At 44.9% G+C, this 50614-nt stretch overlaps 1 protein-coding gene across 1 annotated transcript; it reads right to left on the bottom strand.

Annotated features, from left to right (window-relative positions):
• Positions 1-7449: 7449 nt before the first annotated feature.
• LOC112570384 lies at positions 7450-46099 on the bottom strand. Its single transcript, XM_025248802.1, is given in 21 exon segments — positions 7450-8874; positions 9098-9172; positions 9299-9422; positions 9837-10036; positions 10221-10269; positions 10407-10544; positions 10882-10957; positions 11207-11322; positions 11912-12001; positions 12262-12364; positions 12665-12725; positions 12956-13604; positions 13690-14639; positions 14641-15094; positions 15096-15394; positions 16003-16094; positions 16316-16500; positions 16832-17041; positions 17425-17557; positions 19018-19235; positions 44492-46099. Coding segments are annotated over 21 exon segments (4395 nt in total). The 5' UTR covers positions 44531-46099; the 3' UTR covers positions 7450-8740.
• Positions 46100-50614: the final 4515 nt, after the last annotated feature.

The raw sequence follows: 50614 nt of genomic DNA, 5'->3' as shown, positions 1-50614 counted from the left end.
TAGGCGTGACAGTCTGTCAGCCAGTCATAATGGCGATCCACTTTCAGCTGATAGTTATGGCACTCCAGATATCGATCTTTCTATCATAAACCTCTCTGGGTGACCAGCAGAGCGAGAACGGTTGTCGGACCTCCAGCCCTCGTAATCGAAGAAGGTGTATCGATCATGACACGTAGGCAACAAGCAGATAACTCTTTGACCCTAGTCTCCAGCGTATTCAAGCTTCATAAAGCCGCTTACTATTCCGGGTGGTGCGTGCCTGAAAGAGGATTCCGTTCATACCAGGGTACTGGCGTTCTCTGTAGCATCGAGATTACAGCCATAGGATCATATCGAACTCGTCTTGACGACTCTCAGTCTGTGGGCGCCATGATCTGGAACTTTCTTGGTCTGTGATTTTGGGTCATCGATGCAAGATCTTTAAAATAGTCCAGTTATCGTTCCTTAACCTCCAGTTTGGTGTTCGGGTGTCCGCTGTCCAAATTCAACTTCAATAGTAGGAACTGATCACATGTATCCAGCAAAATAAAGAAAAAAACATTATTTTTTATAAGTGTCCACGTTATTGACAACTTATGCCAGAGCCTGTTCTTCGAACTTAACTTCCCTCCTGATCTTTCACATCAAAGTTCATATTTACGTTTCGCCGTTCATAGCTAACGGCAGTATCTTGATATACACACAGATCGTTTATCACTATCAAGTGGCTAGTATGTATATTGTGTGTACATCTCATGACCTCGTGAATAGTGTTACATTCTCAAAGGAATGTGAGCCGCTGAACACACACTCAGTCTGCCGAGGCAATTGCTAACTCGGAAGGCTTGAAGACACATAAATCTTCACTATCCGCATTAACTTGTTCTTACTTGCTAATGGATTTGCAATTTTCAAGCTGCTTCGTCGACTCCTTTTGTTTTGCTTTATTTTCACCATTTGCTTCTTTCCATGGACACTCTCTAAGCCTTCCCCAACCGTCTTTATTTCTTTTTGTCACTATATGTATCTCTCACTTTCATTCACAGACATACACCACTCGAACGCACCTACTTCTTATAAAGAAATTAAAAAGTGACAAAGAACACAATCAGTCGAAAGCTTTGATGAAATATATGGGACCATCCATAACCAGAGAGGTAAAGAGACAGGAGAAGCATTGACCAGCGGCGAAATAAAAGGGAAGAACAGAGCAGATGCCTGACACATGTCAAGGCTCCTGTTGAGATCATGAGGCAATTATCGGATTAGTAACAGCACAGAGGAATCCAGCCTCCATCGACTGTCGAAAGGCGCAGACGAGAAAGAAGGGAATGGCGAAGCCCTGACAAATCCTGCCAGACATGTTTCCAGACTTCACAAATGTTCCTTCCCGCGCTGTGCATTCCACTTCAGAGTTCAAAATACAACTTACTGCCAACTCCATACATAGACAAGGAGTGAGTAGGTTTAGTTTATTCAGGTGTTTGTGCCATATAGGTTTATATTTAAATCGTTTGTACAAGTTTGAGTAAAATTAAATAATTCAGAAAACCAAGCAAGGTTGTTACAATCGGTACATATCTATGGGACCTTACGATACACACACGGGCGCTGCCTAGCAGTATGTATGAAGACAATACGATAGACAATTATATAGACAACAGGATGGTGAGGATGGTACACGTATACCATAAATACTTATAAAGACAACACAATAGATCTTTCCGATTTACATTAAATACTTTTGTTCAAACTTTCTTAGAGGCTGAACGACGGGGAAGAAAAAAAATGAGAAAAACAAACTAAAGCAGCTGTGACCTGTATCCCGCGAAGCATCATCACTAACCCTGACTACTGACGCTGTGATCCAATCACAATTTGCATTCCCCTCCCTCCGCCTCACCGTGAATGCCGTTAACTTAACATAGGATTTTACAAACACACTTCTGACACTACCGTCACCCAGCCATCTGCTCTAAAATCCTCGCCAACCTTCTGCTCTCTCTTCCCTGTTGTTTGTTTATTAATAAATAAACACGGAAGAGTGCGCCATTTGTAGCAAGTAGTCATTGCGACTACCGATGGAGTTTGCCGCTGGTGAATGTTGGGTCGAGCCACGTCTGTCGAGAATACCGATATGAAATTAGTGACCTGACGAGCAAGTCTATATTTTAAGGCCACGCGTCCTCTCTACAAGATGCTCTCTTGTCGATGGTAGAGACTTCACTGACAAAGGGATCAGAGTCATCGCGACCTGCTAAGCAGATCAGTAAGTAGTAACACCATGACGACGGTGCAAGCAAGCCTCTTTGACAGGGTGAGCTCTAATTAAGCTTCATCTGCGGCCTCTGCCTCGGTGTGCACGTGTGCTGACATCTCGGGGCGAGGGCTTTGTTTTGTTTTTATACCGTGACCTTGCTCTTTCCCACCTGGCATGTATTTTATCTACCACATGTCATCATCTTCCAAGGTTTGGCAAACGAACCAGGAAGACCAGAGTATGGTGGTCTATTCCCAGGTGTTGTATAAAGACCTAACACTGGAGGCTTTTTGTACATTGGCAGATTTTGCCCAATATCTACCTCATTTAGCAAGTATAAATATTCTCACGAATCGCTGTGTTGCACAACTAATTACAAGCCCGAGTCACGCTGAGGACAGATTCTGAGTCAGCTTGGTCAAGGACTCTACACGAAACTCCCTTCTTCCTCGATGTCACAGTCATGGCGCCACTAAATGTGTTTCTACAGGCGCTGCTTCGTCAAGATAATTGTCAGTCTTGCGCCGACAGGAACAAGATCTGCCAAAAAGTGAAGTTGCAAGTTCCGCAGGCGTGTGAGTACGCGTCACAGCACGCCGCTGTACAGACGACCGTCACCCATCCCTGTGACGGATGACGCTTAGGTCACGTGCTAGTGTTTCATACCCTGATGTTACACCGCCCTCGCTGCAGCAGCAGCAACCTGCATCGCACTGCATGCACGTGCAGATAGGTTGCAAACCTGCGCTGTTTGAAGCATCGTTATGTAGCCTTCCTTTAAGTTCGTTTAAGACGACCCTCACCCCACCCCTAGCGCAACCCTTCTCTATATACGACATAAGTACTCAGGCATGTTTTTACATGGAGAACTCGATCTCCTGCAGTCTCTGTACGTGCATTATGTGTGTGAGCGCATGCTCCTAAACTGCATAAGGTAACAGAGTTACTTTCAAATGGAAATCGCTCCCACATAAACACACATAGCATGAAAAGCAAAGGTATAGTGCAAGTGTTCGTTTAACATATAACATAGGACCGTGCATGGTCGACTCCCTTTTTACTTCCATATGGAGTCCTTTCGTTGTCAATAGGTCTGGTAAGTAAAGCTAATCTTGCCGCTGTTCACCACTCGTCGAGTCAGGACAACAGGTGAGGTATGTGCTCTAGACCCACGAGAAGAATGGCCGGTGTTTAACCCCTTTCGTGGGTAACCTGCGCAGATGAATGGAATCTCACGTGCTGTCTGAAAGCTTTCATAAGCTTTACGAGATATAACAAAGGAGGTTTGTATTAGTATGTGTATACACACTGTCGGTTACGATGCACGAAAAAATAAGAGAGGATCGAGTCAGAATTATGGTAAATTTAAAGGCAGCATTCAGATTTAACATGAATAGACACTCATTATGCTTATTACAGGTAAGCAACCTAATTCAGTATGTTCAATTCTAAACTGGTGATTGAGAAAAGTTATCTCTGGGAGACGAAGAATGAGAGAAAACTATATTAAGAAGTTTTAGCACAACACCAGCTGCAAGCAAAAATTGTCCTCGGGTCGGGCCTTAGAGGGTGTGCGCATTGTAGAGTAGGGTGTGTTGTGTGTGTGAGAGAGGGTTTGTTGTGTGTGTGAGGGTGTCTGGGTGTGTTGTGTGAGAGAGGATGTATTGTGTGTGTGATGGAGTGTTGTTTGAGTGAGAGACGGCATGTTGTGTGTGTGAGGGTGTGTTTGAGAAAGTGTGACTGTGTTTCGCGCAGCATTGTTTCGCGACCTTTGGCGGAAGTTTGTGACGTTGGTTGATGGTGGCGCTAAGAGCCAGGACCGGCGTGACCTGTACTGTACAAACAACACACTCGAAAAGTTCACAAGGCGGGTGACCATCAGACATCGACACGACACCTTTTTTTTTTAATGCCCCAGGCAATCTGGGCGAGAATCTTACACAGGACCAGGAAGCTGTACAGGACACCTAAAGCGACATTTTATTTCGCATACTTCTGCACGATACCTACACTTCTCAGCGCCGATACGTCACTGTCGTGTTTAGGTAATGCTCAAATGTTCTGCTAAAATTGACTAATTCGTACAAGCTTCAGATGGTGGTGGTTTTCTTTTTAACGGGGTTTGGGGAAAACTGATTATCAGCTTAGGTGAAGCCCCGAGGTGGTTGGTTGTTTTAGCAGGAAAGTGCTCACGCCTTGCGGCAATATCGCACTATGGGGGGGGGGAAGAGGGAGTGGGGTCGGAAAAGTACCAGGAGAAAACCGCCGAACGCCCAGCCCTGCGAACAGGTGGTACATACAGTGTACCGAGGCGAGATGTAAACCCTGACCCTGACAAGCGAGTGTTGTCAACCACTACACTACCGGGCGCCCCTAATAAACCCGAGGTGACCTGGGTGACAAATTACTCACGTGCACTTTGTACTGGTTCACAAGGTCGCCACAGTACAGTCTTATCAAGACTGCTGTGGGTCCTGGCATTACGCCTCTGACAACATTAAATATATGGCATGATCGCTCAGTACAGTATCGCTCAGTTTCTATGTGTGTTGTTTGTAAATACAACCTGTGTGGACTGACCATCATCAATGCTTAGCTCGGAGATTTAGTTCGCATGTCTTCCTAGATCAGCATCACCGTCCACAGTAAATTTCCATTGGATGCATTTATTTTCTTTTAATTAGCCAAGCATGTCGATCCGTTAATGAATCAACTACATCCGCTACTTTCGCCATGCGCAGGAAAACGCACAATATTGAAGTTATGCACAAGAGATCAAGCCGGCATTTCCTCCATCCCTTTCATCCAAACATGAACTTCTACCCTCTATAGGCAGAAGTCAATTCGAGCAAGATGGCGAATTCTGTTTTACCGCTCAATTACGTCATGTGCACACAATTTAATTACGTCAACGAGCGCATAATTTAGTGACGTCAACGTGCACACATCCGCTGCAAGCTCTCACTAGTGGTTTTATACTTTTTGCTAAGCCTCTGCTTCTTCTGAAGCTCTAATCCTAGCAATAAATGTATACTCCACTTCTTAACTCATCGATGGAAATATTAATTCACTAAATAATGTGAATATAATAAAGCAAACACAGGTGAGTTTATGCTCAGATTCATGTTGACCTCATTTGTAGGTATCCATGTTTTAACAGGCTTGAACTACTTTCTTCACAGTGCCAGGCAGATCAAATGTCACATACACATACTAGAAATGATAATACATATAAAAGGCTGATGTCAGACTTCTTACAAAGATGTTTATATACCAGTGCACATATAAATGCATGCACTGTGTGCATGTGCAGGAACACAGAAGCACAGACATTCATCACTTTAAAAAATAAAAACTCATGATCATTTTTCAAAAATATTTTCAAAAGTATCTTTCAAGTTAAAGCATGCATGCAGTTTCAGAAGAAACTTTCTGATACTGAAAACATACTTGTAACAAGGCACTCTTGCAAGGGGAGAGAAATGGACTTCTCATCAGAATAGTGATATTCTCTCACCAAAATCTCTTTAGGTGAATATAAATAAAGAAGTTATGTCCCAAACTGTGGATGATATAAATCGTACCTCAACTACAAATAAAAAGCATGTCCCTAACCCCCCACCCTCTCCAAAAAAAGAAATAAAAGCCCTGTCAAGATAAGCTGATATTTTTTCCCAATTATATAATAAACATCCATCAGATTTTTGTAAGTATTAAAACTACATCACAGCAGAAAAAAGTACTAAATATCATTATCATCAGATAAGCTGCTGTTGCACAAATCTTGAATGCAAATGATATATAGATATGTCAGCACCACTGCCAGCAGCTAATACAAGTTCAGTGGAAGCTTTATGTTGCTTGTGACAGATATACATGTTCAATCTACAGCAGATACAGGTGAGTTAAAAATCATTTTATAACTCTTTATAAAATACAGAGCATTATGCACAGCTTTCCAAGATACAACTGGACATACCTGCAGTTTCTTCAACTAGTCAATGGACTCAATTGCAATATCCTTTCATTTGTTCACAGGATAGTTTTTCAAATAATAAAACAAACTCAAAAAAAAAAAAAGATCTTTCCTACAGGTACAAAATCTTGTTTTATCAGACATACATGAGTTTATTTTATACAAATATTAATGGTTCCTTAAACTTTCATACAAATGTCAGCACCTTTAGAAACAGTTTTTGAAACCACCATTATGGTATTTTTTCCACACAAATATACTAAAATCTTTCTGAATTGTGTCCTGACTGTAACTATCACATACATAATCTAACCATTTCACAATCCACAAGACAAGAATTTAATAACTTTTCAATGTAACAGCTTTTAGCCTTAAAAAAAGAATATACATTATGATACTTTCAGCAGTAAGGTACCAGCATGCCAACTATACAAGAATGCCGAGGTTTCCGTCAGCAATAAGATGTGTATATTTTTCAAGTGTATAGTACCAGTGATGGCAATGCACCCTGGACAAATCACAGATGACATACATAAATAAATGAACAATAACAATAAAACTACAGTCTCTGCAAGGCTTGCAGCAAAACAAAGACAAACAAATGTAGGAAGGTGACAGATCACAATGAGCATTTATTGCCCTGTCAATAAATTTATGTACAAAATATTTAAAGCTTTAAATATTGTGGTTAATAGCAATTAATCCCTTGTCTCCCAAATCTACGCGCCCATTGTTTATTTAAATGAAAGGAAATCATTCAAACTGTAAAACATGGTGCATCTTCCATGTACTTCTATGTTCCAATGGCTATTTTTCTGAAAGGCAATCCATTTGAACTAGAAAAAGTCAGGAAGTTTTGAAATTTATTGAACCAAAAGGCAATCATCTAAACTACAAAACATATCAATTCTCTTACTGTCTATGTTTCCATTGCTATGTGCTGTAAGGCAATCACTTAAACTACAAGACTTATGTACTTCTCAATCTAAAAAGAAAACCCTTCATGCAAATAGCAACACATTTGGAACTGCCCATATTACTAAAATGTACCTGAAAACAATAAAAACATTTTATCTTGTGTATATTTTTCTGGATACTCTAAAATTTGACAGATCCCTAATGTTCCAGCTTTTCGATGGAAAAAACCTCAGCAAATATGAGGTTAAAGTCACATAACAGCATGAACATTGATATCTTGCTTGGACTACTTTATGAATTCAGAGTGTGCAAACATTGTCCAGTTAGTAAATGTTGAACAGCATGAGAATCAGATAATTTTGATGGGATATGTTTAGGGGTTCTCTGAATTTTGTTAAATGAAAACTTTTAAGGAGATAGCAATCTGGCTTGTGTTTCTCTTCAGATATGTTCAAATAAATTTAATTGATTTTTAAATAAAACTTATTACTATCACTATTTTGCAAACAGCTATTTTGTCCAACATTTCTTAGGTTGCTCATTGTTAGCAAGGAAACGTGTAACCTCCATGTTTGATCTAAAAGGAAGAAACAACAACAATGGATCTCAGAAAATGTTATGCTCTTACAGTGGAAGAAAGAACTGCAGCAAAGTCTGAGGTATCTGTCTACATGGCTTTAGCCTACCCGTCTCAAATAAGATATTTGAAAAACTTCAATGAACGGTAATCAAGCATCATCTTAACCTACTACAATCTAGTCAAGCACAGGTCTTGGTTGGACAAATTTAGGTTTGGGTTCCAAAACTTTTGACTCAAAATAAATAGCACAGTACTGCAGTGCTTTTCTTATCAAGTTTATAGACACAGAGAAATACTAATCTCATCAACAACAGCTGCTGGACACACTTGCTGAATTATCTGTAATCATGAGATAGGGTAAGAAGCAAGTTTTACAAACCAGCAAAATAGCACCAAACTGTTAACATCTTGAACTTTATTTTTCTGAAGCATTACTCTGAAATATTTCTATTATACCAAGCAGTACGAACTGGACAAAGATGTTAAGGTAAAGGATCACAGCACACAAATAAAAACACCCTCCTCTCAGTGGCCAGATATAGGCACCTCTTACTGAAATCTGCTTCATTTTGATGCATAATTAAAGCAATACAACACAGTCTTCACTTTGATGATGGTGTTCTTGATGCTGCTCCGTCAACTTTCTCCCTTTCGTCCCACCACAAAAAAAAAATATATATATATGATTGGCAAGAGGATTCTTGATGACTAGGATTTTCTGCAGTATGAAGATCAGTCTAATGAAGCCACCAATAACACAATCTCAATCACAGATAAAATCATTCATTTCTTTTTACTCCCAAAGCTCCAACTGCCTCCAATATCAAATCTCCAAACAAAATGGATACAAACAAGAAAAACTGGTGAAAACCAGAAATGTCTTCGCAGCAAACACTATATTAGTGTTTCAAAGACACTACATGAATGTGTCTTACAAAATATGTTTTTGTATCAGCAACAAATTGTCATAAAGTCATTCAGCACTTAAGTCCACACATGCCATAGACCAGACAGGTCTGTAGAACAGCTAGGAATGTTTCATACTGCTGGGCCAGGCTATATTGGCTCCAAGACGCTTGTATGTGAAGAAGCATTCCTTCCCTTTTGCCAAGGTGTCTTTCTTGAGTATTTGTGGGCACTGGCTGTCCATCAACTGGGTTTCTACAAGTCCATACAACAAAGCTTTTTAAAAATTTCATTTTTCTGAATGCCAAGTCCATAACATTCTACTACCACATGCCTCCCTCCATTTTTAACATCACAACATCAACACCTAATAACCCAACCCAATCACCCACCTACATTAATATTTGACCATAATTATGCTCTCACAATAACTTCAAAAACTAATTAAAAAAATTGATAAATGCTTATCAGAACTTACCTTCTCCATCACATAACAAGATCAGACCATAGTCCTGGGGATTGGTGATCTTAAACTTGTGTGCAATCATGGCACCTAAAGAGCAAAGACAGTGTTTCCATTTAATAGAAATATACTGACACAGCTTTCAAGATCCTTAAGAATATGATGCACAATACCCCAAATCCTAATACACTCTTCACTGTGAAGGTCTTCACTTACAGACATCTTTTGTGGTCATGTTTGGCCGCACTGGCAGTGTTTTCCAGATTATTGTGTCACGTAGCTCATCTGGGAATCCGATCTTCAGAAATCCTTGCACTTCCCCAATTGTAGGCAAATGGCCCTATACAAAATACAATGAAACCAAAAAATGCGATAATTATAATTTTCTGTTTACACTGCTAAAAGCAAACTTTCAACTGATCCATTTCCTACAAACAAAATGATCTATTCTAACATCAGAAAGAATCACCATACACAACTTCCCAAACTTAACCAATGGATGGAAACAGCAGCTTGAGCCTAATTTGTACCACAAGTCTTTAATAGTTAACACTGACAATGGTTGACATTCTTCCCATGAGAGCTAAAGCAAGCACCAGAGAAAAATGGAAAAAAAAAACGCTAGGAAAAAAAAGCAGTACTAGTAAACTTTAAAGATAAATTTGCAAGTATTGATTCTGAAAATAAAAGAAGTACGAGGTGACCAAGTTAAAGATGTATCTGAACTATGAACTCAAGAACAAAAAAGCCTTACCTCCAATGAAGCTGTTTTATTCTCATGTGCTTCCTGAAAGTTTTTCAGAATAAGGACTGCACTGCTGAGGGTGGTAAGGTAATAACCACCCTCACCTGTTAGTACAGATGGTTGAAGCAAGCCCCACATGTAGTCAGCCTCAATTTCAGCAGAAACCAAGCCGCAGTGCACCAGTACATAGATCAGCAGTGGAAGAAAATCTGAAGAGAAGGCAGACAGCCTTAATGATAAGCCACAATATTTTGTTAACATAAGAGGGACAGAAAAATGTTTAGTCTGAAAACCACAACAGAAGGTAGGTTATTCCTTTCTCTATATGTAACACTCAAGAACATGCACACAAACACACATAAGTAACTGCAAGTCAATAAGAGATAAACATACCATCAGCACCAAGTGATGCTGGACCCCTGCAGGGAGCTTGCTGTTTACCCTACAGAAAAACATAAAAAAAACATCAAGAACTCAGAACAATTTGTTTTCATGCACACCCTACGTGTTAAAAATATATTTTCGCCTTGAAATGGCAAATTAAAATTCCTTTATAGATGACAGAGTGAGATAATATACCTTGACACTGGCATAGATGGCTGAGGTGGCACTGAGCAAGTTTTCCAGTTTTTTGATGGGTGAATAGGCACGTTGCATTTTGTCGAGATGATGTTTAATGGTCTCCATGTCACTGCCTTGGGGAGGAATTAGTTCAGGCTGCACATCAACACAAGCACATGCAAGTGTCAACAAAAACACACGTGCATGTAATGTATGCACATAACTTACAAAAGTTTAATGGCAAATGATATCTTAAGTTTAAGAAATGCCATAAGAGTAAATGGCAAAGAGGATGTGCATGTGCATGCATACAGGTTTGTGACAAAGTGAGTGATGCAGAAAGAGATTGGCTAAATGATTTATGTTTTCCATTTGCTTGTTAGGAGCCTTCAAAAAGTACACCACAACAAACACTAGTTTGCAATGTGGTAAATTCTTTTCATTGCTAAAACATAATAGCAGCAATTTATACAAAGAAGTGCTATCAATCTACCTTGATACCTATCTCCTCCGCAGTCTTTGTTCGAGCATACTTGATGTTCCTGGACATCAACTCAAGGCTATTGTTTCTACAAAAAGAAAAAAAAACATTTAAGAAAATGCAGAAGTGGTTGAAAATGAATAAATCAGAAAAAGGTACTTGTAAAATAGATAAATGCTTACTACTTTGTTAAATGGGACCAACATGACTGTACACTTTAAAACATCATCTGTCACCTTCAAAATGTACATTTAAAGGCTTATCAGTATCAAAATTATGGAATGTTTCTCCAACTGACCACGCTGTCAAGCTGTGCACTTAATATCTGACTACCCACCGTCCATGATAGTCCACCAGCAAACGATAGATGTGATGCTTCAAAGGTCTCAAGACACACATATGAAGTGTTGTTTCAATGATGGCATCAATGCTGAGAATTTCATTTGTTCCAAGCTGTTCAGGAAAAAAAAAAAAGACTTTCATGAAGACAGACCTGACAGTAATGTCAGCTGTTGACTGCAGCTTTTCTGTGCTCCTTTAGGGGAGAAAACCCTCATCTTCACCCATTTCAATTTCAGCAAAGACCTAAAGACCTCAACATACCTAACACTTATGATGATTTCACCTACTGTTTCATTCTCTTTCTCTCCAAATAAATCCAACATACTGGGGAACAAATACATTGCACTCCATTTGACATTTATTTTCTCTCAAGATACTGAAGTACATAAGTGTAAGAGGTAATGACAACCAGAATAAGATCTTTAAAAATTAAAAAAAATAAAACATAATAATAAAAAAAAAACCACTCGCACTCTACATTGGAGGCTGGGGACAGAAAAAAAGTTTCAAGTTTTTCTTTCCTTTTGACCTAAGAGGTCTGTTGGGTCTGTCTTGGCTGTCTCTCACATTTTCTTTCTTTTAACTAAAAAGCTTAACAAGTGACACTGTGTATATACACATCCCCCCCACACACACACATGGGTTCCATGACACACATGAAAAAAGGGTTCTATGACAAGAAACTGAAACTTCACATTACCTTTGCTCTCTCCTGTTCTATCTTGTCTTCTAATTCCCCTTCTCCATGTTTCACAAGATAATTTTTTATTCCTGTCATGAATTGACGGACCTGTATAAAATATGCAATGAATATTCCTTAAAACTAATACTTTAAAAAAAAAAAAAAAAAGCTAATAAACTTATATTTTTCTCAATAATTATTTTAATTTAAATATTTCACTAAATAACGCGACAAAAACCAAACCAAAACTAATATGCATTGGTAGACATAACCTTGCACAACTTTCTCCTAAAAACAGCTCTAGTCACCCCTTAAAGCATTAGATGTCTAGTCTCACATGTTGAAGAGTCCTCTCATTACTGACTTACGTTTCTCATGACATGGTAAGGGTTTCTGTCTTGACTATCAACAGTACACTGGATGAAATTCTCAACGGTGACTCCAAAGGTGGTATTCTTGTCTTGTGATAGCCTGAAACCAAAAAATATTTCCTCAAAACAAAAGAAAATCTTTACCAGTGTTTAGGTAACTTATGTCTACTTATCTATTTCAAGATAATTTCAATGTCTACTTATCTATTTCTTATCTACTTATCTATTACTTATCTACTTATCTTTATCAAGGGATATCTGAATCCTTCTGGACAGTCTGTTTTAATAAAACTGCTGTGACCAATATCACAAGCTGCTCTCCCCCAAAACTTGAAACTTCTGCTATAGAGAAGTTACCTAACAATATCCAACACATTACAGAGGTGCACGAGCTACTTGCCTGAGAATATAATCATGAATCTTCCCACCAGGGTAGCTGGTCATCTTTCCACAAGGAGAGGCTGTAAGTTATGTCACATGTGAATAGTTTTTAATAACATCTTTCTTACTTTTATGAAATAACCGAAAAAATCTGAATGTACATATCTCAATAAATGCATATGTAAAGACCTAAATGAACATGTACAAAAGTATGGAGCAGACATAACATATGCACTTTAAACTATTCTCAAACTGATAACCATAAAGCCCAATATAAAATGTAAGACTAAATAGTAGCAGATAAACTCACAGGCCAAGGGTTGTATCTGTTGCCTAAGAGAAGCATCAAGATATGGCAGGTTGTCAACTAGAACTTCATCGGCTGGGTACAGACTGTTGTTCATAGCATCCTTCTGGCCTACAGTCCGTGCTTTCTGAGACTTGACATGATGACAGTTGATTACATCTGGACAGGTGGAGCTCAGGTGAATATTCTGCTTCCCATGATTAGAACTAACACATTTTGCAGGGAGATCAATCGTCTTGTTTGGTGGTGAGTGTCCCACATGTGGAGGCTGCTGATGCCTGGAGTCTTGTGAATTGTGTGGGCACGTCAACTGATGATGAGAGACTGTCAGGCTTTGTTGCTGATGAAGGTTTGAGACTGTGCATGTGTTGTGTGCAGGTTGGGACACGGATCTGGTTAAAGGTTGAGCATGTTGCTGCGAAGGCTGCAGATGATGTCGAGTCAGGTGCAGCTCTTGGTGCAGCAAGGGCAATCCAGGCTGTGACTGACTCATCTTCACTTTACTGTGATGGTCAGACTCACATGTATTAGTGTCAAGTTCTGCCATCGGAGTGCTTACCTCACTCTTGCTATTACTGCCCTCATCATCAACATGATGACCACCACTGCCAAGCGCTGACTGACTCTGTTGTGTCCTCGAGTGATGATCATGAAGTTTTCATTGGCTTCTTGCCACTTTTGTACCCTCTCTTGCAAATCCATTGCTGGTGGTAGATGGGATGCAGAAGACTTTATCAGACTGCCCACAATTCCTGCTTCCCAGGGCTTACAGAAAATGGTGCTACAGCTACTGGTGGAGGGTGGAGCATAAGGGTCAAAGTTATCATACTCAGATAGGGCTTACTGCCCTGGATTTTGATCTGTGTTTGGATGGGTCTCACCAGAAGTTCTGGCATTGCACATGAAATTATATCCTGCATGGTGGAAGACTCTGAAAAATACGAGGCCCGATTGACCCCTTTGTTGTGTCCTTGTCTCTGCTGATACACAGGAAATTTGCCAAGCGAAGGTCTAAATGATGGACCACTGTCCAACAAAGTGTCCTCCTCTAGCACAAAGAGGTTGTCATCAAACGACATTTGTTGTGGATGATACGAATTCTGACAGCTTGCTGAGTATGGCGACTGCTGGCTAGTGAGGACTTTGGTGCCCAGCTTTAGGCGCTTAAACCGCTCTTGCCAAGCAGGTTTCTTCTGTGCTAGCCTGGCCATTTCTTGGGGTGTTCTTACACTGTTGCTTCTGCTAATCCCCGTGTTGAGCTTACGAACTGCAGCATGGGAAGGCTTTAATTCAAAATCAAACTTGTCACTGTCACTGTCTTGAGTTTTCACTGCATCTGGAGACAGTATTGTGGCCAGAGAAGGCTCCTTTGACACATGCACACCCTTCGAATTATTTTCTGTATCACCAAACTGACCGGCACTTGATGGTGCAGAGCGCCTGCGAGATTTCAGCTTACTGGCTCGCAAGCGCTTGTCCCTCAGAACAATGGCATCCGCTGGTTCTGCATAGATAGGACTAGCCAGAGTGGCAAGGGAGGACTCTGATGATGACTTCAGTCTTGTTAATCTGTCCATGTGTGGTGGACATTTGACATGTGCCTGAGATGGAACAAGGGAAACAATCTCAAGCTGTCTGCTTTTGTCAGTCAAGGCAGACATGCCATCAATTTGCTGGTGTATTAGGCTGTTTGGGTCTCTTAAACACAATCATCTTGGAAAAATCTGACACAGCAGTCACTGTAGAACCTTCATCATAGACATGCCCTCTGACACTGCCATTTCGCACACTGTCAGTGTCATAACAAGAGCTGCGCCATATGTCTTCATAGTCACTCATTTTGTCAGACAAACTGCTTCTGAAATAACTGGGCTCTGGAATATTCAACAACTCTACTGGCGTCATGGAATACAAGTTGGGTTTGCCTTTAGGTCTGTGCCCGGACAGTGACAAAAAGTCTGTTTGACTGCTAGCATCCGACATGGACTGTGGAGCAGCAGGTACGAGCTCAATGTGGGGCACGGCGATGTTGCTTTCCTCCCAACTGCTGTCTAATGAGGGAGTTGTGACATTAAGTTCACGCAGCCTGAGGAGGTGGGGCCCAAACTGCCTCGTCTTGCTCTGTTTGTCACTGCTGTCATGGAAACTCACCACTGAAGGCACTGATTTTACAACCAGCCTCTGAAGGTCTATGGCCTGCATTCATCTGGGCATGGAAGTGTTCTGTAAACACCTGTTTGTGTTCCTGCTGCAGATGGTGACTGCTGGAGAACTTGGACAAATCAGCTGCCGAGTGGGCAGGAACTGCAGCTATTGGTGTAGCTGCGCGGCCTTCGTGCTGTGTCCTTATGATGCTAATTGGCTCACTGCAGGATTTATGAAGTGGTCCTGTTACTAACTGAGGTGTAGGACTTTTGCGAGACACAGGTGACAGCCAGAAGTCTGCAAGCAGACTAACAGTATTCAGTCATTTCTCTAACGATAATTTCCACTGCTAATTCTATAAATTATTGTCTTTAAAGTGTAGAAGTAGAAAAAATTAGTAGACTATGTTTTGAAAAATTAAAAATGGATAAGCTCAACAGCGATTTTATTTTTTAAATCATGATCATTAATAATAGCAAACTGAAATGGAATGCTATCAACTCAAGGATCAACAGCTAATCCCTAGTGTGCATGCAAGGTGACATTGATATTAAAAAAAAAACCTAAGTCCTAAAACTTGCAATCACAGACTGTGTAACTGATCTCTAAGATATATGGCAATGTTAATAATGCAAACAGCTTCTAAGACAACTCATTAACAGTTGGATCAAGTTGCAGTAAATGGCCTAGCTCTAAAAAGGACATTAACAGCTCCATCATGCTTATGACCTGTGAGAAGAAATCTAATGACTACACCTTTGCAGCATAGCCATAGGTAAAATGAAATAACATATCCTCACACAAAAAGGGGAAACAAAAACTTAACACTGATGTCTAACTTTGTCCATAGAAAATACCCTACAATTTGATTTCTAGCTTTAAAGGAGTAACAATTGATGTCTAACCTTGTCCTAACATGGCAAGAGATGACAGTTCACGTGATGAGCGAGCTTGAAGGATTGCCACAGGAAGTGTAAGGCGGTATGGTAGCTCATCACTGCCAAAAACAAAATAATGCAAATACTGAAATAACAGTAATGCATCTCAAAAGTATGTATTATGACACAGCTGATGTGAACTATTGGCATTTCCTACAAATCTAAGCATCATGAAAACAGCACAATTTTACATCAGTGATGTCAGCATCAATGAATATTTCAATTCTTGATTATTGTCACAAAGCAGAAAGATGTGGACTGCCCCAGCCCCATATCTTACAGATTCTCCATGTAGTGTGCAATAAGAGCAGGAATGGAGTGGAAAAAATGCACAGAGCCCTGCAGGCGCATCCCATAGTCAGTGGCCTCAATCAGGTAGTGGTCCACGTTGGCTCGATCATTCAGCACATTCTGTACTGACAGAGCCAGCGACAAGGCCTGACTTGACTTGCGGACAATGAAGACCTGAAAGGATAAATGTTCCATCAGATGTCATTTCAAGCGCCATCGCTCTTACCGCCTTCTCATGACCATACACTGGTCTCAGCACAGAGCAATGTCACTGCATGGGCATTACAATACCTGACAAAATCTATGATTTTTTAATATTTTTATACATTTATTACATATAAACGTGTGTTATCTCTTCATTATTATCCTTTTCTCTCAGGTACCAGAACATTGAGTAATTTATTAGCAGTAATTAGTAATTAATTGCAGTAAAAATTCTTGTTTACAAATGTAGTCAGAAGGCAGGTGACTGATCCTAAGCCATGTTAGCACAAGGCACACTCACTCCCGTCTCTCTGTCTTTAAGCAGGTGCACAGCTCCAGCTCGGCTCATCTGGGTCAAAAGCCAGATGGAGTGAGTTTTGGACAGTCTCTCCACTGTGCTGATAGGCCGGAGTTCTCCACCTGAGGGGCCCACATGACTATCCCCATCTTGTGACGATATTGTTGTTGGCATTGGTGGTGTCATGGTGGATGTTGTCGTCGTATCTACAGTCTATTGTTGAAAAGAAAAAAAATTAAATTTACATGCAAACTTATCAGAGGAAGTGCTTGAGTCCTTGTTACACTGTTCATTATTTAACCATGTGTACACTAACATTTCTTTCATTCCCATACACAACATTTTTTGCATAGTAAAATTATAATGTAATACACCGACTGAACCAAAACTGAAACAGAAACTAAAGAATGGACACCAATGTCGCTGACAGACTACCACCTATTCACCTCTCAAGCTGTTTGAAGCGAGTTAAACAAATCCTGGTGTATTTTTTTTTAAATGTTCCACTCCCTGGAGAAAATAATCTGGGTGCGTTAACGGAAAGGTAAAAAGGGCAGCGGCTACCCCGCTCGGCAAAGGTGCGTTTGTGGGCCTACCCTGCTCCGAGAGCCGAAGTGGTTAGGATCAAAGGCGAGCGGCGACTGCGAGTCTCGGGTGATGAGGTCGTCGTGTCCGCTGTCGATGGACAAATTGTCGCTGCCGCTGGAGGTCAGGAGGCTGGGGCTGCTCCTGCAAGAGACAGTGCAAGGTTCAAACACACGCTTGCTCCTGCAAGAGGCATTGCAAGGCTCCGACACGGCGAGGTCTCGTGGTGTTGATGCAGCTGCTTGTGCGTTGGTCGTCGACGCCACCGTCTGACCTTATTCTCAGCAGACCGAAGCGTATTAACGGACTTTAAAAAAACTGCGCCTTCAGCTGACAAATCTCGGCAACAAACCAGCATTTACTCGCCAACTGTTTTCTTATATTAATGGAATGGTGGTGGGGGCGAGCTTCGTCAAACGACACCAGCACTACGTCACTTTGTACTGTGTGTGTGCGTGCGCGTGCGTACCACAGCGGGCACGTCACATGGAGGAATGAAACTCGTGTCTGTCGAGTCTGGCTACAGACTAGGGGCGGCGTTGTTTTGATGTCTCCAGTCCCAGCGGTCTGTGCACCTAGGGTCCCCCTGTCAGGGAAAGATAAACGACAGTCTCACTGGCCCCGTGAACTTGTTTCAGCGGGCTGATACCCACCCGCTGTTGTGGGGCGAACTATTATGTGTCATCAGTGTTTGGGGGGGAGGGAGAGAAAATAGGTTATAATGATGGCTGTTTATATTAGGCCGACATTCTCTCTCATCAACAAAACTGCAACAAGCGGGCACACGCACGTGCACACACACAGAAATGGGAACGAATGATAAGAATTAAATAAAATGATAAGGGAACGAACCCCTCAAAAAATTTGTCACATGTTTCTCTTGTGTCTGTCTTATGTACGCGCGTGCGACCGACACACACACACGTTCACACACATTGACTAAGCATGACAGCTACTAAAAATAGAACACAAGAGAAGCAGCATGAGCTGACTGCGTGGACATGACGAACTATATGTAATAAGAGACCATACAAACTCCGGAACATCATATCACATCAAATCACCGAAAATCAGTGTGTCCTTCGATGCAGGAGCATTTCCACTTTGGGAGATGTCGCTGGGCGGCTTTTTTTTTTTAATGTGACAATTAATGGTTTACTGATGTATAGTAGAGTAAGCTGTTTACTGGTGGCTGAGCAGTTGTTTGTAAAAGCTTTTATTGCTGGCTTTCAACTCCTTCAACAATTATTTTACTCGCCATTGACTATACGCACCGCCCGTGCTTCTGCATTTCACTATGTGTACGTGTTTGTGCGTGTGCGCGAGAGAGAGAAGAGAGAAAGCTCGGATGTTTATTTGAGAGGGAGTGACAGTAAGCATCCGGGCTCTAAAAATAGGTGCGACATGTAGCAAAAGAACAAGCCTACCTGGACACGATCTGAACCCAGAAGGTGATCCTCACAGTACAGACGACAATGACTTCATAGTTGCACCATCGGACAGCCAGAGAGTGAGAAGGACAGAGGAAGTAAGAATAGGGGAGACAAACAGTACATCAGGTTCCTGATGCCACGTCTGACACCACAGACACCATACACACCCACCCTGTCATGTTTCCATGGTGTCTGCTGGTTGCTCCAGTAGACGAGAAGAAGGAATCGTTGCCCAATGTGTCGCCCGAGTGCAGAGTCATGCTGGGAGGACACCCATTCTCCCCACTCGCTCCCTCCGCCTCTTCACTTCTCTCCCCTTGCGGGTACGGGTAGATGTGACTCAGGTCATTCAGCAAGAGATCGAGGTCATTGGCGATGTTGGTAAGCATCTGTCACAAAGTTAAAAATAAACAGTGAATTACGATTTCAAAAACAAACAAAATTTTCAATAAAGGAGCGATTGGTTTTATTTCAAAATTACAGCCGAAAATGTAACAACTCAGTGAACAACAAACAAGAAAGTGGTCGACAGGATCCCGTGGACGGGGTCGTCATCATTATGCATGCCACCTACACTGACATTGCCCTCAAGACCAGCCTACGGTTTCCGTGGGTGCGTCAACAGCACAAAGCAGCGAGGTGCACTGGTGTCCACACACCGTGGCCTGGCCTCTCCCTGCACTGTGGCAAGGTGTCTACAGGACTGTCTACTCTGCACATTCAGCACAAGATGCCCCGACAAGCCCTCGCACCTCTCCCTGGCGACCCGCCATGCCGAGCGAGTGTGTCCTAGCGACACCAGCAAGTCCCCTCGTTCCTCCAGACCTCGTGTGAGAGTGGCGCGGGGCCAGCAAGTCCTCCCTTGGGAATGAAATGTCTTGAAATGTCTATCTGATGGTTTCAGGCCACCAGACATTTGGAAAGGCTGGGAATATGAGCGACCTACGGCTGCACACCATGTGCTGGAGGAAGAAGAGAACTGGTGGGGGATGATGGGGGCGGGCGCTGGTATGAAATGCAAAGAAAAGCTAGGCAGCGTGGAATGGCTGATTCTTGCCGAGTAAACTCTTTTGCTAAATGTCTTCAGAAATTGCATCACCTAAGCTTGTTAACTGCATTAACTTCAAGTTTTTTAAAGTCTCGAAAAGACTTACACAAAGAAAATATATTATTTTTAAAAAACATTCAGGCGAGAGAACGAAAAAAAATCTCTCAAACGCGAATAAAAACGAAAAATGACATTTTTGAAAATAAAGACATTATTTTTAAAACTTATTAATAATGACAAGGAATATATGACTGCCCTGCATCACATATGATAAGATAACACGGCATATTCTGTCATCCCGATAACCAGCAATAATTAGGGTTAAAAGTTAATTAACTAAATGACAATTTTTAGGTTAAATTCTAGAAAAATGTAAGCCATATTTTAAAGACCTTATTCCTCATGTGCACATGACATTTTGAAAGATTAGAAGTACTAACACAATCAAGGACTTGCCTCTACTAAGGGAGGACAAAGTACAGGGAACACCGTCCTCTACACGTCTCGCAAGTCCTCGCCACCACCTCAACCTCCGTCACACGTCTCGAGTTTCCACAGCCTGTCACGTGTCACTCAACACTCAGGTAAACACGGGTTCCTCTTTCTGGTTCACATCACTATTATTTTTACGTCTGACCCTGTGAACCTTACGCCATACAATTGTAAGGAATCATTATCAGGTTCACAGCTGCCATGGCAACGTGTCCTAGCAATGGACTTTACGGGAATTTTTCCTGGTTAGACTTCAGTTTTGCTTTCACTCGGTGGGAGGCAGGGGAAGAGATAAAACGATTTTTAAGCGAAAGTGTTTGCAAGTCACAAGTGCACGTTGGTTCAAGTTCCCTGTCGTACTACCTTCCGGTGGTTTAAGAAGTTATAAAACAGGGAAATGTTGGGAACCCGCCTATTCCACCAAAGGTATATTCGTCCACAACCTCAGTCGATTCGACCATGCAAAAAATTACTGATCAAATTAACCATCATTAGAATGTCATCGGTATCAACACACCCACTTTTTCATAAACACAACAGAGAGAAATGAAGATGAGATGGAAATTCACGGCAAAAAGATAAAGTTCCAATAATTAAAAACAAATCACAGCAGCAACTAAAGATACAAGAAACTACTTTTTTTTTCTCTAAAAAGAAAGAAAGGCGACTACGGTAAAATTCCTTAATAGTATTAGTGGAAACTATCACAGACGTGTTGATATACATGGCTGTGGCCCAATCCACTCCCACGATGTCCACATTGGCGGCAACTGGTGGAATCGACCTCTGACTGATGCCCTGTACGTCACTGTATCATCGACACGTTACATGTTACAGTTTCTGTTCATAGAGTAAACTGCCGCCATGTTCACTTGTACAAAACGATGCTTTTTTTTTTCTCAAAGAGTCTCAAAAATATGCACCTTTTTACTTAGGCGAACACAGACTCAAATGAACCAGTCGGCCATGAACTCCATCCTCGTCGACATCAAACGTTCCATCGCAAACGTCAGCACAGCGCATTTTTTGCCGTCGGTAAAAACCTGATCCACCTGTGACAGTTGGACTTTTTTCTGCCATCTAGCCAGACAGCCAAACTAAAATGAAGAGACAAAAAAAAAAAAAAAAACCACCAAAAAAACCGGAGCCCGACGAGCGAGCCGTCACCTGGTGGACATGACCTGCACCTGTTATGCACAGGTAACTCGCAAGTCCAGTTCGTCGTCTCAGGTGTTGCTGGAGTCCCCGCCGCTGATGGCGGTGTTGTTGCTACAGATGTCGATGGCTTACCTTGAACGCTCATGTTTTTTTGCCGGCGCAAATACAACTTGAAACAAGAGTTCTCACGGCAAAGACCGTTTGTTAATGACGCGAGAGGCAGTTGCTACCTGTGCAGAGACCACTAAGTCACAATAAGCTCATAGTAACCTACCTAATTAATATTCCGACTAAAACAAAACAAGTCAGCAGGATTTTTCCCCCTTCTGTTTACATAAGGACAGTTTTCACTTCTGATTAAAGTCTAAACAACTCTGTGTATTTATACACCACTTCATAAAAAGTAGTCCTCACATTCTTTGTGGGGTTAAGACAGAGTGTTTGTCAGCAATCTTTAAATCAACAGTCCAGTGGGTTTTTTTTTAACATTTCATCAACTGCTACACCACTAGACTAACAGCACACTTAAGATAAACTGTCAACTCATTTCAACTGCATCAGCATCTAATGTGAATAAAATACAATTATTATATCAACGAAGATGTTACAATAGCGAAGAGCGAGTTTAACCACTTCGGTCACATCTTTGGAACTCCCTCTCTACTCACGAATGATGTCCAAATATGAAATAAGTGAGAATACTTTTGTATGATCATTTTCTGTGTTATCTCAACAGTGATTTACAAATTTAGACATTTCTGATTCAACACATTCGGTCGCAGCAAGAATGACAAATGTCATCCATGTGTCATCTGACCACAGAATCGTTCCAAAATGGATCCGAAGTGGTGGAAATTTAAACTTTTCCAGGGTTAAAGTTCCCTGCTCACTACTGTGAGTATTATATGTCTGGTAGACTGAAGAAGCCTTGCCAGTGTGTAGAGAAGCACTCGGGTCATCACCTGTACGATCCTGTCAAACAGCGCCATCTGGGACTCCCAGCATGCACCCCGCTCCAGACAGCAGCAGCACCCAGGGTTGTCTGCACACTACGCCACCCTGCGATGTTCGGCGGCCTGCCGGGTGGACATCCCGCCATTGTGCGGTGCCGAACCGACGCTCCGAAAACACGCACGCATGGCAGATGACTGGGCAAAAGGTGTGTCACCTGTCCACTTCACCCGGTCTCTCCGCTTGTCCCTTCTTTACCTGACCCAGCCTCGGCGTTATCTACCTGTCGTCCTTGATAAACACACAACTTTACGTGTCATGCTGCCAATCCAGCGCCCACCCGTATCTGTCCGCGCTACTCCAGTTCCAAACACTTGTCTGTACTCGGTGAACCTGATGACCCTGGAACCTCGTTCTGGAACAGTGATGACAGGAGGGCACCGGGTGCCCCGAGCTGCACACCCAACTCTCTTGAAATCGTCACAGTTGGGAATCTTTGTCGAAAAAGTCTCGAATCTTCGGATTGTACCTCACAAAGACGTTAAGCTCGGCGCAGGTAACAACCACCTGTCAGCCACCCCAGTCACCTGCGAGGAGCTAACTGCCTCCTGCCGTGGGCTCAAGGGCAGACGGCTGCATCACCACAAGACCGAGAGGGATTCGGGCATCAGACGACGACCTCAGTGTCGCAGGCTTAAGGACCTGTCAATCTCGCCAGGACGCAAATCACGTGACCCACAGGTGTCGGGCAGCGGAACTGTGCATCTTCGACACGCAAGTCCGCCCACCAACACCACCTCAAACGGCGGGGCAGGCAAGTCGGTTAATGACGTCTGCCTCAGCCATCCTCACGATTAGGTTTTCCTCCTGCTCCCAGCCTCGTCCCCGCCGCTACCTCCCGCCAGACGCACGGCCCGGGGAGTGGACGGTTTTGGGGAGGTGAGGGGAGGAGGAGCGTGGTGTTCGCCAGGTAATGGTGACGAGGAAACAAAGTGTGAAAAGACTGCACGGGGGGAGTGGGGGAGGGGAGATAACGAGAGGGCCTGAGCTTGTTTTTTTTTCTTCTTCTTCTTCTTTTTTCTGTTTCTTTTTTAATTGCCCCGTGTCTGGTCTGAAAGCATTTATGTCTCTTGGGTCCCACTGGCAGGAATGTGGCGAGGGGAAGATCTATTTCTCACCGTCACGACACCGAAAGCTCTTGACTTTTGACTGCGCCATTCTTCACACACTCGCGGGCGGTAAGTCGGCCCCGACACTGCCGCACCTCCGCGGCTAAAAAAGGTCACTTCCGACCCTTGTGTGCTACAAAGTTCTAAGGTTAACAACGAGGCAGACAACCTTTAGCCGTCAGTTTACACGTCACATCCTGCTTCGTCCGGCCGTCTGGTCGGCTGTCTGCACCTTTCGTCGGAAAAAAGTGTTTTTTATGGTCTAATTATAAGGTAAAACACAAGGTCTGATGACAAGTCTGACGACATCGGAACGGGCCTCGCCAGCCCCGACGACCATCTGCACGAGGAACTGAAACAAGCCCCGTGAGCAAAGAAACGACGAAACTGTGATTAAAACCTGAGTTTTTATCCCTTCTATAAACTGCAGGTGCTTAAAGTGCAGCATCACCTGTCCACACACCTGTGTCACCCAGCTCAACATTCACAGAGGTGGGAAGATGACATCCGTGACCAAGTTTGGTCTCAACCTGCTGGAAATTTTAAGGACAGAATTGAAACAAAGCTTCGCCTCCAATGACAGGAAGTTAAAGCTAGCCTTATTTTTGCATCAACCTACAAAGGACAGGTAAGATTGGATACTTCTATAACCGAGCTTTATAGGTGGAGTGAGGGGGTCGGGAGTGCTCCTTCAGGTGAGACGAACTTACATGTTACAACACGACCTGGCGTGTAAAATGAGAAGGAATCAGCGTGGAGGGACGAACTGCCAAGGTTTCAAAAACACATGAGAACAGTTTTCATACGGCAGTCGTTCGTCTGATGGCCAGGTAAAGCCAGGTGTGTCACTTGATCAGGCGGATCAGGTTGGGGTGTCATCTTCTGAAGGTAGCAATGACATCTTGAGAAAAGCTTTGGTATGCGACAGCTGAGCACGAGAGCCGGCACCTCGCCACGTGACCATCAGAACCTTATGGTTAACCTTAACCTTATGTTTCCTCCGCACCCACCTACAATCGTCAACTACACAGGTGGTTCGAGTTTCTCGAATGACCTCGGACAATGACCCTGTCCCTGGTGCTTCTACTACACACACCTGTACACACACCTGTCCATCTGGTGTTAATCCAGTGTCGTTTGAGCTCTAACGCGGAAGTCGCATCAGGTGATGTGGAATTATAACCAACAGCTTTTGTCTCTTCTTTTTAACAATCTGAACTTGCGTACAATGTGGGACTGATTGTAAACATTTCTTCGCATACCGTGGCGCTCATCCGCCACACAGCCTGCAGCCTAGACTGAGATGGTGATTGGTCCGTCATCACAATGACACGTACGATGACAATCACGATGACGAGCACGTGATCCTCCTCAGCAGCCTTCTCTAGGTGCCAGACTGAACTCTTGTCCGCCGCTTGTTCACTAGTGCCCACCATGATGTCAGTCATCCACACGACTGGGATGTTGATGATGTTCACTGCAAAATGTAGTCCTGTGACCGCACGAATATAAATCCTTTGCAGGAAATTAGTATTCATCTGCCATGTTACTGTCCCCCCAGCAGATCCCATCGCCACTGAGCGCTGCACAGAAGTGTGTGAAGTAATTCAGTCAGAAAAAAACAAAGTCACGACTCCTGGGGGAAAAAACTACTACTACAACAATTATTAACCATTAACGACAAGTTGTAGTCATCATTAAAGACAATAAATACACCAAGAACTCACACAACGGCTTGTTAGGCGTGTGAGCACCTCTCAGCATCCAAGATGCCAACAATAACAACAAAGCCAGTGTACATCACAGGAAGGCAATAAGCAGGTAGATAAAGCGGAGAATCGTAGTAGAAGACAGATGAAGAGCGAAGATCAAGCGGATACAGTTGGTAGTAACTGAGTTAGACATCCAGAATCACAATAGTATGTAGACCCACCCACTCAGTAAAGCCGACAAAACAAGGACGAAGATCTCAGAGAAGACAGTTATGTTGCTATGAAGTTGTCCTCCATCGTGCATCCAAGAAGGTATTAAGACTAATGTAAACAACTGCTTAAAGTAAACAACTCTTTCATGTTTCCAGCCCGCATGGTGGAGCTGTCGTCTGCTCTGTGCCACACCCCGGGTACCGACAGACGAGGTTGTTGTCTGCTTGGTTGAAGTTAAAGTGCAAACTGTTTTACAGCTCACTTTGATGGAGCTCACACTATCACCATAGCAACCACTGTCACTGAAGATCAACACTGTCACATAATGGAGAAACTTCACGAATAAAAATCTGTCACCACAAGCAACACCCGTCGCATCCACAACATCTGCAATCATCATCATAGATGACAAACCTGTGCAACGAAGACGCCACAGCAAGCGATGACCACTGATCAAAATAAATAAATAAAATAAATATCAAGTCCAATCTGTAAGGGAGGGAAGAGTCAAAATGTTCACTTATCACGAGCCTCGCTTTCTCTTTCGCTCTTACCTTCCCTAAATCCTTAAAAAATATCATTTCACTGGAGGGAGACTGCTATGGGAATTGAACCGGGTAGTGTGTGCTCTAGCCACTAGACTACCCGCTTTCCACTGTCTGTGACTACCGCTGGGTACAAACCTGTCAGTCAGGGGTCGATCACCTCAGGGGCAAGGTCGCGGCAGGCTTATCTCCCGCCATGCACGACCGTTAATCTTCACACCTGAGGCAGCCAAGCAGCAACTTTATATCTTCAAGTTAAGCCGAGTGTTTAGGCCGTATATTTGAACTAGAGGACTTAAACATGTTTCCTTCTTTCTCTCTGCTATATTTTAATCAAAGTCACCATCCTCTTCCTCCTTCCCCCAAATAAAACATTAAATAACATCGTCCTTACCTTGTCGCCCTCTGCTTCTCTAGTCTCTCCTCTTAGGGGCGATAGTTATGAAATGAAAGTAGTTTACCCCTGGGAAAAATGGGGAACATAAGGAAAAGTATCTATTTTCGTACTAACAATGTGATAACCAGATCCCGTGGACACTACTTTTTTTCCCCAGGTCATCTTCACCACCGCTGGTGTAAACAACCGCGAGGTCAGGACACTGCTTTATAACTTCGGAAAAAAAGATGCATGTCCTATCATTCCCCATGTTGCCATACTAAATACTTATCCTCACTTTCTTTTTCTCTGACAGTTATCACAGTCTTTTAGTTATGAAGGTTCCCCAGGGCAGAAGGGGAAAGTTAATGAAAAAAGTCTTGTTTCCGAAGTTATAAAGACCAGACCCATCATGTTTTGTTTTTGTTTTTGTTTTTTTGCCATAAGGCACCTTTGCCACCGCATTTTAATTATAGTTCTATGGGAAGAACATCTGCGAGGTGCAGACTCCACTTTAAAAGTTTGGAAACAAGACGCTTGTCCTTCAGTTTCCAAGTTGCCCCAGGGCAAAGAACTACCGCCCTAGTATGTATCCTGACAGCCGTGAGTATGACTCACTGTCGGCAGTCACTCTCTGACACACGCAATTGTCAGCACCATCACACACAAACACACATACTGACAACACACACACAAGCAGCCCCCACCACTATCCACCCCTATACCCCGCTGTCGCTGTCAAACCTCCGAGACGGGCCGACGAGCAGCGCCGTGGCTCATCTCATCCTCCAGCAACAAGTCAACATCCATCAGTGCCATCGCCACGGTTACCGGCCTCCATTCACTGAATGTCACTTGCAATTTTCTCAACCAACCACTTACTGCATTCCCCCTTCTCTCATACACACGGTAAACATTGGCATCACTCACCCACGTGATTAACACCCTCGCCTCTCCCTACCCTCCAGACGAGGGAGGGTGTTTCTGTCGGCTCGATGCCCCCGCTCCCCCTCCCCCCAACATCTGTCGTCGGTGTAGTACAATGTAGTGACTAGAATCAACCTTTATTAGCAATATCTACTTTCACACAAACAAGATTTGTTTCATCCTGTGCAGGCTCAGGAGATTCTCACAACAGATTCATATTTCCACATCCGGGTATTTCACTTCTGCGTTTTAAGTGTAGGCGGTTTGAAAATATTGAAAATATGAACCCAAGAAAAACAATTCTACAGACTGTAATAAAACGGATGTCACTCAAGATGAGTTCACTTCCTATACACTTGTGAAGCAAACAAAAGTAGTGACAACTGTAGTTGCACCAAACATTAACAATGCGAGCAGAGGAGATACCATCACAATACAGAGATGAAGGAATAAAATGAGGGCAGACAATTAAAGTGGAAAGAAGTTTTAACTAATTTTGCAAGGCTATGCTAGGTTATTGTGGACATCAGAATATTTTTAAAAAGGATTAAACGATGATAGTATTGTACAGGATATTTGAAATGACGGAACAACGCACCTCGTCACAATATAAGTACATAAACTATCATACACAATTTTATTTTTAGGTGGGGGTGCCTGATGTCACAGGTGTATTCCAGGATTCAAACGGAGCGAAAATGTTCAGTCTTATATTGTGGTTTTAAAATTCTGATTTGTTTTAGCAATGTTAAGCTTGAACCCCCGCTCCCCAAAGTCTCTCACCACACATACACAAACACCACTCTCCTTTCTTTGCTCTCACGTCAGGTCGTCAGGTCATCTGACGATGAACAGACAGACGCACACTCAACAAGCTCACACACCCACACACACACTGGTGCACCAGAGAAAACCGACAGCCAGTCCACCAGGGTGCAGCTGACGGCAGGTGAGGGCGCGGCAGGGAGTGGTACCCGTCACGAACACATCCACACGAGCCGGGTGCAGCTGCTCTAGTCGCTGTGACGTAGCTACCCCAGGAGTCAACATCAACAGCAACACCACCATCGCTTGCCTCGCAGTATCACCACCGCCCGACCACGGCCCCCACAATGACGGGGAGGGGAAAGTACCCTGTAACTGCCGGGGTGGATGCCAGACCCCGTCACGCCGACTGTTCAGTGGCACCTGCTTCTCCAAGACCGCGAAACGGTGTCGAGAGGTTATCTACAGAGCCAACAGCATCTTTCTCACGCGCACACACACACGCACACACTTGTGTAGTGACAAAACAAGGAAATGAGCCAGGAGGCCTCTTCCTGCTGGGTGCACGCACAATAGCACTGCCTCACTCGCAGAAGTGGATGGAGAACAATGTAAGCGAGGCTTTGCTTTTAATGGGTCGCTATCAGGCAAGGTCACAACTGACTTCCATCAACCGTCTAGGACATCAACAGCCCCGACAACTCAAGAATAAAGGAAACAAAAAGCATTTAGATTAGATTACAAGGAGGAAAAGATGAAGTCCTTGACACGAAGTGACCTACAGGTCACATTCTTTGCCAAAAGAACACATACACCAAACAAAATATTATAAGAACGACAAAACGAAAGAGACGAGTGTCAACACTGTGAGCCTACTTGTCAGTGTTGCAGATGAATAGGTCGTTTGTGAAAGTTACGGGACAATCGTGCACAATCATCCATTTCAAACAATTATCTCCACTTGTCACTTTGTAAGTTGACCACCAACAGGTCACTGCTAACAACTTCCACGAAGTCAGGTGACACAATCACGTGACCAGATGTCCCAGCGCAGAATTCCGGCAGGAAGATCTCAAGATGACATTCCCTCAGAAATGCGAAAAGTAAGTACATGTCCACCAAAGACCGGCAAAGATGTGTTTTCCTCCTGCTCACCTCTAAGAAGGAGCTGCTCTTCTTTTGCATGTTAGACATTGCTCGATTCTCGACCACCTGAAAGGTGGTCTTCCCTGATGCGAGGGACATGCAGCTGCATTCTGTCCCACAGTGTTGCCAGGCTACTTCCACAAAGGGCCACCAAACTAGGAGCAGGACACAAACCGCTAGGCACAAGACAAAAACAATACCTGCGACTGTAACAAAAACAACAAACTAAATGTTTTGTCGATGTAATAAAGCCTCTTGCCGAACTGTGAAGACCAGAAAGCCTGACACATACTTCCTTGCTCTTCACCTGTGGTGTCATCTTCAGGTGTGTGCAACGGTCGTCAAACACGATACCTGTCAGCGATGTGATTCACCATGTTTCAAAATCGCCTCCCAAACATAAATTCCATCAGTCTACGAGCGGAACTAACCCCAAAACGACTGTAAAAAGGACGGACACACACGAGCGCGCACGACACATGAGATCACACGCGAACTGAAAGAGAAAAAAGAGAAACAACAGTACAGTCAGATGTTCTTCAACTCACAAATGTTTCCACAGTCTGTATTTGTTTACCTCTTTCCCGAAAACCACACACCTGTCATTTCGCAGGTGTCCGCAAGCAAGGAAGCGTTCTGTGATTGCGGAACGAGCAAAAACGCCGTTTGTGTGCGTACACTACAGGTACCTGTCGCAGGCGATCAGTGCATCGTCATCTTTGCACCTGTAACACCTGCCTTAGACATGACAATGACTACCTGGCAAGCAAGCAAGCACCCGAATCCCGTCGTTACGTAGCAACTGTGTACCTTGCAGGTGAGTACCGGCTCACCGTCTTCATGGCAACTCTTAACTCCGTTCTCTCCCTAAGCTCGTGGCCGGGGGAGGCGCGGAAGGCAGGGGGGGAGGGAGGGCAGTTGTTATCGCTGTGTGTCGAGCTGGAGAACAAATCCCGTGTGTTGTGGCGAGCTTATTGTGCAGATCACCTGGCACGTCTCCAGCTTTTTGTTCTTCGTCCGCCGAGCTTTAACGAGCTCAACAGGGCTTTGGGCCCCACTCTCTTGTGCTCCTGTGTTTTCACCTCACCCTCACCAACAACAGGCTGCACGAGACCTCCACGATAAAGCGGAGATGCCGAGGTCGTCGTCTTGCCCACTAAACCCCACCAGCGACAGCGCCCGCCAGCCGTTGTGCATCAGTTATTATATAATATATGTTAGAGTGTTGTACATCGGTGTCCTCCTTGATCATAAAACACTTTTATTACAGTCGTTTAGAGTGGCTGTACATACAGAGAGCAGCATTACTGTCGTATAAAGTGATTTAGTGGGTTGCTATATAAAGCTGTATTAATGTTGTGTGCACTGACTTTGTATGTATATACAACGATATTAATGTTTTATGTATGAAGTAACTGTGAGTATAAACATTACAGGATTACTGGCAGTGTATGAAAGAATTCTGTGTACAAACAGAAGATGTATGAGGGTCATATGAAAGAATTGTTTGTACACACAAACGACCAACCTTTATGTCGCGTACTGTTACAACATCTCACAGGTGGAAGTGTAAGACTTCCAGCATAACCAATAATAACACCTGTGTAAACTGTGGGAGTGGGATGAGGAATACAAGGTAGAAAAACCTGCATCCAGCAACCATTTGAACTTTTTCAACTCTATAAACAATGACAATGTTCCACAACAAATTCGTTGTATAACAGTTGAACTAATATGTCATCTAGCCATCCTGTCACAATCTCATCAACAGCCATGACATCTTAGCCGCGCAACTTGACTCCCTGGTTGGTTTGTTTTGTTTTTTCACACACACCTTTCGACCTGGAGATAAAGGTGTAACGCGCGCTGTTCGTCACTACCTCACCTACCGCGGTCATGACAGAAAGTTGGAGTTAAGGAGAGATGATGACCCCCTGATAAGCCTCCACCTCGGCAGTTCCGTCCAGTGGGGTACCTACCACCAGCTTGCCTGATGTAGATGTGTGAGGAGACCAGACACCATGCCATAGCAAACAGAACTCACAATGACCGACAAACACCTATTCCTCCCACCCCCATTTCAGTAAAGGACAACAAAAACTGTCCACATACACACAAAGCTCACGAGATCTCGCGAGGTCTGCGTGCACTCGTCTTAAGGTGCAAAGAAGGAAACTAACGGTCGCTGCTACCATCCACACTACATACGTACATACACCGCAGCCTGTCAGCTCACTGCCACTACATTGACTACAACCACAACCTGCAGCCACTACCATCATCGCATCCATCATATTTATTGAAAGCGGGGGATGCTGGTGCTCCAAGGCCGATATTTAAGGCAAGAGAGCAAAGGTCATGGCACCTGATGTCTATATACTGCGGTGCATCTATCTCCCGACCCTCTTTCATCTCCGACCTGCGCCAGCCATCAAACCCGAGAAGGAAGTGTGGCTACACGTGACAAACATTTCCACTTTCTTTCATGAGGAGTCCGGACGGAGGAAGGTGGGGGACAGTTTGGGGTGTAAGGCTTCTGCCTCGTCAAAAACGAGTTTATTTGTCTCTTACGTGGCCAGGTAAGGAGCAAATGGAAAGTAAACCGTGGGCTCACCTCGCGTGTTCAGGGGCCGCTCCTGCACCTTCTTCAGCAACCGGCCTACCTGCTGCCCGTCAGACCACGGCGACAGATTACAAAAAAAAAAAAAATCCAGTCTCACTCCCGCTGTCTCGCTGCCCACATTGTAGTCACCGCCGCTCAGCAGACGACAAAACATCATTATCGGCATTAGCCACTGACCTACCTTGACCTGACAAAGTACAGACACTGAAGGAGCATACTAGCGAGTAACCTGCCTTTTGTTCCCCGTAAAGACACGCCTCTCCCCTCCCACACACGGGTAAAGGTGTGAAGAAGCTTCTCCTGTGACGCTGTGTGCAGTTAGTACCCGCAGGACTCACAGTCACAGTGCGGAGGGCCACAGGAAACATCCTCCTGCGCCGGTGGGTTCCGAACGCGACTCCCAACACAAGCATCGTCTGTACTCGCACTGTGTGTGTAATCTCATTATCACCGACCGCGAGGTAGCATGATGACAGGTGTGATAACTGACACAAGCTGTGATAACTCTGATAGTGGGCGGGGCTTGCAATGACGTGTTGGTGACGTCCATCAAAGCGACGCCGCGTGCGGTAATTACATGCGCGTGACTCCTCGTTAATGCGAGGGATGCGTTTCTGAAGACGGCTAGCCATTCAAAATTTGAATAAGATATATAAAAAAAAACAGTCTTAAAGATAACAATGGCCAGATGTTACTAACTTTCACGCTTAATTTGATGTTTTTCACCACTGTCACTAAACCAAGTTTTGTTTGTTTTTCCTCTTTAATGCCGTCTGTCGTTTCGCTGTTCTCACAACGAGCAAACACGCATGTTCTGATGAAAAAAAACTGTCGATCCTGCTTTGAATCCATTAAACGATTAATCTTTAGCTGAATGCCTGTCAGATGTTTTGACACAACGATTCAGGAGGAAGGTAAACACTAACACTAACACACCATTTGGTTCAGTGACAGAACAAAGACCGACCGCCCGACAGACAGGTACACGTGTACACCTCAATGATGACGTGTCGCTAGAAATCGCTTGTGATTTACAAACAGCGAGACGGTACGAATCCCAATACTCGGGAACAGCCAACAAAAACTTACAAAATAAAGGATCCACCTCCTCCGACTGTGGGACAAGGACACCACACATCAACCCTCACCCCACACCTCCAACCCTCCGGTTCAAAGAAGTCCATCATGATACAAGCCGACAGTTGGAGGACACCAGCCGCTCGGCCCGTTGACAGATGTCTCGCTCCACCTGTCTGCTGAGGTTCGAGCAGATGGAATGTTGATGGAAGACCTAAGATTTCGCAGGTGCTTGCTTACCTGTACAGCTTCTCGCCGCTGTCAATGGGGCATTCATCTCCATCTTTGTTGACACCGAAAAGGTCAGACCAGGGCTCACAACCCCTCAGCAAGGTCGTCTGGTAAATAATAAACATTTTCACCCCTCCTCTACCTGGAGTAGGCCTTTCTACCGCTAAAATATTCCTACCTTCGCAGCAGGTGAGATGAACTCTCCTCAGGAGTCTGATATCGCTGCTCCACTGCAACGGCATTAAACCAGAAAGAAAAAGTTTTCAGACAGTTCCGCTTTTTTTTTAAAAAAAAATAATCATTATCCACATACCTGCCTATATTTAGCTCCCTGGCCCCTTCATTTCCTATATTCAGTGCCAAGAAGGGATCAGACAACCTGGAATGACCCAGAATGTAAATAGTAAAATAATGAAGTGGCCACTTAATGCCTCCTGGTCCACACATTGCTGAGATGTTTACAATCAGGACCACACGGGGAGGAGCTGTGTATGTTGTATGTGTTGGAAAGATAAAAAAAATTTTAAAAAAAAAGGATTTAACAACGCCTGGCAAAGGTGCAACTTGGCAGAATGAGAATATTCTGGACAAGCAACTATAAACATCCGCGCGGCTGATACGGTAAGAGCTTGGCACGAGGCTTAACAACAAAGGCTGAGGAGGAAGACCAAATGGTTTGGAGGTTTGCCAAGATGAGCACAGTTACTCATTCGTCCAGCTGTACGAGCGCGTGCAGGCACGCACACAGGTATCCAGGGGCAGGTAATCTAAGGGCACGTAATCACTTACCCCGGGCATAGGGCTTGTAGACTGATATATCTGGATACAGAAGTTGACTGTAGTCTGGGACAATGGGTCAGTCATGAAACTGAGTTTGGTGTACGTCACTTGTGTGACCAGGCTGGCGCACGTCACCGGCAGGAGTTCAAAATGGCGTGACACCCTCGCCTGGGAGTGAGCGCACGTCACCAAAGTCTGTGGCCGCAAATTTAGAGTGATAGTGATTCTGTCAGATGTGGTAAACTGGTGGTGGAGGTAGCATGCATCACGTGTGCATGTCACTGGCGGCAAATACAGCATATGTCACTGGTGTGTATGTTTTTAGACCAGCGCATGTCACTGGGGTGCGTTCGTGTTAACATAATCTCCACAAGCTAGGAGTATGTCTTTAAGTGACATAAGAAAGCCAGATTATACCCGAGGTAACCCACAAACGGAAATCCATAGGTGAGCGTTTATCCTGTTCGCAACGTGTGGAATCATCTCTCTGTACCCAGCGCTCAAAGCTGGGTAGGTCCGCATCTGGCATGTCTGTGATCAGGCACACCAACACACCCCTGGTGTCGTGTAGTCCAGGTCTCTGTGACCTGTCAGCCCGTACTTCATCCTCCAACTCCCTCCACGATCAGGTAACTCGGGCGACCGTGGGACACACATCACAACCTCCAGCGGTAGTTGTGTACACTGACGCCTACCCGACATTCCTTCTTACCACCACACCACGACCTTGCTCACACCATCCACAAAATAATCAGCAAGAACACGATGACCTTTAATCAACTAATGGGTCTGACACCTTCGACGGATGAAAGAGGTTTGTGATGGAAGGTACGAGATAGAGAAAATATTTGCGGGACACCACAAGCCTGCCGGTTCGGTCCCTCCCCCCTCTATTATACCCCCGCCTACATTTAAAAAATTTATCGTGAAGGAGTGCGACATGTTACAAACCTTCTCTCGTTCCCCCAGCTCTGTCCAAACTACTAACTTGACAGCTTCACTCAAGTGTGACTTGAAAAAAAAAGTAACTCCATGTGATGTGTCTTCCCCCTCTTCCCCATCCCCATCCTCTCCACCCAATCACCAGTCAGCTCGGATATCAGTGTTGGCCCAAACAGCGACAGACATGCAGGCACCGGACCTCTCCCTTCCTCCACCTTTTCATCAACGCAGGATAAGCTAGAAAACATCCCCCGTTCATACATAAGACAGCACAGAGAGGACCTAAATTACTTAATTAGTTCGGTCGTGTCGGCGGCGTGATAGCAACTCGCTTTGATGTCTGCCGGGTGGGTTGCGAGGGTGGAAGCTGACTGACGCCAAGACCTTCTGCCAGCCCCTCACCTCAGGAAATCCTCGGGCTGGAAGAACTGTCATGAAGTCGTGACGATAACGAATTTCACAAGTTAAGGGGCCAGGGGTTGAAAAAGAGTGGGGTGGGTGGCAAGTCCCTCTTCTACCCTGCAACTCGCTCCTCGGAGAAAGCTCACACCAACGGTTGTCGCCATCAGTCAGGTGGGCTGTGTTTACCGAGGCTGAATCACGGCCCGTCTGACCAGCACAGGATTCACACACACACCAGGTCAGTGCGCCTCCCTCTCCTCCCGTGCACGAGCAGTAGCAGGCGGCAGCTGTTGCCCCACACAACAGGGAGGATGCGGGGAAAACCCACAACAACCTTGGTCCCACACTACATGCACGCATACTGCACAGTGCACCCGCCTACCCAACAACAATAAAATACTAACTGCATCTGTCGAATATTAACTAACGACTTTTTCAACAACGTTTAAGTGCACCCCCAGCACCAACAAAGCCGCCCCACCTCTGTAACTACATTTGAGGAAAATGAAAGCACAGCTTCCTACAACAAACAATAAAACTACAAAGTTGATTAAAATAGAAAGTCAACAAAATTCGCCCCAACGGACAATATTACCAAATAAATCTATAAAATGGCTGTTATTTTTGTTTACTCACCCCCGCTAATTAAGTGTAAATAAGACTTTTTCCAGACAAAACTGCAAAACTGCTTCCGGTACCTTGGTACTCACATGTTCTTATCAACCGATGGCGTCTTGCGATGATTCGATGTCGACTAGCTCTCCTGAGCAGCAGTCGGACTGTTAGACGACTAAAGAAAGTTTTGTATCCTAAACAGGAGACGAGTCGTTAGCTGACTGACTGACTACCAGCTGACTGCTGACGCGGTGACAAATGACTTCCATTAGCCATCATCGATTGGTCGGTAATCAAGTCGCCTCCCCACAAACTCTCTCCCGCAAGCCTCGGACAACTGATTTATTATCTTCCATGGGTGAGGTGGGTCTGTTTAATCTGTGAGCTGACGAGCCTCGAAATGTCCTTTGTGTAATCTGCCGGTGATAAGGCCTCCAGTTCCTTTCCTCTTTCCTCAGTTACAACTGACGGGTGGCGTAATCACCAGTCACACTCCATCGAACGCACTCTCGTGTAGTCACCTGGACCTCCACCAGCGCCATCATCATCTCGACACCCAGAATCCGCCTCGGGTTTGTGATAAGAATACTTTCTCTCTATCACTTCATACCCATAAACGGACTTTTATTCCGGAAATGAACGTCCATGCAACTTGTAAAACAACCTCTGACCCGACAGCCGACGACTGGGATGCTCTTACCTGCTGAACACCTGGTAATGACCTCCTGACGTAACCCTGGCGACAGGCGACAGAGCGAGCCGCCGTCCACGTCGCGTGTACCTGCAGGAGTGGTCTGCCCTTTCTGTGCCACTTGGCGTGCAACTGGGGAGTGGAGGAGTGGGGAGTAGGGGAGTGGAGGGCTAAATGAGACATCAACCACCAGGTGGGCTGCCAGTCGAAGCTGAACAACATGGGGGGTAGGGACGGACGTTCTAACGCACTGGCATTATTACTTATGATCGGTTAGACCAGGGGTGGGCAAAGTACGGTGAGTATCATCATTAAACCGGCCTCTGCAAAATATATAGTGCACCTGTTTTTTTTTTTTAAATCATTATTCAGCGTGGGCTTATTTGATTGAAATTTAATTAGCGTTAGAAATAGTCCGTAACATCCTGTCACAGAGATAACAAATAACAGATTGTCATGTCTGATGTTAGATAGCATCTGGGGCGGCTGGCTTCAAAGGATAGGCTGGTTTTGGTTTTATTGTGAGCGAAATTCAAGCAGCTTCACTTTATACAATTCGGAAGTGAACGCCATTATGTACTCACTCATATCCTGTCCATTCCATTATCACGAGCTTGTTGTGTTTTATATTTTTACCTGCCCGCCGGACACCTTGGAATTTTTGAGACCGACTCGCAAAGAACAAACTTTGCCCACCCCTGAACTAGTCGAAGCCTTCACCTGATCTCCCCCTCCCCCAACTTTCACACCTCCCCACCCGCCCCCGTCGCTCACCTTGCGCACGCCTGGCCGGCCGTCCAGCCAGCCAACAGGTGGCGATACAAACACAAAGCACGACAGCTCGCGGAGCACGCACTGAGCGCGAGCGGCGGGGGGACCGAGACAAAAGCTTTGTTCTTTCATTTTGACCTGAAAAGCTGGTTTGAGTCCCTCCGCCTTCCCAGCCCCAGTGGGAAGTGACAATGGATGAATGGATGCCAAACCCGTGAAGCATCCTTCTGACCGGCAAAGCCCGAGTCACGTGACTCACGTCTGGTCACCTTTCTAGAGTTCGTTCCACTTTGTGTGTGGAGTTTTCTCTTTTATACAAAGAGAATTGACTTAATACTATCATTTCAAATGGTCATTCTATAAATAGACGATTTAAAGAGAAGAAAGTAGTTGATGTTAATGACAATGTGGGTATTTACAATTTGAACAAGATCGAACCTCATGTTGCTGTCCCTGCAGATGCACAGAGGGTTCGAGCCTCGTTTCTGTGTCACTGCTGCTAGTCACGACACCCAACGGCCACCAATGAAGTGTTGATGCTTACACCTCCTCCTTCCCCAGTTCAACCTCGTCCTGACCTACTCCTCCCACCAGAATTTCTTTTTTTTTTTTTTTAAATAACGGGCTCGTGCTGCGAGAAGTGGGTTGGTCGGTCTGACTGCTGACAGCTTCTGTCCAAAGTTTAATTTAGTTTTCGCAACTTTTAACTGAATGCTTTGTGTTCAAATATGACTACGTCCTAAGCAAGCACGACCTGACATGTTTATTTACTCTGCATCCAAACAACAACTATCTGAAGTTTACGATAACACGTAAAAAACCGCCGCTTGTTATCGCATGTCATCGCCGAGGGTGAGAACAAACGGTGGTCTGGCGGTGGCCTGTACATGGCAGCAGCTCTAGTTGGCACAGTCCCTGGTGTGAGTGAGCAGTCCATCAACCTCAAGCTTATGTTTGGCAGATGTCACATTGTCACAACAAACAAGCGACGCCCGACTGGGAGGACCGCAGGACGAGAGCCAATGACTACGACTACACTGTAGGCCTGTGGACAAGTGTCGACACGAGGAAGACAAATAAAAACATCGTCACGAGGTCGTAAAAATACCCGAGTGAGTGAAGTAATACACAGGGAAATTTTGTTCTGAAGGTGCAGTGGTTGTACCTGGAAGGAAATATTGCACGTTGACAATATTCTCACCTGCAGCTCCTGAATTAGAAGCAGGTGAGTCGTAGACGCTGTCTACATGCCACAGGTAACACAGACTATTCATCAGTTTCAGATTCAGTCAAAAATGTAGTGGTTTCTGATTGGTTTTTTTTATATTATTATCATCACTATGCCACCTCCTTGACAAAACCATCAGCAAGTGATGATTGGTTCAATTTGCTTTCCGGATGTAAAATAAAAGATTTGCGCATGCGCAGTACGGGCTATCTGGAGTGCACACTGAGATATATACACTACGCATGCCAACATTATTTCCCAAACTAACCAAGGTGTCACGTTAAAAGCCACATGTAATCACTAAAAATATAAACATTAGATGTACATTAAACTAGCGACAGCCATGTTACAGAAACTCTCGACACAGCATCGGCCTCTCGCTCCCTCGGTTATGAACGAAGTGTGTGATGGTCGGAGCAATAAAAAGTCATGGCAACGGAGTCAGTCAGGTGTGACTGAATAATCTACTTTGCCCCCGGGAACGGTAAAGTGGTTTCTCAAGGTTGCAGTGCAGACAAAAATGCAAAACAAAAATTATACCTGGGGAAGAGACCTACCCATTCCTACGTCTGTACATCCACAGGATACGCCATCACATATCAGCATATTCCCAGGATACCCCATCGGTAAGTTCACAGGATACCCCGTCAAGTTCATACACTCGCTCACGTCAGCGTGTTCAGAGGACAGCCAATCCAACAACTATGTGGAGCTATGTCAAAGTTATTTTACCCTCGCTGACCACGTGACTGTCAAAAAAAAAAACACACACACATTTTACTTGTTTGCAAACAATCATTTCTTCGCTATAATTATCCCATTCGTCACTGGTGATATTTTCTATCCACCGACCCAGCAAACGTCTGCGTGTATCCCGCGATCGCGAGGTGGAAGGTCAGGGGTCAGACAAGAAGTCACATACCAGGCGACTCACAAATCTCGAGGCATTTGTCGTGTCTACGTAACGCGGCCTTTGTCACAAACGGATGTTCGTCCCCCGGTAGACATGAAAGGTTGTCCCCCTCGCACCACAGCTGTGCCCTCGGCGCCTGCAGCCATGCGCTTTGTTTACCGAGCCCACTCCTCGCGTCCCCCCCCCGGGGCCCACACGAACAATGGAGGGCCCGCGAGGCGATGGTGCACGACACGGAACACTAATGGCTTTCTTCTAAACTATGCTAAAACACTTAGACAAAAAAAAAAAAAGTTTTAGATGGAAGTTTACGGCTTTATACCTGTCACATCTTGAGTTCGTTAGGCACGAATACCTGAGCCTGAGATTGAAAACTCGGGCACACTCGGGGTTTGTTGTTGCCCACCACGTCACCCATAAAGACTGAGCAGCATTCCATGGCACGTGCAGTCACCTGCTGTGTCACACACCCGCCTTCAGTCTGTCTCCCTGAACAGACAGAAGGGTTAAATGAAAGTGGAGTGAAGATAGAAAACATTTTGTTCGAGTGTCAAGACTATTGTGCTCTCAGGACATCCGGGCAAGCTGACGGAAACTCTACAAGATGGCAGACGTCTTCTCTCACCAGAGAATGGAGATGATCGTGTCAAGGCCCACGTATTCTATAATGGCTGAATGTCTTGAGTCAAACTGAACAATGTCTATCCCCATCCTTCACCGAATAAACAGAAACTCTCGGCAGATAGACAATCGTAGACAGGGAAGCCAACAACAAAACCAACATCCGAGAGAAGGGCCTGAGGTTAAAGGATGTCTGCTTATGTATGGCCAAGCATCCTTTCAAGACAGCTGAACATCTCGGTACTAAAAACATCGGCTTGTCTCGAGTCACAACAGACTAAAACATTCTCCTTCTGGTACAGAAGAGCAAAGGACTGTTGGGTGTCAAGATGCTCACTGCTTTCTTCAAACACCAAGTCAGGTCCGGTAACAGCAGGGGAAGGCCCGTTAGACTCTTGGCGGTTTCCTCAAACAACAGGTCAATCTTTTACAGAAGGGAACCGTTTGTCAAGAGGCCAAGGGACCAAAGATCCACACCCCATGCAGCTCGCCTCGTTCTGCTGAGTGTATTTGAGGAGAAAGTGCGACTAGTGGTGGCACGAGCGAAGTCAAATTTGACCAGCCCTCTCAGTCCTCATGATTTAGGCTCGACAGGCACAGCTCTCCACGTGAGCAGGGGATCACAGCACGCGGACTTTGCTGTCTAAATGTCAGCTTTGCTTGCGTCTACCTTCTACAATAGCTAACTTCAACATCTTGAAAATTAAATTTTAAAAATGTGTTGATTATCTCCATTCACTCCCAGAAAAAAATCTGCTGACTTGTGGTTTTATTAGACCACTGAGACGGGTCTTAGAAAGACCAAGACCAGCCAATGAGAGATGGCAGTGAGTTGTGTTCACTAACATCAGCAAATGTCCCGAGCAGAACAAATTTCAATGGATGGTGCTCCTGCGACTAAGCCAACCCAGTGAACGAACATTACAGGTGGCTCAGTAATTAAGCATCTGCCATTCTTTTTCAACTCTTGGGCGCTGCAAGTAAACAAAGACTCCGAAGCCGTCAACAGGCTGCAGGTGTGAATCGTTGTCAGGGTGACAGGTAGTGGGGATGGTGTGGTGCCAGCCACGGGAAAGTGTGTGGAGCTTGGCTTCTTCCGGTGCCAAAAACAACCAGCATCGGTTGTCTTCTCCTGGGGATGTCTCACGATTTGAAGAGCTTGTGACATCCACAGGTATCATGATCAACCATGATCGCGCCGAACACAGGTGCTGGGAGACGTGCAGTACCCGGGTGAGATGGACAGGTGCAACATAGGACTCCCTCACCCGTCACGCGTGGCTTAACCAATGGGTGTCTTTCCTGACAATATTATCTGGTGCAAAAGAAGAAACACTGGAACGAACTTCCCTCGCAGACTGACTCCCGGCTTGCATTCCATTTCCAAGGGGAGGTCAGCACCTGCACCTATTGTATTTTCCACGTGTCCCAGCAGACATCCCAGAATGTTACACTTGCTTTCTCTCCAAACAATCCACCCGACCCCACCATCAGGACCTTGATTAATCTTTTGTTCCTTTGTGAACAGACTCTGTTGACCAGTGCTTAAGACAACAGACACCAGAAAATCCATTCAATTATTTTCTACTGAGGAGGCCACATACCATAAGCTTACACTTTCTGTGGCAGCCCCTCCCCCACTGTTCCATTATCAAATAAAACTGTGTGTTGAGAAAAAACATTGAGAGGTACCGAGAAATCCCCTGCGTGATTACTTTAGTATATTTGGTTAACAACAAAAAAAAAAGTACGCATTTATTTTGCAAATATGAAAAGAACTTCTGCCAACGATGATGGAGCCACGGGGTTTTTTTTTTCTTAAAAGTATATTTTTTAATTATAAAAGTTCTTTAAGCCCACAAATGCGATAGACTGGTAGTAAATACCACAACATTTACTAAAGTCAGACATAATGACCTCTCAAGCCACGAACACCTCGTGCCGAGGAGCAAGAGAGTAAGGCGCGTGCATACACTCACGTGTGCGAGACTCTCCCCCCTCCACACACTGTCACCTCCCCCTTTTCCCATCCCCAGGTAAGCGAAGCACCACTTGCAGGTTCAGACGGGCTTGGCAGGGACGGCGATAAGGCAGACGGTGGTGAGGTGGGGGAGGATGATGCTGTGTTTTTTAACCTCCACAACTATGCACTTCTCTAGTCTCTGTCAGATTACAATCGCGCGGCCAACGCAGATGTTCTGAGAGATGTTCGCCGCGAGCGGAGCGCGAGCTCGTCGGTGGGCGGCCAGTGTTCTGCCAGACAAAACCACAGACACCGCAGTTCACCTGTACGCTTTAAAAAAAAAAATAAAAAAAAAAAAACTAGAGAGACGGGGATGCTGATTAATGTGGTAGTTGGGTTTTAAGACTTCTCTGTGATGCGTTGACAAGAATCTTCAAGATGCTCTCTCTACGCGGGTCTCTGGCTTCATGCTTGCCGCTAGTTGGGGTTGGGTGAGGGTGATGAGGAGGGGTGAGGGTGATGGGGTGAAGGTGATGGGGGTGGAGTGAGGATGATAGGGGTGGGAGACCAGACAAGGCCGGTAAATTAAAACAGCGGCACGCTCAAGCTGCGGGGCAGGTGATAGGGGGTGGGAGAGAGGAGGAGAAGGGGAGGTTTGAATGTAGTCTTTTCAAACCCACCTACCCAGCCACACCATCCAGAAGATCGTTGCCGCCTTTCTTCTAGAGTGCTCATCCTTCAACGTCAACGCTTCGGACCACAATCGTATTCCCCTTCCCCTTACACTCCTTTCCCCCTACCTAGTCTCGGGTTCTTTTTTTAAGCACTGCAAAGATCGGCACTTGTGCTCAGGAAAAAAATGAGACTTCGTTCCAACAACAGCCCCCTCTCCTCACCACCACACCTCTTTGGATTTTCGGAACCAAAGAGCATACAAATTTATTCTTTTTCAGCACACGAATGAACATTTGATAACATTTTTTTTAAAGCTCATCCCTGAATGGGCTGTTCGATGACATTCCATGTCTTTCTTCCACAAGGCGGTCTATACTGCTGGCCATAAAAACCAGTGTGTTACGTCACAGGGAGGGAGCGGTCCTCCGGCTTCCAAACTACTTACCTGAATTTTTACAATAAGACAAACCGCTACAGTGAACTAACCCCTGAAAACATTCACTAAGACAAAATTGCACAAAAAAGCAGGGGCAACATGTAAAGAATCTGAACCATACAGCAAAAGAGATGACAAGAGTAACAAGAGGTGCTGCATGTTGTGCTACACGTGAACCACTGGCAATTTGGTAAAATATAAACTACTTGTAATTTGACATGGTAAACAATAAACCACCGGCAATTTGGCATGATAAAATATGAAGCGCTTTCAATTTGATTGGCATGATAAAACATAAACCCTGAAATTTTGAGTGACATGGCACAATTTGAACCACTGGCAATTTGACATGATAAAATATGAACCGCCTGGGACACGAATGAACGTGAACCACACGGAACGTAACTGTTCACACGCTGAGTATAAACCAGTGTCACGTGACTCGCTGTACACCCCGAGCACCCAGGAACGACTATTACTGTAAGTATGATTGTGTCTTTGTTCAAGCGAAATCGAGCTGAGTTCATATTCTGTCTGAAGGACTCACCTCTTTATTTTCTTTGCCTGGTTCACGGTGCAGGCGGACGAGCGAACACACTGACGCGTGGGTAGACACACACACATTCCCAGATACAGCAATAAACGAAAATAACGTATTTGATAATGACGACTTAGTTGAATTAGTTGATTATGAGTGACTGAGTGACTGAGTGAGTGAAAGAAAGCATGTAGAGAGAGAGGGGAGGATATAGCCGTGGAGGAAAATGGTGACGAGAATATATTGATATCCAACACCACTGCAAGCAGAGAGCATTGACGGCACGATCCACGGACCGCCACACCTGCCAAGGTAAAAATTCAAGTGGTTCACTGGTTCAAATTACATATCCTTGTCAATCAGCGGAGACCTATAAGCAGCGAACTCATTGTCAGCTGGCAGCGATTTCACGCCTCGTCCGCCATGTGAATGTATGCACGCACCTCGTGCTACCAACACCTGGTGTTATGGTGGTGGTCGTCGTCGTAGTCAGGCTAGCGGCCAAAACCATTATTTTTTTGTGATCTGTCACTTCGAAACTCGAGAGAACGAGGGACCGGAACGATACACGATGTGGTGTTAGAGATGTGTAGGGGACTGGGGAGAAGAAGACCTACAGTAGCCCACACATACTCACCACCTGGAATTGCTGCAGCTGACTATCTGTCGTCTTCATCGTGCTTGTCGTCTGCATTGTGAAGGTATAGGCGAGCATCCCAAGGTGACACAGACAACCGCTGACGTCCGCCAGGTGAGTGCTGCAGTCCGTTAGCTCACACTTCGTGCCGGCGGGCGCCTAGTCACAGCCTCGTCGTCAGTCAGCTAAGCCGCATCATCCGTGTCTCATCGTAACCCTCGTCAAACGACTTGTGGCGGCCGTCCGAGAGGATTAGTGCACTACCAGCTGCTCGTGCGCGCCGCCCTGACACCTCGCGGTGGCTTGCCTCCCTTGCTGACCGTAGTGGTGGCTTCCTCCTCCTCCTCCTGCCCCCCTCCTCTCTGTGACGTTTGACCGCCGCGACACCAGAAGTACTGGCTTCCTGCCGGGAGGAACACAATGGCATCCAGCGGGTCCCTCAATTAACCACGCGCCGACTGGACCGCACTCTCAGATTTCTGTCCTCCACCCTCCCAAAGCACTCCACAACAATAACCGAGTGCGTCTAACAACAACAGAGAAACAATAACAAACACCAGCTCTCCCCTCAACCCCGATTCCGAAAACTTATCTACACACAACTTTGCCCCACGTGATCAATCCTTTCTACCGGAAGACGACGTGGAACAAGTTCCTCACTTCCTGACCGGCCTCGTCTCTGTTATAAAACTGTATCCGCGATTCTGAGTCTCGATTCAAGGGAGTGGACGTACGATGTCGACACGAACTCGTGCACGTGCAAACTGTGTTGGTGACGACAGAAGAAGCAGTAGAGGACCCGATGACGACCTCCGCCACTTGAAGCCGCGTCTTGCGTCTGATGACGGCAGTTGGTGGTGGTGGCTGTGCTGGCGGGGAGGGTGGTGATGGTGTCTAAGAGCGTTCTCCAAGACTCTGCCGCGCGACACTTTCACGCCGCGTCCTCTGCTCACGTGCACTCTGACCTCTCGCCACTGGCGCGTGCGTGTCGTAATCGAGTCGCACGCCATGTCCGCGCGTGGGCAGACCACGTGACAGGAGGGCCAAAGGACGTGACGTCACACAGGCTGGGGATATATATATATGTGCGCAAAATCATATCACTACGAAATTGCCCAATCATACAACCTCCCGCACTTTATTTGAGAGTTAAAATTCCTTGGAATCCTCGGAAGCGAAGGTCCCTCCATCCCACGCCAGGCAAATGCTAATCAGGGACTGGGGGGCATCCCCACCACCGCTGTCGAAGTGAAGGAGTCGTCGTAGTGCTTGTGGGCGCAGCACTGGTGTTTGAATAAAACAGGAGTAGCCAACAACAATGCAACTCTCGCTGTTTACCCAGCGCACCTACAAACCTCTCGTCTACCGCTCTCCTTTTTTTTTTTTGCAGTTTGTATAAGCAGGTCGACTCTAAAGCGACGTTTGCCTTTCCCCAAAGAAATTAAACTGGGTGGATAACTGGGTAGGTACGCGAGATTATTATTGATTCAACATCCCCTCGTCGTGCACGTTGACAGCGACTGGGTTGGGCTGAACCATTCAGGCTGACATTGAAGGTCTTTCGTCTAGGTCAGACATTTGTACATAAACAAATACATAAAGTGCTTCCCTCCCCCTTTTTATAAGCTTTAACTCGGGTAGGCCCGGCATTTTGATAGCTCGCGACACTGGTGTGCACTAGCAGGCTGAGTCGGGCGCTGTAATCAGGATTTTGAAATCACTGTCATTTGTCATGCTTCAACTGAATCGTCCATATCCAATTTTTTTTCTTTTTAAACTGTAGCTCGGAATTTGTGTGTCCTTACATGTCTACCCACGACTAATTCGACATCAACTGTAATCTTGTAACAAAGCTAGCAACTGTCAGTCTGCGCCATGATGACAATCCGTGACAATGAGATACATAGCGTTCTGGTCCACCAAGACTGAATGACAATAAGGTTAGCCGAGACTCAACTCAGTCGTGACAATGGGAGGTCACGCTCTAACGGTGCCATAAACAAGGGGCTGACAGTCAACACGCAATGTGCAGTAAACAGGTGAGCCCAGTGAACACAGACATATATGGAAGTACCAAGTATATCTGATGTCGTGGTGATGATCTACGTTTTCCTATCATCAGCTTCAAGAAATCCTTTAAGTGTGAAGTTTGTGGTCGTCGCGAGCAAACAACAGACGCAGTCATTCAATGACAGTTATCGTGATAAGCCAGGTAAACTCTTCCCACACCTGCACCGGTCCTCCCATCAGAATAAAGTGTGTTGTGGTTTGGAGACAAAGAAAAGGGGATCCACACGCCTGCTGTTCCACACGCATTACCTTGTCGCTCGCCACCTGCGGCCCTACCCACAGGTCTCTCAGGTGTGCATGTCATCAGACAGGACTGACTGTGCTAGGGGGACCCTAGAAAGAACCCTAAAACGACAAGGTGCACACGCATTCACCCTTAAATGTGAAATCTGAAAGGCCGTGGCAGACTTACCTTGATGTAGCTTGACCTTTCCCTCTCCTGCTGCAACATGTTGTTGTTGTTGCTGTTGACTGGCATGGCGACTCGTACACACGACTACCTGTCGTCACACACGGTACAGTCCTTCGATCCCGCTCTCCTGAGAAAGCAAAGCAATGCGAATGAAGAAAGTGTACATCGCATGAATATGGCGTAGTTAGTCACACCAACATCGACTACCGACAACACAGATCTGTTATCTCACAACGTGCGCGAACTAGGAAGTGAATCACGGTAGCTAAGCATTCACGTGACAAGTGAGATTCACTGCCTTTACGTCATCAAACTTTCCTTTTGAATTGTTTTTGCGTCTCTCGGCAGAGCGCTCGGTCGTGTCGCCCCCCTGCCCTGGGGAAACTCCACCCTGACAGTTCAAAAGTCGTCACAGAACGTGATGCTGGTGATGGTGATGGTGGTGGTGGTGGTCTGCATCTCAGCTCGATCACGGGTCGTGCCTGACCTCATCTATAAGACTCTCGTCAGCGTCACGCGCCGCTTCATCACCTCGTTCGCTAATGAAAAGGACAGGAAGGCAAAGAAGGAAGGAGAGCATCAGCCGTGCGCACACACACACAGATAATACAACCTTCGACCTCTTTTGTGCCTGCAGTGTGGAGTGTTCAGGTGGAGTGAAAGTAAAACCAACAGCTCTCGCTCAGCCCTGGTGGAGGTGGTGGGGAAGCTGGGCTGTGTGTGTACTGTGTGTGCTTTTGTCGAGAGATTCCTCCAGGCTGGCTACGCGATCCACGCGTCTCGCAAAAAAACCCTCTTGCCACCCCCTCCTCCTCCTCACCACCGGCACCCTGCTACTTGCAGGCACGAACCGCAGCAGGCGGAAGGGTAGGTGGGTGTGAAGTCTAGCACGCGCGTGCAAAGTACCTGGCTGGCACTTCTTCATCTATCGAAGATTTAACCCCCACGACCTCGCGACTTTGCATCAAGCCACGAGATTTTAGCAGGAGGAAGAGGAGGTAGGATACCCCCCCCTCACCCCGACCATCTTCTCTTCTTCGTTCATAAGTTTTAATGGAGGGATGGAGAAGACGACAGAAAGGGAATCTACTGACAACTCCACTTTTTTTTTTTAAACCTTTGGTCATGGGGGTGGGAAAGGTTACGAAAGCAGAAATCGTAGACCATGCCAGCCTCTTTCAAGCTTAACAAAAATGTTAACACACTTCTGCCATTAATCCTGGAGCCAGGTGTAACACTGGACAAGCAGTGGATGTTGCTTGAAGACCTTACCCCTGAGTGATAGGGAAACCTGATTGTTTACACTGGTCAGTCCCTTGGAATGACGGGGAAAGCCAATGGTCAGTTCCCCCCGAGGTCCAGGGAAGGTTAATGTTCATACACGTCTGAGACTAACTGCCCTCTGTGACTGAGTGTCAGGGGTCAGGCGCGTTCTGACATGCACACCATCGTATGTGTCTACCTGACATCAGGGACCGTGGGGGTGAGTGTGGTGGGTGGGGAGTATTTCTCCAGAATACACAACAAGCCACGGATACGATCGTGTTTCTCATCGCGGGCTGTCTCACAAGAGGATGTTCCTGACCATGAGCTGCTAATGGCCCCGCTTGTCAGTCACAGAAGATACTACCTGACACTTTAGCGACAAGTCGCCATCTTGGCACTAATCTGTGAATAGAGAAAGGGCCGGACTATACGACAATCTGATATCTCCTCAACTTCTTTTGAAACCACTCCAAGCGTTGGGTGGAAAACCTTCTGGTGGGACAGGGCTTCAAATGATAATTTCAAGTTTCCACCCAACTCCACCCCCTATATATCAATCTCACTTTCAGTCTGTCAACAAAATCCTGTATGGTCTTGTTTACACTTTATGTCAGACACATCTGTTTACAGTTTTCTAACAGGCTTTTTAAAAACTTGAATATAAATTTGTTTACTTCTCTTACAATGAGTGTAAGGAATAGTTTTCCTATTAACATCATATTCCTGTCAAATACACAAGCTCGTTTCCCACAAAAGTACACAACAGCAATGGTTTTCAACCGTATGAGCATTAACAGGTGATGGGAATAGTTACAAACCAGAGTTTAGTTGTGTTTATTTATCTGAATACCAACACCAATTCAGCCTTTGTCCTAGTACTGAGTTAACCATGAAAGGTTAATTTCCCCTTCCTTGTTAAGCTGTTGCTTGTAATTTAATATCAGTAAACAAAACAGAAATCAATACATCCTACTGTTCCTGTGTAGCATGGAACTTGAACCATACATTTGATGGGAAGACTTGCACCAAGCACGAGCAGGTTTTCCTACTGAAGATCAATGTTTGTATCAATACCAGTCGGCAGCGATTGTATTACCATGGACCTGACTGAAAGCTCACTTCTACAGGTGGCCAGAAGCAAAAGCAAATGCCCCTTGAGAATAGGTCATCCCTTCAAACAATGTCATTGGCCATTGGAGGGGCTGATAAGCAGTGTGACTAGACCACAGGACCACATGAGACATTCTGAACCTATGTTCCTTGCTTCTGTATGTGTATGTAGACGGAACTCGCTACACTGAGAATTTGAGCCTTTCTGACACTAGCATTATCAGACCAGGCTTATATATGTGCACTACTGCGGACATGTGTGAATGTTTAGACATTTGTACATCAACATGTTTCTATAGTAGAATTCCAATCAAGTCATTGATATCAGGAGAGGCATGCATAGTTTCTTACATGTTTAAACATGCAAGCCTATACAGATTAGTTATATTTACAGGATTTTATATTTACACATACACAGATTTGTAATATGTACAGCAATTTTATATCGGCCTACACCGATTTTTACATTTACAGCAATTTTATTTGTTTAGACATACACAGATTTGTTATATTTACAGTGATTTTATATGGCTTATACAGAGTTTCTAGAATCTGGCAACTCAAAATCTGCTTACCTAAAAACTGAATATAAGATACACAGCAATACACTTGCCAATGGAAACATTATATTATCTTGTATCTGTATGAAAGTCATCTTGCATGTATGTCTTAACACCTGTAGCAAACATAAACATAACAGCTTTTATCTATCAGTAAATAACACTAGTTTACACATCTAATTTATAGGGTAATGTTCACCTAAACTTAACAGTATTTGTATCATAAACACAAATATCTGATCAAACATATTGTAAATAAGAAACTGCAAACATGCTGATAAATAACAGAGACTAGATTTCCGACCATGAAAATACATTTAAACTCAAGAAAATATCTCTTTCTGCAGCCAATATTTGAAAACATGTCTTTTATCGTGTTTACATGTAACAGGTGTAAGCATCCCAGAACACAGTAAGCACCCAGCTGGCAAACATGACAAAGAAAATTCCTCTACCAATGACAAAACACAGTAGACAGTGTCAAGCAGCATGCTCTCAAGTTAGTTGGCAGCAATTTGTTTACATGAAGAGTTCAGTCTTGGCCGTCGACTGCCACCATTTGCTTTGGTGTTAAAATAATTATGTAGGTGTCTAATGAGATGTAGGTATAATAACATGGCCAGTACAGCTGCTGGTTGAGCGAGACACTCCATGGCGCTATCGCGGCACCACAAAACTGTGTGTAACCCGCGACCTCTCTGTCTT

This window comes from Pomacea canaliculata, linkage group LG8 (genome assembly GCF_003073045.1).
Source record: "Pomacea canaliculata isolate SZHN2017 linkage group LG8, ASM307304v1, whole genome shotgun sequence".
Lineage (NCBI taxonomy): Eukaryota > Metazoa > Mollusca > Gastropoda > Architaenioglossa > Ampullariidae > Pomacea > Pomacea canaliculata.
The sequence above is the reverse complement of the archived record's forward strand: the minus strand, read 5'-3'. Positions and strand labels throughout refer to the sequence as shown.